General features: G+C 37.4%; 1 protein-coding gene across 1 annotated transcript; it reads left to right on the forward strand.

Moving 5' to 3' along the window:
- The first annotated feature begins 14915 nt into the window (after positions 1–14915).
- On the forward strand, positions 14916–33707 carry mpped2 (metallophosphoesterase domain containing 2b). Its single transcript, XM_081355921.1, has 7 exons — positions 14916–15279; positions 17198–17410; positions 18608–18789; positions 19511–19736; positions 31994–32109; positions 32247–32360; positions 32545–33707. Exons 2-7 carry the CDS (start codon positions 17283–17285, stop codon positions 32661–32663), a joined length of 885 nt encoding a protein of 294 aa, XP_081212047.1. The 5' UTR covers positions 14916–15279; positions 17198–17282; the 3' UTR covers positions 32664–33707.
- Positions 33708–72089: the final 38382 nt, after the last annotated feature.

Genomic DNA, 72089 nt, shown 5'->3' on the forward strand with positions numbered 1-72089 from the left:
CCCTAAAAAGTATTCTGACATGTAAGCTATGCTTAATAATACAAGTATTTGACATCATATTTGAGCATGATTTTATGGTCTCAAGGTAATTTTTTGTCCAAATATATATATATATATATGTTTGTGTGTGTGTTGAAGTAACACATACTTTGACTTATCATAAATCTAGTTCATCCAGACAATTAGCCTGGCATACGTCAGGAGAGATTTGAGTCTGATTCTTTATGATGTTTAAGTTCCTACGAGGGCCTCTAGGTCCGTCTAACACCCAGCAAATCATTAGATCTAATCACCCTCACTTATCATGGCAAATTAACTAATGGATTTGACAGTGAACATGGAATGTGGCTTCTTCAAAGCACGAGCAGGGATGGTGCCCCAGCTGTTCGAATATAGGCATCTGGGGTACCAGTGTCAATAGAAACTCTCCATAGACCATATGGATCTCGTGCTGCTTGAGCATTCATTTTAAATTATTCTAAGCACATGTTTTGGAATATTTAGTGAATGAAGGCTCGGGAATTCCCATCCATGTGGAAACTACTAAATATTTGATGTATTTGTTTATTAAATTTATAGTTGTATGGACCCCATTTACTTTAATTGTATGGACGGAATAGTTTTTCTGTGTTCTACTGAAGGAAGAGTGCATGGAAAAGTCATGGGATTGGGTAAAATAAGACAGAATTTTCATTTCACTTTAAAATGTCTTAATTTTAAAAGTTCTTGTTCTATCTTCAAGCATTCTTGAATGAGACAAACGTGGGAGAGAGAACGCCTACTTTACCAAACGTTCACCTTGCGAGCAAAATAGGCAAGGAGATTTCAGAGAGGTTTTTGCAGCAAATACAAGCTATGAATTTTTCGATAATTTGAATTAAATATGCTCAACTTACTTTTTTCTGGTCTTCGAGAGCATGGGTGACAGTCCTCCTCTTCTGTTGAAGCTGCTGTTGCTGGTGATGGGGACAGAGGTGTTGGCATGTCTCTGAACCTACCTCCATTATATCGGAAACCCCGGGGCTCCCAACCAAATCTACACTCCGAAACGTGCGAGATATTCCGAGATCCTTCCTCGATCAAGATGTTCCTTGATCCCCCTTATCAGACATTCAATTTAGTCATTAAAGCTACAATCAAACGAGGGGCTTTGCTAACCTTCATTTGGCTGCTCCGCTGCTCAATGGATTGATCCAGCACAACAAGAGTTGGAGGATCTGCAGACACTGATATTTGGTTCATGATCCCAAATGAATGTAATGTAACTTGGTGGGGGACTGAGAGTGGCTCAGTCCTAGAAGGTTCGTTTTTCTCCAGCAATGCACGAGTGAGCATCTCAAGTCACATTTCATATTAGCCATAGAGCTGTCATATTGGAGATCCTCTGCCACCTAGAGTCACGCATGGATTGAGATGTGTGTGTGTGTGTGTGTGTGTGTGTGTGTGTGTGTGTGTGTGTGTGTGTGTGTGTGTGTGTGTCTTAGTGAGGAAAAAGAGAGAGGAAAAGTAAAGGTAAAAGTGTCAGAAACTGGTCTGTACAAATTAACATCTCTGATGGCAACAACTTTTGAACATGAAGAGATCCAACAGAAAGGATGATTTTTGACCCACTTTAAAGAAACATTTACATTTTGAATTTCAGTGCAGTTGAGTAGAAATGCTCTAGTTCATTTGCATTAAATTCACGAAGTGCAGTAATTCACTAAATAACTTCGAACAAATCGTTTGCAACTAAATACACTTTGCAACACTGTCTCAGTTTTAGATTTTACATTCCTTTGCAATATCTTAACTCAGGCAGCAATTTTATAACAGAAAACTAGAAAAAGTAGATGTGGAAAGTAAATTACCGCAGTATGATACTCCATTTGGTTTACAAAAAAGGTGCAACTCTTCTTTTGGGTAGGCTACTGAACGCGGAACCGGCTGGAAAAGTAGCGGTGTTGTTTATGACGTCATGGCCAGACCAAACACACACACACACACACACACACACACACACACACACACACCAACCCCACCCCACCCCGTCTATCAGCAGCGTTTATCGTTGCCATAGGAACTTTGTTAGTGAAGAATTTGTACGCCATCTAGAGGAGACACACAAGGAGATCGAGGCTGGTTTTACTCATAGACTGTAAAAAGGTTTTACTCCACACTTTTTATTTCAGTTAATATTTCTCAGGGGAGATTTTGTATTGACTAGAAAAATTTTCAAACTTTCCCACCGTTTTTGCTCACACACACAAATGTGAAACAAAACATTCCAGCAAAAAAAAAAAAAAAAAAAAAAACATAACATAACATAACATACAAAAATATAAAACCATTATTTTGTCCGACAGACATTTTGATAAGTAAACTGATAAATTTAGCTAGCCTATATTTAAAATGCAGGTGAACACCTGATCTGAAATAATATAACATTGACCTGACTGAGAACACTTTTGGCTTAGTTAGTTCGTTCGTTCATCATAGAATTCTTCTATAAAATTTTACTTTTTACCCAACTAAATAAATATGTTTTTCTTTATTAGTTTGAACTCAACTTTTTAGTTTGACTCAAAGGGAAGCCCTGATATGCCTGAAATAGCTATACATGGGTTTCTTGTATACAAACAATACCGGATGCGCACGCATCCAGGAGGCAAAAAACCGCTATCTGTTATGCCGAGTTCTGTAAAAGAACATTGTAATTAACGTAGATGTCGCATTGTTTGTAATTTCTTGTTGACTCAATAATAAATTGCAATTTCAGAGTTGGATCTGTTTGTTTGTGTTTCATATTAATATAACATTATGTAAAACGTCCAACTGTTGACGAATCAAAATCCGGACATACTGTGATGCATGTATGAATTATCATGTTAGACTAAGTTAGTAATGTAATAGCCAATGTTAGCAGTGCAGCATCTATAGAGCCTGAATTTGCTTTTATATAAGTTAACCTTGTTTATGTTACTTCACGACCTGAAACATTTCATGACTGCACACATATAACGTTACTTTACTGTAAATCAAAGATTTTACGATGGATTATGTGGGAAGCCTTAGTACCTCCGACCGTGGCAATTATATTAAAAAACTTACTCTCAGCAATGGTGAGATCTTGCCGGATCCCTACGCAATACATGACGATCTTTGGATTGTGGATGACAAGAAGTGGCCAGCAATTGTATGGTCTGATATATATAATTATCTTATTCAGACGCCAAGTGTGTATACAAGAGAAATGATTAGAGCGTACAAATCCCTTGATGCATACAACTAAGTTACGTGCTATGTGGTCATGTGCAGCTCGTCAAATTATGAATAGAAAGAATATATACAACTTCCTCCTTCTGTCCCACTCTTCCATTTGCCTAGATTTGGAATTACTTGCAACATGTATAATTTAAATGAGCAGATAAAACACAACAGATAGGCCTGCACGTAAATAAATTACGCAACAACTCCTTGGCATTTTGACTTAGCGACAACACCACCATGCTACTAGCCTAAACCCTTTACTCCAGTAAGAAGACCGCGGGTCTTTTTGCCTCCTGGATGCGTGCGCAAGCAGTGATGACGTCGCCGAGAAATCCATGTATACAGCCTATATATTTTCTTATATTATTGTGTTGTATTCATGATATAACAGCAAGAGGCGCCAGAGAGCTAAACCAGACATAATGCAGTCTAGAAAGCCTACGTCGGAGAAAACACACACACACACACACACACACACACACACACACACACACACACACACACACACACACACACACACTCAAAGTTGACTCGAGTCGACAAAATGTATGGAACAAAACAATAACTTATAAAAAATAAATAAATAAAAAATAATGAAAAATTAAAGATAATTTGTTACTTGACACAAATCTATCTAATGTGATCACATAGCCTACTGTTATCTCATTTAAAGCCACTAATAAGAGTAAACTTTATTTTTTAATTAAGCTCAGCAACAGCCGCTTTGAGGGCTGGTAATGGGATTTGGGTCATCGTCACTCTGATTAAGGGTTTAATTTGTGGATTACCGTATGAAGACAGAGAGGAGGTGTCATGTTTACTTGTGGCTCCCTGAAGATCCATCATCTGTGATCTTGAACATGACTCCTCTATTCAAATCTGCCTGAATTCTACAGAATTAGTCTGACTGTGTGATCAGATGGCCTAAAATCCCTCATAATAACTTCTAGGCCTAAAGGATTTTATGATAATGGGGTTATGAATTTTGAAACCTTAAATCATCATCATCCTTAACATTAAATTGACATTTAACAATAAATATGCATAATTATGTATGTTTTCAGACCACAAACTGCTCATTTATTTAATTAAATTATTAAATTAAATTATTTTATTCAGAAATACATGAAAACAGCATGAGGCTTTAAAGGTTTCATTGCTGTTTTTGTCTGTTTTATTCCAACATTATATGTTATAAATATACTCCCATCTTAAGCCCTGTGTAAAAGTAATACTTAAAACACCCCTAAAACACCTAACCTTCAAACTCTAAAATGCAGAATTCAAAAGTTATATTTGGCATCAGAACTGTATGGTGTGTTTTGCAAGCTGCATTCCTGTTAAAGGAGAACTCCGGTCAATTTTAACATTGAGCTCTTTTTTTTTTTTGTAAATTTGGAGTGCTGTCAGTACAGAGAACAACGACAAAAATCGGTGTTGCCTACACCGTGTTATCCTCTTTTTAAAATTTGCACCCTGTTGACTTCAATGAGGCAAGTTTTAAACCTGCTTTTAGCCTCTTAACATCCTTGATGTGTCATTACAAGTGCCCAGCTAATGTGAGTGATTCCTTCAGAGTGATTACGGGTGAATCTGACTGCAGTAGATGTGAAAGATATGAATAAAAATGATGTTATTTGGTTATTTCAGCCAACACACATACCTGTATTTACATCCTGTTTTCGGTCGAAGTCCATAATAATCGATTGTCGAGTTCACACGCATAGGTCTATGATCACGCGTGTGAACTCGACAATCGATTACTATGGACTTCGACTGAAAAAAGGATGTAAATACAGGTATGTGCGCTGGCTGAAATAACATCATTTTTATACATATCTTTCACATCTACTGCAGTCAGATTCACCCGTGATCACTCTGAAGGAATCACTCACATTTTCTGTGCACTTGTAATGACACATCAAGGATGTTAAGAGGCTAAAAGCAGGTTTAAAACTTGCCCCATTGAAGTCAACAGGGTGCAAATTTTAAAAATAGAATAACTCGGTGTAGGCAACACCGATTTTTGTCGTTGTTCTCTGTATTGACAGCACTCCAAATTTACAAAAAAATGAGCTCAATGTTAAAATTGACCGGAGTTCTCCTTTAACAGTTTGAGACAGCAGGATATGAGACTGATTCACTCCCTTTAGCCAAAAGTAAAGCACCAAGAAAAAATATATACTAATTTGTATGCAAATCTACATGCTCACTCACAAGACATGACAGTTCAGTTAGTCTCTGATGGACTGCCCATCCGACTCGATTTCCCACCTGCAGTCAAATACTGTAGAATTATGGAAATGTTGAGGAAAATAATATCAGGGATTGAAAGAGATAGGTTATGGCATTTGTGCCCAACACCAAGCATCTAAAGTAAATGTATAGGCTACTGTATGTGCATAACCTTGACCAGATGTTATCGTTTGAATTTATTTTATGTTAATTTATACTGATTTGCCCAGTGATGTGATATTGCTTCTATGGAACCGTTGAATAAACAAAGAATATTGCAGTTACTTTTTCAATTTTTGCTCTGCCAAAGAAAAAAGTTGTAAACAAAGCAAAATAAACCTTTGCGTCCAATAGTGTTTTGTTCCTGAATGAAACTGTGTTTTGAACGAGTCATTTGTCTGAATGATAAGCTATTTCAGTAAATAAATGATTATAAAAAAGTGACAATAAATGATTTTATGATTATAGTAAATGATTTGAGTGAATCATTAAGATCTCAAATTTTGCACGAATCAGCTCAGTGTATGATGCATTCATACATGTTTAGTTCCCAAATGAATCATTGTTTTGAACGAATTGGTTGAGCGAATGATTCAATGACTCTTTCTGACGTCATTTCATTCTTGAATGAATATTGAATATTATATATTGGATATATATATCTTGAATATTTACTATCCCATGAGGCCATTGGGAATGCCAGTGAAGTGACAGAACTGATGCTGGTCACATGATAATTGTTTGAATGAACGAATTAATGACAGTCACATGGTGCCACCTGGCATACCGATGTAACATGCAAACACAGACAAGTGCAGTGATAGGTACAGTGCTGCTGGAATACACATTAGCACTATTGCAGATTCAAGAACTGGATTTGTCGTATAATGTGGAATAGAAGCTATATATTGTTTGTTATTGCTTGAGGCAAAACTCCATGACCGCCACCAAACTTCTTATTTCGCAGCTGGAACACAAATGCGCCATTTCCTTTGTTTCATTCCATTGAAATTCACGAGGCCACTTTGAGCGAAGGAGGCCGGCCATAAAATCTGTCCTGTTATCGTTGTTTTTTTGACACAGGAAGAGAGTTTGTCACTGATGTGAAATTGAATACCATAATTCCTCAAACAAAGCTCCTGTCTGTGCTGTCAGCGAGTCTCGACGAGGCAGTTCATTCGCTGCTTTGCCAATGCAAGCACATAATAACCCGACAGTTGTCAGCGGCGCCCGGAAATTTATGACACAAAAAGATGCATATCATTGCAGTAATCTCTGCTGCTTTGCAAGCTCCCCACTTGAAACACATATTAGAAGTGAGGCATTAAAATTCATGAAGGTTCTCGGTGGTCCTAAACCCATGTGATCTGGAGGTACGTGTGACATGGGATGTGATAGACTGATAGTGTTTAATAGAATTCAGTTCTTTAATTTGAACAAGTAATAAGTACAGCTGTCCTTTGTGGAAGACTGCAAGAACTGTAACCTTTGATAAACCTGCTTTGGCAACATCAGTGATTGACAGCAGGAGAATTAATTGAATCAGAGATTGAGAGAGACAGAGGTCCTGAGATGACAGGAAGGGTAGGAACGAGGTTGAGGTCTAAATAACCTGAGACACATGACATTCTTTCTGTATCTTTTTTGCCCTCTTTCTCTAGCCCATAGAAACAAGTCAGTGTATAACAGCGTTGAGGACAAGGTGATAGCAAGGCCAGAGAGACACAAATCAATACTTCATTTGCCGGGCAAGATTTACCTTCCGTTGCCATATCAGTTGTTGTGAAAAAAGGTGAAAATCGGAATTGGTGAAAAACTCCTTTTAATTTTCCCAAGACCGGATGAATGTCAGAGAGGGCACAGTCCCATTATAAGTCAAGGCGCATTTGTGAGGTCAGGCCCTGCATAAGTTTAAACTCCATTTTTACATCTCTGCGAACACTATCTTTTTTGAGAAAGAACATTTAATGCAATTTACATAAAAGTTGTTTTGCTAATTACTTGATTTAATTGAGAAAGGGGAAAAGAGCCAAAACAAGCCTCTGATAAGTATCCTGCTTAATGTAACCCATTAGTCTCATCCTCAGGAGACGATTTTTCTGAACTGCGGTAGCTCTCTATACAGAGTTTAAGGCGGATGTGTTTTTTTATATTTGCTGAAGAAAATGTGAGTGGTGATTTTCAGGTGGTTGCCAGGACGTAATGGTTGCTAGAGTGTTGCTTTACACGTTCTTCTTGTCAGTGTAAAGCCAGCACTATGCTAGGGTGTTGCTATGCATTTGCTAATGGGTTATAGCTGGTTGCTAGGGTGTTGCTTTATGGCAGCTATGGCTGCTATAGAGAGTTTCTATGTGGTGCCTTGGGTGCTCTAGTTTGTTGCTAGGATGTTACTTGGTTGCTTTACACTTTTTTAACCCATTAACTGTCACCCCCTTTTTGAGAATGGACATAAAAATGCACTATTCAACCTTAAATGGTTGTAATTCAAGAATGCTTTGGAATATAGACCTAAGTTTGGTCTTGTTTTAAAGAAAACACTCAGCAGATTATTGCTGAAAGCACTTCAAAAAATGAGAGTATGACAAAGTTATGGAAGTTTAAATTTACAGTAAATCAAATATACTGTACTTATATATTTTACAAAATATTTTTTACTCTAAATTACTATAAAATCAAAGCCATATATCTAACCAAGTTGTGTTCCAAATATGAAGTTGATATCACAAAAATTGAAGTTTCCATGAGATTTTGTTTAGGCTTAATACCAAAAATAGCCACCGGGTGACATACATTCCATTGAATTTAATTGTATGCATTCTGCCGTAACAAATTAATACATTTCTGTCCAAATATCACTTCTGTCACAAAATATGGAACCTTGAGACTCAGACCTTTCTAACAATATCTTTTGTCAAGATTAGAAAAGGTTTTGATCATAAATTATGAAACATGATGACGCCCAAAAGGAGAGGAGCCCGATAAAAGAATTTAGAGTACCATTTATATGGTAACGCAACGTCCAATTTCAAATCGGTTTTCACAGGATGAATTTTGAGTTTGTAAACTTTCAAATGATACCTAATTTATGATAACTACTAAAATATGTGATGTAATAAAAAAAGGCGATAAAAAAGATAATATTATATTTTAGAGGATAATATATACATATTATACTTTTTATAATTTTTATTGACAAATACTATTATATGTTTTAAAATGAACTTTTAGCATGAAAACCAAAGTTTCAATTATTAAAAGTGTGTGCGTCGACTCTTGAGACAAAGGTCAGAACTCCTGTTATGATATAGATTTTCTGAGGTGCACTCTTTTCATTAATTCATCTATTACTGTTCCTACATAATTTGTAACAAAAAACAGTGCTAAAATATCTATTTAGGAGTCTTAGACCTTTCCAACGATATATATTTTGTCATGATTAGATTAGGATTTAATTGTAATACAGTGAAGTAAACTAATGCGTCCCGCTATCGGGACGGTGGCAGTGCTTATCAGTGCAAAAACCGACACTATATGCTAGGTTGTTGTGAGTGGTTGCTAATGTGTTCTGGGTGATTGCTAGGGCGTTTCTAGGAGGTTACATGGGTGTTCTGGGTAGTTCTTAGGGTGTTGCTAGGTGGTTGCTTTACACTTTCTGAAGAAATTGTAAGTGGTGCTTGTCAGTGCAAAAGCCTACACTATGCTAGGTTGTTAAGAGTGGTTGCTAGGGTGTTTCTAGGTGGATGCTTGAATGTTCTGGGTTGTTGCCAGGGCATTGCTACTGTAGGTGGTTGCTGTACACTTTCTGAAGAAAGGGTAAGTGGTTCTTATCAGTGCAAAAGCCGACACTATGCTAGGTTGTTGTGCGTGGTTGCTAATGTGTTGTTATGCAGATGCTAGGGTGTTCTGGGTAGTTGTTAGGGTGTTGCTATGTGGTTGCAGTACCCTTTTTTTAAAAGAAATTTTGAGTGAATCCTGTCAGAGCAAAAGCCAACGCTAGGTGTTATGAGAAGTCTGTAGAATGTTTTAGTGCAGGTTGCATGGAGGTTGCTAGGGTGTTCTGAATGGTTGCTAGGGAATTGCTATGATGTTTTGGGTGGTTGCTATAGGACAGTGCAATGTTATTGTTAGGGTGTTCATGTATCATTCTGATTCATTAGTAAGTTTGAGGACTTCTAATCCTTAGTATATGAGCAATAATAGTCTTTGAAATAGTCAACATTTAGCAAAGCAAGTGGCACAAGGGATGTGTCTGGTATCTGAATGCAGCATCAATCAATACATGCAGTAATGTGAGAAAAGCTTGAGGGAATCTCTTCTAATGATTAGTTAACTTTAAAATCAATTTGCAATCCTACTTTGCTACACAACTAATGCAAACAGCACCCACTGTACAACCCAGTTCGATCAGTGATTCGTGTATGTCCTTGATCAATAACTGTACACCACGGTTTGATCATTGTAGTTCTTATAACCCCTTGATAATACAGTGTACATCCTGTTGTTTTGACATATATGCTGAAAATGCACATTTACTATTGACTACATGTCTTTTGCAATGACTGACAGCTGCGCTGGAGGAAAACCCCCTCTTTCCTTATTCACTGGAATAGCTGAGTGCCCCATTATTATACTCCTCAGTCCTCCTGTAATTATTGAAAAGGTCAAAGGGCACCAGGCCTTCCTCCTCCAAGGGGGTTTGTGTGCTGGAGTTCCAAAGATCCAGGAAGTGACAGTGCCATGTCACCTTTGACATATTGACAAATATTCATGTTCATGAAAGACGCATAAACTGGGTTAGCTGGCGCGATCAATATCAAACTCTAGTCAATGACAGACAAACATATTCAGCATTAGGAGAGTGTGGTATGAGGTCAAATAATACAGACAAGCTTTGAATGTGATTTACCCAAACATATATCACTCTTTTATAACATATTACAACATCTATAAAGCCTGTATAAATTATTTAGTTTTATTTTTGTAATTTTAACCCCCAAAATTCCAAATATTCACAATGAATGGTTTGAATCAGCTGCTGTCTTATAATGGAAATGAATGTGTCAGAGAAGAAGGTCCAAAGAAGTGTGGACCTGCGCCCCCTTCACTAATTACCCCAGCCTCCCTAGAGTCAATTCATTTCATAATGATTCCTGGCAAGCTGCTACAATTGTGAGAACTCTGCAGGGGACAACAAATGCCCAGTGACCACTACCGAGGCCCTAAACCCCACTGCATTATGTGGAATTAGTGTGTATTGATTCATCCTTTCTAGATTATAGATTTGTTCCCTTATTCATTAATTTTGGAGGTCAGCTAACGGTCATCTTTTTAAAAAGGGATTAGTTTTACTGTACTCTACTTTGTGTGTGGTTTGGACTGCTAGAAAATGTATTTGAATATTGACTTTAATGAATACTTCTTTAAAGTCAATATGCAATGCACTTTACCTCATAAAGTGACACCTTTCCGAGTGATAAAGTATATTTAACTTTTCTTTTATCCATCTGGAAATAATTGGATTGTGAAAGGTGTTAACATTTCTTTTTTTGATTATAAAGAGCAAATAAAAATTGCTAAAAAAACAAATTGGGGATTTTTTGCTGTGGCCATATATTATATTATTTATTAAATAACAATAAATATATTAAATATTTTGATATTAGTTTCAAGTCCAATTGAAATATCTTTATTTAAACAGTATATATATATATATATATATATATATATATATATATATATATATATATATATATACACATGTAGGCCTAGTCAATATAAATACTATATATTATATATAGGCTATATTTTACATTCTCTTTAAAGCTCTTTTGAACATACAACAGAGAATCTGAGCAGCACAACATCACAAACACTGTATGCGGTATATGTACATCTCCCGAGGGAGAATCATCCTGACATGAGAGGATTTGATCTCGATCCATCCTTTGAGAGCATTCATCATATTTTATCACCAAAAAAAAAGGCTTAGCAATGAATATACACAACAAAGGCACCTAACAGTGCTATAGAACCAACCAAAACACCCACTCACCCACCAGCACATCCACCATCCCACATTCACCAATACAACTCTGCTCTGAATGGAAAACAGCAGTAATGATCTGACGCTCGCTCTCCTGTGCTGAACAGACAAGAGAGCAGTGCTGGTGATGCCAGGCTCTGTCAGTATAGAGCTGGATGACAGAAGGCATGGAAGCCTGAACAGCCTGGTTGCCATGGAATTGAAATTCTCTTTCAGCTTGCTTTCCCTGCCTCCCTCACCCACTGTTCTTCAAAGAATGTCTCTTCTCTCACACACATGCACACACAATAATGACAACCGTGCCCATGCAAGAACAAAATAAAGGTTTTAGGATGTGCATGCGAGCATGTAGGTTTGATCTCTTTTACTCAGCAGTGTCACTGCATTAATGAAACAATTAAATAAACAGTATTCAATCTGTATAGTTATTTCTATAGTAGCCTATAGTATTTCAAAGAGCATCTCATCTGTATCATAGTCAATTCAAGTTTATACATTTTTTACAACATAAAAAGGAAATTCACAACATAAAAATGAAATAAAATAACTGGTTCATAAGAGTGTACTCCGGGAAGGAGTCTGTTGCAGAAGTCCACCCTGCTGGTAATGAAAAATGAGTTGCCTAAAGCTTTGTAATATTGACACAGCCGCTGTCCTTATCAACCAGATGTCAGCCCTGCTTTTATGAACTCTGTAAACTGATACAGATTTATTAGTGATTACAATTAGCTGCAAAGATGAAAAAAGTTTTTCAATTTTTAAAATCGGCATGAAACAGAAGATGCGATAGTCTTTTCTTTCCTATTGTGACGTATACCTGAGTTAAAGGGGTGGTATAATGCCCATTTCACAAGATGTAAAATAAGTCTCTGTTGTCCCCAGAGTGTGTATGTGAAGTTTTAGCTCAAAATACCCCATAGATATTTTTATATAGAATGTTAAAACCGTTTTGTGTCTGTTCCTTTAAATGCAAATGAGCTGCTGCTTCCGTTACAGGGGGCGGAGCTTCAACAGCATGCATTCACACAGACATGCACTGAAAATTTCAAAAACTTTTAGCCTTTTATGTTCAAACCGTAGTCAGACAATGATGGAGAGACTCAAGAAGAAGTGACAACATGTAGAATGCAACAGGACATTTCTGAATGGTTAGTTGATGAATTTATGTAGCTTATGTGTAGTTATCTTCTAGTCATTGATTAGCATATTCTGTCTTGATAATCTATAAATATTCCCGGGGCGGGGTTTATGTAAATTTTAGGGTTGGTGATGTCACTAACCCTGGAGGAATGTTGTGTAGTCCCTTGTAGTCCTTCAAAGCGATTTCTTTAAAAGCAAATATCTTCCTTTGCTTTGAACTTTGAGCATTGTAACTTTGCAGATGGCGTTTATGCTCAAACAGCAACATTACACACTTACTTGATTTCACACCGCCGGCGGCGAGAGCGTCAAAGTGGCCGGAAGCCATTCATTTTCAATGAGAGCCGGCGGCGAGCACCGGCGAGGGCGGCGCAGCGCGTCTTGGATGGCGAGAGCGGCGAGAGGAGTTGAAATCAAGTCAACTTTATGGTAATAAGCTATGACGCGGTTCGGTGGCAACCAGCGGCAACCAATCGGAATGTAGAAGTCCTCCGCCTGAGAGGAAAAAAATCACGCATTCTAATCTACGTCAGAGCGTCCCCGAATCTTTCTACGGCGTCGGTGGCAGGGCGGCGAGAGCGAATTTTGCCGCTCTCGCCGGTGGCGGTGTGAGCGTACAGTAAAGGTCTTTTCACACTGGACGCGATTTTGACGCACGAATAATTCGCTATGGTTTTATTTTTTGATCAGCTGTTTGTGTAATGAGTGCTTCCACACCGAATGCGAATGTGCATCGGCGAAAAAACTACTTTTATTTTTTTCGCTGCGATGTCGATTTTTTTTTACTTTTGCGGCAACAGAAAAGGCTTCAGCCAATCACATACTACAAGGACAACGATTGTGTGGCGTAGCATTGCCAACCAACTCCGTTATCACGACTGTGAGTATGTTGTGTGATCGTTTTAGTCGTTGTATAGTCCTGTGCTGTGTAGGCTAGCAGGCTAAACTACATTTGGGATAGAAAGCTAACACTATTATCTTCAAAGATAGAGACAAGAGACCGTGTTTACTTTGAAAATGTAACAAAATGTAGTGAGACTATTTAGAACTGCTTTTAGTATTACTATACATTCTTTGTGTGATATCGACAGTTTCTAGTCAAATGATTTTAACTTGTTACTTCGTGTGTTACATGTAATGTGTATTGACATTACAAAACGCACTGTGTTTAGATGAAGACGCAAAAAAAAAACTGTGGAAAAACCTCAGGGACACCTACAGGTATGTGAAAAAAAGGAGAGAGGAAAAGGAAACTAAAAGTGGACATTAGCATACTCCCCTTCAGACTCTCTGTTCTTTAAGATTGGGTGCACCCAAAACCTTATTTTCTGTCTTTTAAAGAAAATGAAAAGCTCGTCTTCACTGGATGATGATGATGAAGTGTCCATGTTTTCTCAGCTGTCGGCGCGAAAGTTTTGGAATGTTGAAGCTCTGAACGTCACAGACGTCGCAAATTCGCGTCGCGGATAGATGTGAATGGTTTTGACGCAAACTATTCGCACGCGAACTATTCGCTTTTTTGTTTCGCTTTTTCGTTACGCGTCCGGTGTGAAAGGGCCTTAACTAAAGTTAAAAAAGTGAAATCATAATCAACCAACTCTTTAAACGGCTTCTCAAACAAGAAAAAATGTATGACGGGACTTGATTTTATCCATCTGGTAATTGATTGGATGGTTGTGTTTTGCTGTTGCTGTGATGTCATGTGCGTGACAGGTTGTTCCGCCCTTGGGACTTTAAACATCATCAGAGAAGAGTTTTCTTTGCAAGAGGGAGGGCATTTTTTTTTCTTTTTTCTTTCTTTTCTTTTTTAAATACGAGGGCACAGAAAGTAAAATAAATAAATAATGATGTGCATGGATAAATCATTTAACGAAAGCTGCAATATTTCATAACACTTTAAAAAAAAAAAAGAAAAAAAAAAAGAAAGAATATTGATATATCATGGTGACTTAAAGGCTGTTAACGTTTCAAACGTGTTAAACTAATGAATATGTTTAACACAGTAGTGATTTTTGATATAAGGCACTATTCTCTGTAAAACTGTTTTGGAACAATGTTAATTATAAAAAGAAAATTCTACAAATACATTTGAACTTTTTTATTATAATATATACATATTTGGAAACATCTGTGCTAGACCATACAGCCAAACTGATATATGGACCAGCTCTTGCTTATAAAAATATAACGATTTTACCTTAATGACAGTCTACATTTATTATAAAATCTATGCAAATAACGCTGCCAAATTCATTGGCTGTCTGACCTATCGCGTGCGCTTCCGGTGAAAGGTGCAACCCAATGGCTGTCCGTCTTTTTACCTCTCGACTCCTCTGCTATGCTCTCTGACCCCAGTGGCAGCGTCGTTCATTGCACTCGTCTCTCTCGGGCTCCCCCTCTTCCCACGTCGAGGCTGTTCTCTCTCGTCTGTCTCCCTCCTTCCTCGTCTGTCGCATTTCAGTGAGAGTGCTAGTGGAGAGAGACCCCGGGGGTCGAAGGTTCTGCCCTGCCCGCCGCGACCTCAACCCCTCACGGCTTCCGAAATACCCGATGACCGTCGTCTTTGACACATCAGCGGACAACCCCCGAGCGGTTCTGGGCCAAAAGAGAAGGTACACACAAGTCGCTTGTGAAGAAGATCGCTAGGGGAAAAAATAGCGAGGCACAAAGCCGTAATGGGTTAAGAGGTGGCTGGTTGTCATATTCGAGGGAAATCGTTTAGAATTATCTCGCAATACATTGGAACATTTTTAAACCAGCGCAGCGGATACATTATAACATTTTCGCAGTGATACATTGTAACATTTTCGCGCCGTCAAGTTTCTTTCACGTTCATAGCTCTGCATCTGAATAGAGGAATTATGTGGAAAACGGTTATGTTTATTGATTATTATGTGCTCAGGACTACTCGTGCCTTGCTTTGTGCACAAATTATATGTTATATACGGGTTATTTATGCTATCTGAATGAACGTTTTTGATTCAGTTGCCTCATAGTAAGAAGAACAGATTTTGCATTAACAGTACAATGAAATATAGACTTTCCTCGTGCAGTCTGACGCCAGTTTAGAAGCTTGGCTTTTGTTGACTGATAATTATGGAGTCAGAGGCTTCCAGCTCACCGCGAGCTGTTGGTCATAAGTGTTATTAATGTGACCGGTCTCAAGTCTTCCAGGGAGGGTGAGCAAAGTTCAAGTTTATGGCAAAAGGTTAGCCCGCCTGAGACTGTGTGTGAGTGAGGCGGTGCAGCTGAACAAAATAAATGGATGCAGGTAACAATGAGGGAGGTTTCCCCCCCTAAAACAATCTTGTGTATGTCTTTTAATTGCCTACAAAACATATTAACATGACTTGAGAATGATAAATAGATACAGTTATACATTTTTAAACAATGAAATGAGCTTTTGTCTTTGTTGTCATTGGGAGAAGGCAGTAAAGCATTGTGGGAAAGGTGCATTTGACAGTTTGAAATCCATGTTGCAAGAACAACAGGAAGCAGAGCTGAGGTTCTCAACCAAGGAAAAAATGATGAAGAATAAGTTATGTAATGGATAAAATACAGTTAGGTGGGAATTATTACAAAATACACCCTGACAGGATGCTTAGGACCCCAACGCCAAGCGCAACAGATTTTAAAATGTTTTATTTTTTATTTAACTCTCACAGCAATCAATGTTTCTTCTTCTATTGATCATATTTAGCACAATTTAAAATATTTTGCTCTATTTCAAGTTGTCTGTTATTCAGCTCTTTATTTCTTACTGGTTCTTTATTAAGTTAAAATTAAGTAAATTTTTGGACTCCTGAACTTTTAGATTTTTACTTCACTATTAATTTTTATTACTTCACTATTAAGTGAGCATAAAACCTTTGATAGATGGCCAAGGTTTTATGCTCACCATATATTCTTGCACTGATATGAAAAGTTCTTAATCGAACTTATATATATAAAATAGATTTCTTTTTTTTTTGATTTTTCATAAACTGATATAATACTTATCTTGTGAAAATATACAACGCCCCTAAAGGGATAAGATGATGGAAAAAAGGGAGAGAAATAAGATAAGACGGAAATTATATGTCAATGTTCTTGTGTTTTGCTTTCAAAACTTTAATCTTTTCTCTTTTCTTCTTTTCCTTCGTGAAACTTTGCTTTTTTCCTTCCAGCTCATATTATTTCAATCATCAGTTTTTTTTTTCAAAATGTTTGCGTTCTCGCACAAATACAAATTTCTTGTGGAATGCAGATACATTAAACTTATTTTTTTCCCCATCACCATGTCCACTTATAGGGCTCTGAAAAATGTATTGCTGAGCTCTCTGTTTTTTTTTTGTTGAGTATAACATTTTTATTTTTCAATATAACATAGAATATATCAGTAGCAGCAGATATAAGATAATTTCTACCAAAAAGTCATATATTAATATGAATATATCTGAATATTTTGTTGATACTCTGTACCATCTTGTTTAATTTGGATTTGCATCATTAACGTTTTGCATCTTGGTGTCCCTGTATGTGTTGACTCAGATCCAAGCCTTGGGACTAAAGAATGCTTGCTCACCGGATCTGTAGTGTACCACTGTGACCTGCTCATGCCCCAACCAGAGGTGCCATGGCTCGCAGAATATCCTCGCAGGGGAAGGTCACCATCTCTGTGGATGAGTACAGCTCCAACCCGACCCAGGCCTTCACCCACTACAACATCAACCAGAGCCGCTTCCAGCCCCCTCACGTCCACATGTGAGTGTCTGTGTGCAGTGTTCCTGTAACTGAAACATTTATTTAATTGATTGATTGATTGAAGACAGAACAGAATGCTGACAGAGAGGACATCTGGCCGCTTTTGTCTCGTCTCACTCCGTCAGGTGATCAGAGGCTCCTGCGGCTTCACTTCTGTTGTAATGAATTAAATTGACCTTTTTAACTTAATAGTGTTGCAGATTAAGCGTTTTAATTATATTTTTGAGGGGTCCATAACAAGATAATGGCACTGTATAAATCCAGTCCAGTTTCAAATTGGATATTTGTTAATTATTCGTTCTTTGTTTATAGCCATGAACTGTCTTTCAGACTGAACGCAAGACATATAAACATTTTAGGTTGTGTATATCTCAAACCAATACATTTAAAAAAAAATTTCAGCATTTGTGCTTAAATTTCTTGTAATCGTAATAGAGATCTTTGGGCTAAAACAGTGTAAGACTGTTATTAACCAGAGGAAGGTCAAAGGTTAGTTGAGTTGATTAGCTCTTTAACAATAGCTCTTTGACCTCAGGGTCAGAGCTCACCTCTAAAAAACCTGATTATTGACTGATGCTGATGATGGCATAATGAGGCCCGGTGCAGATCCTAAAGAATGGAGCAGCCTGATTAGCCAAGCCTTTGCTGCTTTAATGGTACCATGCAATTAAGGCAGATCAGCGCAAGCAAAAGGGATCGACCAGGATGCATGTGCCATTGAATTGCTTTTAGCTTAAGTGTGGAAGAAACATCCATTTGTCGTTAAATTCTATTATGTAACCTGATGCAATGTACTTTTGTACAGATGTGCAGGACAGAGCGATTTATCAACGCAATAAAGGGCATAATGCTGGGAAAACAAGTAGACTATGACATGATTCACAAAAAAGAATCTCAAAAATGGGATGTTCCTCCTTACAATTTCAATTCTCACGTGAATTTAATAGCAAACCTGTGTGTCTTTTTAAGAATTTTTGACACAAGTGTTTTTTTGCCTTTACAATGAAAGGCAATCGGGACCAGAGTTGTTTTGGACCCCATTGACTTTCAGTGTATAGACATTTAAAATGTCTTTTTTTTTTGTAAAGTTGAATTTTCTTTGGTATCTTTAATCTGTTCTTAATTCACTAATAAGTTATCTCTACATTTAACAAATAAACATTCTTTCAGAAACAAACACACTCTTAATTTCCACAGGGTAGAGCCACTTCCCTACGATGCGCCGAAGCCCGTGGGTCATACGCGTTTTGTCTGTGTCTCAGACACGCACTCGAGGACCGATGGAATCCAGATGCCCTTTGGTGACGTGTTGCTTCACACGGGCGACTTTACAGAGCTTGGCCTGCCGTCTGAAGTGAAGAAGTTTAATGACTGGTTAGGTAAGTGCGCAAAACCAGTCCTGTCACCTTTACTGACAAGCACTTCCCCTGCTGTCACAACACGAACTCCCAAACAAAAGGTCAATATTAATGATACCTTTGAAGTCAGTTCTACCAGAAATGGCAGAATTTAAAGCAAAAACGGTTCATTTATGAACTGCAAATTGCCAATCTGGCCAGTGCCCTATTTTAAGATTGATGCACGTAAGAGTTGAATATTTTGTCATTTTGATGCAAAAACTGATGTTATTGTTACACAGCTTTGACTGAATTTAATAAGTTGCTATGTGCACAGCATTTCTAACGAGTAGGAAGGCATTTGCTGTTACTGGAGGTGAAGAAGGTCAAATTGGAAATTGAAAAATGCCCATCTGTTGGCTTTAATAGGTGCCCTTCGGTCTGGTCTCGTTGTCCTCGGGCAGCAATTCACTTAGATGAAATCAAGGTTCTTTAGGGTTACAGAGGTCAAAACCATTGTTTATTTGTTGAAATCAAAGTCATGCTTTCGCCTACGAATGGCAGCCACAGTGAGCTGTAAATTCACTTCCGGTTGGTCAAAGTCTTTTGATTATCTTTTTTTTTTTGTTTAAGATTATGTCATTAAAGAATCTGGTCTAACATGTCACTTAGCATTTGAAGTCATATGGCCACAATATTGCAAAATATTGTTGTCCATTTTCTGCCAAAATCTGTCATTCTCATTATCTCTCTCCTCTTACAGGCAGTCTTCCCTATGAATACAAAGTTGTCATCGCGGGAAATCACGAACTTACCTTCGATAAAGACTTTATGGCGGAACTCGTAAAGCAGGATTACTACCGTTTCCCCTCAGTGTCCAAGCTGAGGCCTGAGGATTTTGACGATGTTCAGTCCCTCCTTACAAACTGTGTGTACTTGCAGGACTCTGAGGTCACCATTAAAGGATTCAGGATATACGGGACTCCGTGGTAAGCATTTCTAAATCACTGTTATCAAATTGTTTCTTACTTTTTGTTTGCTACATCTGTCGAGCAGAATATTTAGGGAAGTATCAAACATTTGAATCAGATATCCTCAGCAAAAGCATAATCAGGCTTAGTTTATGTAAAGTGATTTCTAAATTCTCTCAGCCATCACTGTGTACAATAGTTAAGCAAGTTTCCATGTTTTTTTTTTAAGGTCAACATGAAATTACAATGAATGATTTTTCCTTTCTTAACACTTAAAGGAGAACTTGGTAGCTTTTTTAACTTAATAAAACTGTCTAGAAATCATTTGGATGGTTAAACAACCTGTTCTGGTGATATTGGTGACTTTCCCCGCTCCCCCCAGCGTTCCCAGGTGGAAAACCAACCTTGCAACTTGTTCACTAGCGTCCCGGCAAGATAGAAATTGGAAGTCTCGTGAGAAGCGAAAGCGAGAACGAGAACGAGCGCGAAACACAAATTGCTTTACGGCAATTCGACATAAACACACACGCATTTATGATGTATTACCAGATTACCCACCTCAGTAGACATAGCTCCACGCGATACAGTTGGCTTGCTCCGATCAAAACAAACGCACATGAGCAGCGGTAGAGAGGGGGAGGAGGCTGCCGCAAGTGAGTTTTTTACGACTGTGTTGTGAAATATACGCCCCCCCACAGCTGTAGGGGGAGCTCGTGGGGAAAACATGCGACAACAAAAGGGAAAATCAGCGAAGAAGTGACTAGAGTTCGCTAGAGTTGCCGAGTTCTCCTTTAATTTGTACACAAATTCCAAGAAAAAAAGATTTGTCTTTTCATTTTTTCATCAAAATTTAATAATTTGGCTAATGTCACAAAGGCCACTTAAGTTACACCTACATATCTTGTTGAATATTTCACTCATCAAAACATAATGTTATGGAAATAAAATGGGTTTCAAATGTTATTTCATGTTGACAGTAGATCTTGAACTGTTACTCCTAGATGGTACATCACGGGACTGGGATTTGATCAGATATGGTTCTTGGTCTGAAAATATTAAGAACCACTTCTAAAATATTTAGAAAATCATTTTTGGTAAAACATATTTCCAAGATGACAGTTTCTTTCTTTTTTTAAGGCTAATGTAGAATTTTGCTGCTTTTAAGTTTTTTGATAAAGCTCAATAAATCAGAATCAGTGCTCTGTATGTACTAAACATATGCAACATATGTGAAGTCCGTTAGTTAAGTAACAGATGACTGATTGACCCACTTTAAGTTTGTGTTTGATTCATTGGAATCAAATAATGTTTATGTCTCTTGTATGATTTCTCATGGCTTATACCTTAAGATCAACTGATAGTCTACAGAGAGACCTCTGTAGACCTGGGTCATGCTAGACACCGTTGTACTCTCTGCTCCGCTGGACACGAGACATGTCCTCACTCGCTACAGATAGTGTTACACACATACGCACATTCACTCTCTCTCTTTCATTCCATCTACTGTATCTTTCTTCCTCTGTTACTCTTAACCCACACACAGACAGCCGTCATCACACATTGGCATCTTTAATGCAAAGACCTCAGCGTCTGATAAGCAGACCATTATCTCAGTTAACCCCTCACCCACTGGGCTGCCCCCCTCTCCGATGGGAGACCAACAAACTGTGTTAGATTTCAGGTGTGAATAGATGCCTAGCAGTGTTTGGCACGGCGAGCTTTGTGGTAGTGTGACACAATAGTCGACAGCTACTAGAAGCAGTTTATCACGTGGAGACGATGCTGACGCGGTTATCTCTCCTCTCCTCTTTTTTTTTTTTTTTTGTTAAAAATGTGTATTAATATAATGAGTTTTTTTATCATCCATTTTTTGGTCACTATATGTCCTTGGTATCTGGTTCTGCAGACCTGTTTGTGGAAGACGCATTAGGCCGCCTCATTCATTAATAAATTCATACAAAATGCATGTTTGTGCTTAGAAAAAGTTCACATGCAAAAAAAAAAAAAAACATCTGCACATTTCCCCTCATTCTAGTGTTAATGAATATTATTTTGAGTAAATATTATTCAAAATCTCATTTGCTTAATGCAGGCTGCATTGTATTATGAATATATATGAATATATTCTATATAATACTGTATATATTGTTTTAACATTAAAAGTTTAGTTAGTGCTTTTGTAGTCATTTAGTTATTTTGCTTCTAATAATAATAAATAATACAATTATTTTTTATTAATGAACCCTGATTATTCGGAATCAATATTATAAATATTCTAAACCTCATTAGCATATTATGATGTTATTGTCATGTTATTTATATCTTATTTTTTGTGTATATATACACACACACATACATACATACATACATACATGTCTGTGTGTGTGCATGTCGCATATATTCCAGTTAATATACATATTGTTTTTTTTATTGGCTTAACCATTTTTTTTCTAAAGCCACCTTTTGTGTGTGTGGTTTAAATACATAGACCATTAGTGAATCAAACCCACTATTTAAACCACCACGTGGTGATTTAAGTCTCTCGTAGAGCATAAACACCAAACATAAAACTATATTTAGTATGTCTATCCAAAATATCTTGCCGTCTTCAGCCAGGCAGAATTAGAATGCTAATTTTGGTTAGAAGTGGGGAAACCAGACATCTGTGATGGGTGGTCTTGGTGGGGGTGCTCTTTGGTCATACTTTTCCCAGCCTCTCCTGCAGGAAGTGCTTTTTGTTCCAACACATCCTGGTGCTTTGTTGGGAGCCAGGATCAAAACGTGAGGCCGACCCCGGTGCGCCCCTCCAAGTGCATGCTCACAGTGAGCCGCTCTGACCTGCCTGACCCCGGGCCTCAGCCATCAAGGAGGTCATTTACACGGCTTCATTCTTCTTCCCTACAAAGTGCTCGCTCAGGCTTGACTCCCGTCTGGCCCAAGGTAGAAGACGAGCCTGTTTTATGTCAGTTTATTTATCAGTATTCCCTTTCATGGCAGTGTTCCCGTCGCTATATTGACCTTGGCTTGATTACTCTCTGTGTCGTACCAGACAAATATCCGATATACCTTCGTATGCCTAACCAGATCATCCAATAGAAGCAGGGCTATCTTGCATAGCTTGGCAACCGCTATCCTGATAACGGCGCATTTGGTAATCCTACTTACGTTACGCCTGATATCCACTCCGATATGTGTCGCATATATTCCAGCTTGCAGCTTTGATTGGTTTGATTAACGTGTAAGCTTGTTGTGCTAGACGGTGGTTTGGCTTTTGAAAATCAAAGGCTCTCTAATCCTCTTAGGAAAGGCAGACATAAGTCATGTGACCTGAGTTCATCTTGGGTGAGTGTTTGCAAGGCTAGGTTACGATAGATCGTGGGGGTGCGTCTTTCCTGCTGCCATAGAAACCGTATCACGGCTTCATCCTCGGTGCTAATGTGTTTTGTTTATGGTGTGCTTGTGAATGAATGATCAGGGACGATATAAAAGTAATTTGTGTTTTTTAGGGTAAACACAGCAAAGCTGTTTATCTGCATTTGTACGGATACTAGATATGAAGTGTGAGGTTTCCTCCCCCTGTGTGCGGTCAGATCATTGTGAAACTGATAGCTCTAATTACTTGGTAGGAAGTATTAGTAGCATAGGTGTCATTTAAGGTGAGGACGGTTGGGAAGTGTCCTCACCAATTTTTGCTTAGGCTGATTATGTCTCCACCATTTTATGAAATGGCTTGTGATATGTGCAATGCAGAGGAAGCATTGGTATAGAGTTTTCATTCTGTTACAATGAGTGCTGGAATTTATTTTTAATGTCAACCCCAAACCTTTGTATTAAATTATTTATTTTTCCCTTTTCAGTCAGACTGTATAGGGAAAAAGCCTTTTTGCAATTGATCTATTTAGGATTTAGTTTTACATACTGTATACAGAAGAATAAAATGAGGCATATTTTGTTACCTTTTGGAGCTTGAAAGGGTTCAGTTGTTTTATACTATCATCACTGACCTCGTCAGAGCTCATTTCCCAGTACATTCAAACTATAATTTTCAACATCTTCAAAATCAATATTTTGATCACTGACAGTTTCTTTACTGGATCCCGTAAGTTACACTAATATTTGATTGCGTTCAGTACTTTCTCTGCAGTAAATCGCTGAGCCATTTCAAGTTTTGCTGATGATACTTCCTATTCTTTTGTTTTCTACCTGCGGTAACTATGAGTGAAACGTCACTTCATCATTGTGTGAATTGCACTTATTCAGTCATCAAAAATTCAAATATGCTTACACTGTCACACACACACCTTGGGGCGCCTTACATTTTTTATTAAAAAAATGAATAGGAAAACAGGTATTCTTTTATAAAAAAAAATTTCTTGTTATATTGTTTATAATGAATTGATTGAGGAATAATAAGAAGGTTGGTGTCTAACTTAAAAAAATTAATAAGGAGGGTAGTGAATGACGTCCTGGATCACCAAAGACCCGAGGTATGCGTTTAATTATGTTTTTCAGGTACAATATATTTATTTACCATCTAGTTACTAAAATAGTACAGAAATTGAATAATCATATGAAAAAATAAAATACCGCATAGTATTCACTGTATGAATTAAATATCAATTTATTGTTATTAAAGATACAAAAGTTATTCAGTCAAGAGCAGTAAGTTATTTTCTCTTTTGTTTGATTAACATTAATGTCACAGAGAGCAGCATGCATTTTAGGCCGAATGCATGGTTCATTATACTAATACACTGTATTTACATGAGTAAAACTGTTTACATGAGTACTCCACACGATGGGCATTTTGACATAATTGTGTGTGTATTTGACCATTCAAGCACAATAAGACATGAAAGAGAACTGAATTTGGGATTAAGCAGGTATGTTTTACAAATGGCTGTGTTGGTTGCTTTGCTCTAAAGTTAAACTGTCAAGGCACCGTATTGGGTTTCTCATGTAAATTGGCCTCCTTTCTAAAAGATTCCATTTCCACTGGCAAGGATGAGAAATATAAACATTTTATGAAGCGTTAAATCATGTAATACACTGGCTTTAGTAAAGATGTAAGATTTGACAGGCTTGTTAATAACATCTTGAGAGCTTAAAGGCGGGCGTACACGGTGCGATTTTTGCTGTTTTTACGAGCTCGCAGATGATTTTTTTCACTCGGGAGAAATCGAGTGGAATCGGTGATGCTCGCATGGTCGCGGCTCGCAGCGTGTGAGAGGAATTACGAGCCGAGCCGAGCACGTTATAAGCACCTCCCCGACCTTCCGATCATCTTTAAACATGTTTAAAAAATTCGGGGAGTCGGCCCGATTTTCACCAGCTGTCCCCTATTTCCAAATTATACATAACCACGTGGGGCTATACCTCAGTGGCAGCAACCATACAGCGTGCGCATACACTGTCTCTCTCCCTCTCTCACACACACACACACACACACACACACACACACACACACACACACACACACACACACACACACACACACACTTCTCTCAATTCAATTCTGTTCAATTCAATAAAGCTTTATTGGCATGACAAAAATACAATTGTATTGCCAAAGCATCAACACAGCATAGAAAATTATTTTGAACATTGTACTACAGAACATAATAATAATAATATTAAATAAAAATAATAAAATAAAAATAATAATTCTCTCTCTCTCTAGTTTTTATGTTGAATGGCTACTGTTCTCTGCTTTACAACAAATCATTTGCACACACATTTCTGTCATTTTTTCTATCTGAAGCTTTGCCTGCATGCAATATTGACGGTCTCTGTGTTTAGCGCGAAAGCTCACGTGATTGCTGATAAAATTCGTGCAGGACAGTCGTGCCGTGTACCAGCTGCATTGACGCGATTATCAGTTAAACTGACTCGCAACGTGTGCAATATCTCACGACCTCCCGAGTGTCCGATCCTGGTCCGAACTCGCACCATGTACGCCCGCCTTAATGTGCGTTAACATGTGCTGCACCTGGGTAGTGTTAGACTCTTGAAGGCCTGCTAATGAATATTAATTGACTCCTCTGAATTGAATTGACTGAATTGAGATGTTGAAGAGAATCTATAACAGTCTGATGCTTCTCATCTCTCTTCTGATTTTCACATTCATCTATCCACAATATGATGGCTTCCACATGTTCCCTGTGAATCAATCCCATGGCCTCAGTGTTGCTATAGTGCCACGCTCTTCTCGTTGAGTTACAGAAGCATATGCTTGTTATACTTTAGCTTGCTCATGTTTTCAATTTTTTTTCATTCGTTATTGACCTTGATGGAGGAAACGCAGAACTTGCATGCTGTTCGTAAATTACCTCGTCCATCCGGTCCTCTCAGCTATCAACAGAAGCCTCTATAGAAGTAACAGTTTTCTCTGGCTACCTGCTCACGTCACTGGTTGTAAGCTGACCCCTGGTCATTTGCCAGTGATAATACACAGCTGACATCTCCTCTGCTGGGCCTGCTGGTGGTGGATGGGAGGGCATAGTGTGGGCACAGTGAAAGAGAGAGAGAGAGAGAGCGATGGACCAACTAGAAAAGGAGTCTGATGCTGTTAATAAGCAGGCTGTATGGAAATATGTTCACAATCTCTTCACATGCTTCAAGATTGAAGTGGGCCACTTGTTTTTTGTTTTTTTTTTGTTACAAAATGTTTTAATATATTTGCTGCCAATCTTGCTTTGGGATGTGTGCTGTTTGGTACCATCACAAAATCACACTAGACAGGAAATCCCGTCTCATTTCCTCTCTAACTCTCTAGTTTCTCTTTTGTCCCGTGTTCATCTCTGCTTTTTCTCTCCTGACCATTGATAACCGTCTCCAACATTACTTTCACAATCACACATCTTTCTCTGATCCCCCTCTTATTTCGCTGTCCTGCTGTCAGGGGCAGATAAATATTTCAGTAATCCTTTCTGCATGTGAGGTGTTTGAAAGACTGGCAGGCCTGTGCATTAGATTGGCACACTGATTCCAAAGCAAGCGTGCGTGTGTGTGTGTGCATGTGTGCGTGCATGTGTGCGTGTGTGTGTGTGTGTGTGTGTGTGTTAGTTACTGCTGAGGCTCAGCCGGCTGCTCCTGTGTGCCAGTGTAAGTGTGTCCAGGTCACTGAGAGTTCATCAAAACAAAGTGCTGACGCAGCCAAAACAAACACACACCCGCAGACACAAATATACACTTGTGTCCCAGTACTGAACAGTTTTTGACAGTGAAAGCTTTTTTTCTCTCTCTCTCTGTTTTCTCTCTCTCCCTTTTCTTGGTATTTATATTCATTATTCATATTATATTGGAGTTTAAAAAAAATATAATAATGTTTAATTCTAGTAACTATATATATTGGAGTTAATTTTACATTAACATTTAGTAAAAAATGTAAACATTTATTTTATGATCTTTAAATGTATTATATTAATGTTAAGCAGAGGTGATTTATTTTGTGATAATTACCAGCAGACTGAACATTATCTCACTTATTACACAGCTACTTAATAATTAATGGACATGAAATATTGATTGAGATATTTATACTAAGAAAAAAAAAGACCGCAAAATTGATATGAGAGGCATGAAACTAGTAATCGAGTATTCCAGAGAGCCCTGGCTGTAATAATACCTATCCTGCTTATCCTGCCTTCCTTTATTTGTTTGATTTATGTGGGGATGTAATGACATCACATTTATGACTAGCTTGATGTGCGGATGAAAGCCCGACTCGGACTCTGACGTTGATGTGCGAGTTAAAGCAGACGAGCCTGAGTATGTTTGCGGGAAAACTTACAGGTTTGAGAGATTGTACCCAAGGGTACAGGCCTGGTTCGAAAGCAACCACTCGCCTTTATTTGCCTCTCCATCAATCATCCATGGACAAGTCTACATACACACACTTACACTGAGACCTCAGCAGCCATTTCCTGTGTTCAGCCTCTATTTCATCCACTATCAACTCCATTCTCTCCAATCTATGAAGAAGCGTTAATGGATAGACAAACAGTGGATACTGCCGAGTCTATGAGCCCAGCCTGTGATGATGGACGTGTAATGTCGAATCCATAAATGACCGCGCTCTTAAGTTTGGTTAAGGGGGATAGTAGTAAAGTGACAGCTTGTATTTGAATATTTGCTTACATCTTTGTCTTAAACAAAAGAATGGTGGTAATCACTGTTATCTGTGCAAATCAAAGACTAGGCCTATGGCAAAAGCACATAAGTTAAACTTTAATGAAAATAAAAATAAAAGCTTATAAATAATATTTTGTATATAAATAATATCAAAATAACACAATAAAATAAGCTATATTTTTTCATGTACATTTTTTGTCCTGACAACAGCAATGATTGACTTTTTGTTGATTGCTGACTTAGATTCTATTTCTATAGCATTGCTTTGTGTAATACAAATTATAATAAAAAAACCATTAAAGGTATATTGGAAAAAATGCTGAGATAAATATAATTTATATAATTCTTCAATCCAATATATTTTTTTCTAAAGTTGTTCAAATTATCAAACTAAGTTTTCCAAATTATGTTTTGGGGGTAATTTCTCAGCAATTTTCTTAGATTAATTAATCGCCACATTGTGTAATTAATTATATATATATATATATATATATATATATATATATATATATATATATATATATATATATATATATATATACATACAAATATTTAATTTGTAAAAAAAATTAAATAATTGTAATTTCAGCACTTATACATTTTATAATTGTGCGTGTGTGTGATATATATATATATATATATATATATATATATATATATATATATCATTTTTTTTTTTTTTTTTTTTTTTTTTTGCAGAATAGATGCTGGAACATGCATCTGGTGAGGAAAACTTTGTTATTTGACAGACCCTGTTCCCTTGCAAGGTTTAACTGGGTCTCTAAGTTTAATTGGCAGTTATTTTAAAGCGACAGACTCCATGCGTTTCAATTTTTTTCCTCTAAATCCTTTTTCGTTCTCTCTGTAATTGGTTTTCAATACACTGCTCCAGGGCTCTCTCTCTCTCTCTCTCTCTCGTTATTTTGAGGTGGTACAAAGGACTGGGTCCTAGTTCCTCGTCTATTTCAACATTATTCAGTGAATGAAAAAAGATCCAGGTCTCAGGGAACATGCTGTGAAAACCTTTTCCCCCCTCTAGTCTTAACCTCCTGCCTCTCAGAGGCTCCGACTTTGTCAAGTGCTCGTTGTAAAATGACCTCTGGACAACTGGGCATGTGTGCTCATACATTTATGCATGCCTGTGAGTACGGCAGTATCAAGCTCTTTAAGACTCATTAATGCTATTAGCTGCTACAACTTAGCTACTTAATATTTGTAATCTCAACCTTCCTAATGTTTCTGTTTTTATAATCATCAGATTCATTTTATGAAAGAAGTTAAGAAATTTTTTAAGATAAAGTTCACAAGTCATGCTCTTGCCAAAGACGTTCTTTGCACTTTTTGCAGATTATCGTAATGATCATAATAAACGCGCACACATTATTTTCGAGTTCAGCACATTTTTACATGACATTTTTAAATGCGTAGTGTGTTAAAAAGAGCCTTGTATAATTATATAATTAGAAATTAAATAGTAATCAGTCCCTATCTGACTTGGTGTCACTTCAGAGTACTAGTGCACATCCCTAGTAATAGTAGTATATTATATGTATCTATTGTTAAGGTGTTTTCACATTTACTGCTGCTCAGCGAAATTTCATGGGGGAAATCCAGTCATTCCAATAGAAATCTGTACGATCGGAATTTTTGCGTGAGGGCGAAAAAGTTCCCAACACATATTTAAGTAAATAATTAGACACGGATATAGATCTGAGTTAAAATATTTTATTAGCTCTTAAAACGCTGCGGCGCGGCAAGTTCAAACTAGACGGATATTCAAGAGATACGGTATACAGTCATACCACTCATTACACAGCGTTTCGCCACATAAGTAATTATGGAGATAATAAATATTGATTTCAGATTAAACTGTTTGTTTTTGCATGATGAAGGTCGTGAGACCGTAATGTTGCTAATAAAATTTTGATACTCATTTAGAGTGCGGGAGTTCCTTATTTGGTCTTTTTTTCCCCACGCACCTATCACCTGCAGGTGTGTGGTGGTGTTTGCTAATAGATTAAACTGTTTAAAATCGTACGATTAAAATCGTACCTGTTTGTATCTTATAATCCAACAGTGTACAAAACAAGTCACAAAATGGCAGCAGCTGTGTTTGTATGAAACGCGAGACGAGAGCGAGTCCACGATAACTACTGGATGGTATAATTAAATAACTGTATACAAAATATTGATTTGACTGAGTTTTAATATCCTATTAGCTCACCAAATGCAAAACTTCCACGAAGAAAAACGTTCTGTTTTGAGCGGTTGTTATCTGGGAATAACTTATCGCTGGATGGCGCTATTGACCAATCAGAAACAAGTATTCCACAGAGCCGTGTAATAGGCTAAGATGATTTAAAAGTACATTATTTTAGGATTTCAAATTCTTCTTAAATTGTTTTTTTTTTTAAAGCACAGTCTTAAGAAAAAAAAAATCTAAGAACATTCTCAAGAAATGTTGAAATCCTGCACTGTAGTGCAGCTTCTGAAGTGGCGTTGAGCAGTTGCAGACGTTGCTCTCCGCAGTGTTTCCAACTCTCATTTGTCTGCTCAGTCTCCATCCATCACCCAGCTCTGCTTATCAGCACGGGGTCAGTTCCTGCCCTCTCTACCAAGGCCTACATTTAGCCCTGGCCTTGCACAGCCTTGTCTAGCTGGGCCCAGACACTTGGCCCTTATCAGACTGGGTCTGAGAGTGGTAAATAAAGGTCTGGCCCGGGTTACCACAGGCTGTCAGCAGGCCCATCCCAGAGGGGAAATAAAACTCTTATTAACATGCTTCTGCTCATTGGCGCTGACAGCTTGATCAATCTGCCTCCTCTGCAGATGACCTCTGCTCCACTCCGAACCGCTGGACGCCCTGATGGAGGCTCAAATGAATAGCTTGAGTTGTGCCGTGGCCTCAAATCTAATGCTGCAATACTCTTGAGCCATTTTTCATGTTTGTTTTTTCTTTTAAAGAAAAAGTAATCTGGATACTTTTTGGGTTAGATCGTGATGGTCAAAAATTTGTCATCTAGTTGACCATCAGCTGTCTCACAATGAGTGAGTTAATTTAGTCTAAATTTAAATGTAATTTTATCACACTCACACAATAAATAAATAAATAAAATAAATTAATACAATTTTATATATATATATATATATACACACACACACACACACACACACACACACACACACACACACACACACACACACACACACACACACACACACACACACACACACACACACACACAGTGCTGGTCAGAATTATTTGCCCCCTTGGTAAATATGATCAAAGAAAATAAATCTCCATTGTTTATCCTTTTGATATATATATATATATATATATATATATATATATATATATATATATATATATATATATATATATATATATATATATATATAATTATTATTTTTTTTAAATGCAAATAATCTAACCTTTTATTGAAGTAAAAGAATTGAAAGAGGGGGTGGGGGGAAATCACATTATGAAATAAATGTTTTTCTCCAAAACACATTGGGAACAATTATTTGCACCCTTTTATTAAATACTTTTTACAAGCTCCTTTTTCCAAGATAACAGCTCTGAGTTTTCTCCTATAATGCCTGATGAGTTTGGAGAACACCTGACAAGAGTTCAGAGACCATTCCTCCATACAGAACCCAGATCCATGTTGGCGCTTCTTCTCTTCAGTTCAGCCCACTCATTTTCTATAGGGTTCAGGTCAGGGACTGGGATGGCCATTTCAGATGCTTGGTTTTGTGCTCAGTGACCCATTTTTGTTTTGATTTTGATGTTTGTTTTTGGATCACTGTCCTGTTGGAAGATACAAACATGGCCCGTTATAAGATTTCTAGCAGAGGCTGTCAGGTTTTGATTTTTTATCTGTTGGTATTTAATCAAATCCATGATGCCATGTATCTGAACAAGATGTCCTGGATGGATGGATGGATGGATGGATGGATGGATGGATGGATAGATTTATTTTATTTTTTTTAAATGGCTGCAGATTCATGCAACCTAACTACTACTCTATTTTGAAATACTGTCGACTTTTGGCGTATGTGTGTGAGAACAGCATGCAGGCATGTGTATGATGATTTTGACATTTATGAGGTGTGTAAAATGCGCTTGTCTGCTCCCACAGGACCCCGTGGTTTAATGGATGGGGTTTTAACTTACCTCGTGGCCAGTCTCTCCTCGATAAGTGGAACCAGATCCCTGAAGACGTAGATATTCTTATGACACATGGGCCTCCTCTAGGTAAGCATTGAGGAAATGTGAATGTAACTGTAGAGCATGTTTACATCAGTTTGTGTCTGCTGATGGATTGTTGTATTTTAAAGTCATCATAAATGTGACGATACGCAACTAAGGATGTGATGTTGGACTTTGTCCAGGGTTCAGAGATTGGGTCCCCAAAGAACTTCAGAGAGTCGGCTGTGTGGAACTACTCAACACTGTACAAAAGAGGGTCCGACCCAAACTCCACGCATATGGAGGAATCCATGAAGGTGAGGGCTTAACTCTCTTTAAATATATATTTTACTATTTAAATACATATTTAAAAACATTGAAAATATGAATCTAAATATATTAGAATATTGAATGTTGTTTACAAATGGGTAAACAAGTATTTCAACATTTTAAAGAAATTGCACATAAAATAAATTAATAAAAATGTTTTCTCGTTCTCAGGGTATGGAACAATGACAGATGGCTACACAACATTTATCAACTCCTCCACATGTACAGTCAGCTTCCAGCCCACCAATCCACCAATCATATTTGATCTCCCCAACCCAGGAAATTCCTGAGACTCATTAAAGCCCACCTCCTTTTTTCTACATAACTCTTCCTTACTTAAAATGAATGGTCTTTTTGTACTGCTTGTATTTAAAAATGCATGGAAATGAAATATTTTTTAAAGTCGGATTGAATCCGACACCATTTAAATGACTATTGTCGGCGAAGAAGAACTTCTGAATTCATATTTGTAATTTGTTTGCATCAGTTGTCTTCTGTTTTTCCTTTTTTTTATTGGTCAGGATCTTAAAAAGTGCATTATAAAGGTACTCCTAAAAGCGTCAGCAATACTTGACCATGTCTGATTTAATTGTGCTTTGTAAAATTATTATAAAGTTATTTAAAGTCATGAACTTATTGTGTGGTGTATATCAATTTTGGATTAAATGGGTAAGTTCATACTTCACTCATGTCAAAGGGTCCATTGGGTCTGATATTTATTGCTGCAATCAGACTTTGCTCTTTTCTAATCAAGAAGACATCTTTATCTACCAGGTCATTAAACTCATTAAACTGAGCATTTTGTACTGTCAACATAAAGAGTGGCACAGTATGTGTCAAAAGATGAAAGCATTTTTAAACGGGGTGTTGTAAATTTAATTCGTTGCATTATCGCTGTGGTGTTTTGTCCTACAATTACAGTTTAGACTAGACTGATTTAGCAAATTTTCGAGATCATAAAGATACCATGTTTTAAAAGTGGATGAGAATTTACTATGTGACTGCCTCAGGAGATATACAAAGATACATTCGGTAAATGTCTGTAAAGTTTCAAACAATTGTTTATCATATAGATTTGCAATACCATCGAATTTGTTTCGAAACTGTATACGACGTAACATTAAGCCATTTCATTTCCATCTCCATTATTAGTTGTAATATGTGCTTTGTATATTTCACTGTGGATCTGCAATCTTGTGAACACACACACACACACAAAAACGTTTTTATGTCATTTCTGATATTGTAAATGCTTACTTTATGTTTTGTGACTTTTTTTATCCATTGTGACTTTTAGCCAAGTTTATATGCAAATAAAACAAGGTTTTTATCAGATGTCTGTCATTTTTCTTTTTAAACTCTATCAAAAGAAATGTTATTATTTATACACCCATTGACCCATAAGTTTTTCTGTGGCGTACAAAAGAATGTCAGAGCTGCTTTTTTCCCCACAGAGTGAAAGTGGGACTGTCAAATGCCAAAAACCAATACCAATAAATGAAATAATAGCAAAGACATGTATATGGGTCAAATGAAGCCAGTTGAAAGCTTTGTGTTTAAATGAGTGGCATAATGCCCTTTTCACAAGATGTAAAATAACTCTCTGTTGTCTCCAGAGTGTGTATGTGAAGTTTTAGCTCAAAATACCCCATAGATATTTTTATATAGCATGTTAAAATTGTCAATTTTTGAGGGTGAGCAAAAACGCACCGTTTTGTGTCTGTTCCTTTAAATGCAAATGAGCTTCTGCTCCCGGCACAGGGGGCGGAGCTTCAACAGCTTGCACTCACACAGACATGCACTGAAAATTTCAAAAACTTTTAGCCTGTTATGTTCAAACCATAGTCAGACAATGATGGAGAGACTCGAGAAGAGGTGACAACATGTAGAATGCAACAGGACAATGGTTAGTATGAATTTATGTAGCTTAGGCCTATTTGTAGTAATCTTCTAGTCATTGACTAACATATTCTGTTATGATAATCTATAAATGTTCCCGGGGCGGGGTTTATGTAAATTTTAAGGTTGGTGATGTCACTAACCCTGGAGTAATGTCGTGTAGTCCCTACCAGCCATTTGTTGTAGTCCTTAAAAAGCAAATATCTTCCTTTGCTTTGAACTTTGGGCATTGTAACTTTGCAGATGGTGTTTATGCTCAAACAGCAACATTAATAATAATCAACCACCCCTTTGACAAACTGAAATAATATCCACTGAAAACATGGCTTAGGCTAATTGTCACCATTCGCTCACTATGTGGAAAAGTGCAGCTTGTTCGACCTGTACAAATATCTCCTTTTTATATCACGGAAGAAATAAAGTCATACAGGTGAGAGTGGATAAAAGAGGACACCGTTTTAATTTTTGGGTGAACTATCCCTTTAAGAGCTTTATTTCTTTCCCACAGAGTAGCCTAAATAACGATGTGTTCGCAGTTTAGCAACGGCTTTGATTGATTAATCAAGTCCATTAATTACCCCACATCTGTCAGACTTGAAAGAGAATAGATAGCGTCGACAGGGATGGCCATAACCTCATGTTGTCCTGTCAGATGCTATTGATCGTGGATATTTGTCAGCGCAGCCTTGGCGTGCTCGTCTGATGGATGTCACAGGCTGATGCCAAGTCTGACCCCGCGTGTGCTCCCACTGATAGCAGCCGCAAAGATGTTAAATAAGTGTCAACCAACATTTATTTAACACATACACTTTCCAAGAACTACAAAGAACGGCTCTACAACGCGTTTTTTACGAAGTCACAATGTTACTAATTTAAATAATACCCGCCTACGGAATACATGAAAAAGGTGCATGGTCTGGTTGAGCTGAGCTGCTATGTCAGAGAGAGTGACACTCTTTTGTCCACCCCGTTTACAAAACTCATTTGTTTGACCTTCCTAAGGATGAACTCAGAGTTAAAATTAATTTTAAACACTGTTCAACGTTTATCTCTGTGTTGCAAATTTATGGAGAACTGCTTTTAAGAACCACAATGCAGCCTACGCACAAAAGCTTCTCCTGAAATGGAGCAGTTCCCACTTTCTCAGGACAATCTGTTGTTTGTGGATCACAACTTAGTAAGTATGTCTTATTATTTGTAGCAGTTGCGTTTTCTATTAACAGTTCCAATTATAAGTTTTATGTTATTGCTACGATGTAAACAAAGGGGAAAGCTGATAGCCTTCGCTGGCCTGCTAGCCAACATTAGTGTTGATATAGTGTTTACTGTAGCTTTTGTAAGCTCTTGCTTTTGAAAAAGTGTTCAACTCCCCTTGGGAAATTTAACCATGGTTTTGTGATTGATTACTGTTTGTATTACCATAGTTTTCCGACAAATATCACAATTAAATGGTGTATAACATCATATAAAAAAAACAAAAACAAAAAACAAAAAAAACATATCACTCTGAAATGTCCTGTGAAATCCGTGCTTGCAAAGTCCGTGCATGAAATCTGTTCTGAACGATCCTCTTGTTTGTTAACATTCTTATAAGTCTGAATCAGGCTTGAATTGGTTTGAAATTTGCGTCATCCTTAATTTTTTTTTTTTTTGAACAATCAAGCATGAACGCATATTCTAGTACACCCCAAAAACAAAATCAAGACTTCGTAAAAGGGCATAATAGGACCCCTTTAAACGTACAGTATGGCATTTTCGCCACTAGGGGTCGCTAACCTATTTACAATAACAAAGGCGTAGATTGATGATGCAACATTTGCTAAGAATTATGGATCTTGTCGTCAACGTCAAGCCGACCGATCTAATAATGTTTATGGATGACTGTATACATAGATGTTTTTATCATGACTGTGATATGAAGCAGTTCGGGATTGCTAAGAGACAGCTATCAGCTCCACACGCGACGCGAGTCCCGCGGATATAAAGGAATATGGACATTTCATTCTACCGAGCTACACGCAGAATTACTACTCACAGGTCAGTTTATTAGACAAATTTAACTTGTGAGGTAACGCAGCGCTGTTTCACTTGGTCTAACATTACACTATCACACTAAACTGCATTTGAATGTGTTGAAATGTATGTGTTAGTCTGTCTGTATGAGACTAGCAGTAAGCTAGATTAACATTAGAATAACATACAGATCATATTCTGACATTTTATCATTGTTGAACTATATAACATTGATTAGTTTTATGTAAATGTGCTCACCTGTTTAATAAAATACACGTAGGAGCGGTCGAAGTCTCGGACGTGGAGCTCTCGTTTATATACTGTCTATGGGAGCTCTAGGCATCTCGAAAACACCGCGCTGATATTGATTCTCGTTTTAGTTCTTTTTTTTTTTTCCAAAGTCTGCTTGCCATGGTCCATAATGTTTGAACGAAACAACAGCGTGCAAATAGACATTGCGAACTACAAAGTTGTCCGCGTCAGTCGCTTTGGTTACTATCAGAGGGCTCTGGTTCATAGCTCTGGTTACCATGGCAGCACGAGCGGAAACCAGGGACAACGCGGATATGGCGCCATTGGCGGCGACAAAACGGAAATAAAGAAACGGGACGTGTCTTCGAATTAAATTACAAATTTCTCCTGGTTTGAAAGTTGTTGGAAACAGTCAGGATAATGTAAGTACACAACTAAAAAAATATATATAACATAGATATAGTGATTTTTGCTATTTTTAAAGCAAAAAAGTTACATATTGTGCCTTTAAAGCGTTAACACATGCAAATAATTCAAAATCCTTAACACCTTAAAATAATTCAAGGCAAATTAATTATTGAAGAGCATGTAAAATGGTGTCATTAATGTAATTTACTGAGAACTGCTGCTGAGAACTGAATTTCATGAAAAAATTCAACTGCTATAGAAAGTGGAATGTAAAGTTGTAAAAAAACAAATTGGCTCTAAAAGTTCATATACAAAATTATTCAACCCCCAAAAGTACATTTTTGTGCAGAATCTTCTATTCTTTATAACATCCAATAAACACTGCCAAGTGCTTAGACGCTTCTGTCACCTCTCCACTGCAATCTTGGCCCATTCCTCGCTTGAAAAAGCTTCCAGATCACTGATAATCGTTGGTTTTCACGTAAACACTGCTTTCTTCAAATTCAACCAAATATTTTTTATGACATTCAAATCTGAAGACTGTGCAGGCCACTCAAGAGCATTCTACGACTGATCCCTGAACCAAGCTTTACTTTGGGATGGCTGTCCTGCAGGAAAGTCCATTGATCATCAAGCTTCAGTCTCTGCACCGAAAGCATCTCCATGTTTGGCAAAATGGCTTAATACTTCAAAGAATTCATGATGTCCTTCATACAGTCAAAATGTCCACTTCTTGCAACAGCAAAGCACCACCATACTGGACCACCTTCATGTTTGACCATGGAGATGGTGTTCTTCTGCTCATAAGCTTTGCCTTTTTTTTGCACTAGACATACCGCTGATCCATGGGTCCAAACATCACTCCAATAAACATTCTTCCGGAACGATCTCTTTTTGAACTTTTTGAAGCGTGGTAGTTGCGTAAGCTGCCAATGGAGGAACAGAAAGCTCTCAGATTTTATTAAAATATCTTCATTTGTTTTCCGAAGATGAACAAAAGTCTTACAGTTTTGGAACGACATGAGGGTGAGTAATTAATGTCAGAATTTTCACTTCTGGGTGAACCATCCCTTTAAGATAATATACAAATATAAAATATTTTTTTTGCTTGCTTACAGATCTATCACAGGCTCAGCTCCCTCCTACTTTCACTCACTCCTACGAGTCTACATCTCTACCAGAAGCCTACGATCGGTCAAAGAGCGACGTCTCGTGGTTCCATCACAGAAAGCCACAAAATCACTTCCCAGAACATTCTCATTCACAGTTCCATGCTGGTGGAATGCTCTCCCCACCCTCATTCAATGCAGAATCCCTGACAACATTCAAAAGACAGCTGAAAACCCATCTCTTCCGTGAGCACTTAACCTCATAAAAAAATAAAATAAAAACCCTTCCCTTTCCCTTTAAAACCTCATTTATCGGGCTTATGCTACTCTGAATAATGCCTGAACTTTGTATTTTGAGCACCTCTTGCGTCGTTTTTGCCTCCTCATGATGACTCGCTTAATTTAGTCCTAATTTGTAATTCGCTTTGGATAAAAGCGTCTGCTAAAAGACTAAATGTAAATGTAATTTATTTGGTGAGAAGGCATGCCATGTATTAAACAGGATAATGTACAGTCAATGTTAGAGATGATGAGTTTACATCACACGTCAACACTAGTCAGTCTATCTCACACTATGAACACTATCTCACTTTGTGTTTCAAGATGTCCCCAATTCCTTTGTGTCCTTTCTTAATCTTAATATACTAATCCTATGCTTAACCTGATCTTGACCCTGAAACAAATCCTAATCCTATCCTTCTCTAATCTTAGAAACCAATTATTGCTGCTCAATTCATTATAATATGCTTGAGATGTTACATTATTTAGATACACATAGAAAGCAACCTTTGGACATCTTTGATAATGCCTAAATTCCACCAATTTATAAGTAGAATCTGAACCCACGCCTAAACTTTTTAACATATACACAAACCAACTCTCAACCTGGACTATGCCTTTCCTCTGTTTAAATATATGTGAAATTATTAATAATAGTTTTGATAGACCACACCACATGATGTGTATGTTCTTGACAAATCTCAGTCTTGAGGGTTTTGGCTCCATCTTGTGGCCAAAGAAAATGTTATTATGATTATTCAATTATTCTATAAATATATTCTTCATATATTAAGAATCATCTCTTGTGTTTTCTCTGCTACGTTTCTGACGATTGATTGAAACATATTGATTGTATGTTTAATTGTATGTCTTTGACATTTATATGTGAGTGGTTTCTATTTGATTTGAATAATGTTATCAGTCTGCTTTCACAGTTCATATTTAACCTACCAAGAGTTAGGATGAATATGTTTCACTATTTGCTTTTGTTAACAGAAAAAAACATTGTGCCTCTATTATTTCAAGTAGTTCAGAAGTCGGCACTCACTAGTCGAGAACGAATTCCATCTTTAACGCCAATGTAGGCCAATACATTTTCCAAGATCAAACAAAAACAAACAAACAAACAAAATTAAATTTATTTATGCATCCTCTGGGAAAAAAAATGCTAATCCAATACATGCAAAATGATATTTAAAAAATAGTAAGTGCATGCACCGATACTAGGAATATTTGAGAAGTACATCATTACTAGATATAATTTCTATTAATTTCTAATTAAATAATTTATTAGTATTAGTACGGTAGGATAAAACAGATGAGTTTTGTGCTTACATGGCTGTATGATATGAAGAATCATATCACACTGGCGAACTGGGGATTTTTAGGATTCTGACACCCCCTGTTGACCATGGATGTCATTGCGCTCAAATCATGCAAGTGACAATCGGAGAGCCTTAAAAAACAGGAACACAAAAGATAAGAAATTTCTAATAATAATACAAATATAAAATATGTTAAGCCCATTCTTTCAACAAATATCTATTTTTTTTTCACTGTTCAATGTAGAAAGTATGTGTTTAAAAAGTACAGAAATCATTTAAGATGCAGTTGTATTTATTTTGACCACTAGGGGGAAACAGAACTCCATGATCTACACAATGTACATTCAATATAAAAACTGTCAAGACCATTTCTTTCTTTCTTTTTCATTTTATACATAAATATGCAATATGTATATTTATTTAATTTATTTAAATTTTCATATTAAAAAAAACATTACATGACAATACTTAATTGTATTACACGCACACGTTGGGTTTCCATGTTTTACAGGGATTTTCCATATTAATAATGATTTTTATACTGTACAAACATTATATTCTATCCTCCAACCCTAAACACAACCCTCATATAGACAACTTTCTGCATTTTTACATTTCCATAAATAAAAAAACCCCACATAATTTACCCTCCACACATACACATTCAGAACAGAGAATCAGAACATTGAAATATAAATGTCATTTGTGTCTTCCGGCATATATGAGTGTTTGTGTGTGAGTGTGTGTCCTGAGGGTAAAGTGTCTTTATATTCCAGTGCCATAAAAACAACCACATAAACTCATTGTCTCTTAAGCTTTCTTTATAATATCAATTGTGCTCTGTTTATGTTGCAATAAAATATACACAGGAGTAAATGCACATGGAAGATCTTAATATTTCATTCAAAAAAGAATCAATAATTCAGAGAGCTGAAAGTAAAGTGGACATCCATAAAGCCGACATGACATGACAAGCAGAGCTGAGGTTAAAGGTCACAAAGGTCTAGCCTGGGATCAGGCTCACTATTAAAGGACCTTCTTTGAACATTAAAAAGTATGATTCAAACCAGTCATGAACATAAACCAGTCACATAAACACTAAGTGACTGTACAAACACTGCTGTCGCTTTAATTTTCAACCTCTCAAACTCTCTCATACTGCCTGGAAAATAGCTTTTAAAATTACAGGCCTCACATTTGTTGTAAGACCAAAACAATTATGAAAGTCTAAAGAATCGACTAATTAAAAGGTAATTTTGTCTCATCAGATCACAACCGCACCCCCCCGCCCCGTCTGCAGTTGGGGTGGCCCATCAAGGCCTGACATTTAAATGGGCCGATGTTGAACACATGCGGAATGATGGGACTGAATCAGATGGAGCTCCCGCTGGGATGATTAGTGTGTGGCTACTCAGACACATTGCTTTCTCTCAATCAGAGCGAAGCGTCTTCATTTACATGCGCTGGCTGCTGTCATTAGTGCTTATGCAAAGGAGGAGACTGATTCTGGGGCCGGCTCACCTGCAGCATCAAAGACACGCTCGGTCTGGATGTAAACACACACACACACACACACACACACACACACACACACACACACACACGTGTATGAACAGTTGTGCTCATAAGTTTACACACCCGTAGCTGAAATATTCAGAATAAACTGAATATTTATTATCTTTATTACTACTAGCATTATGATATTATTTAAAAAAAAGATTATAATAATAATTTTAAGACTTATTATTACATGGCTTGGTTGAACTCTAATGTAGAATGCAGTCTGTTATGTAAGGGATAATGTATAGTGAGCCGGTTGTTATAGTGAATAACAACCCCGACAGGCTGAACGGGATCCCGACGCGAAGCGGAGGGATCTTGAATCAGCCTGAAGGGGTTGTTATTCACTATAACAACCGGCTCACTATACATTATCCCGCTTACAGGGTTCTCAAGTCTCACGCATTGGCCGTGAGACACACGCAATTCAACCACTTCACACGCTCACACGCCACACCGTGTATTTCTCACGCTGAAAAGGCAATGCCAACCAAGTTGTCCTGCAAGCTTTTTATATAACGTTGTATATGAGGCGCGGGCACACAAAGTGAAGTTTCCTGCCGCCAGCACGTATCTCGGCCAGATTGTGTTCGTTAATAGGCGCGCGAACACACGGAAGTTGACGGAACATTCTCGGCCACCGTACGTTCGTTACTAGATAACCAACAACATCGCGCGAACACGGCGAACACACGTCGTGAATGATGGAGAAAGTAAGTTGGAAGAAAGCTCGTCTAACATTTTTAGGCTAGAACATTTAATATATAGCCCATCGTATACATTATTAGTGATGCAGTCAAAAACTCTACAACTAGCACTCTGCAACCAGGCCAGAAGCTTTGGCTCAGTTTGGCTAGCTTACGTTATCTGAAACTAAGGGAAATGTTAGTGGGTATGGGAAGGAATGAAAATGTATTTCTTTATTTTATTTTAAATAAATTTAAATTATTTATTTTATTTTAAATTATATATTATACTGTATTAATAGTCTTTCTAGTTACATTAATGCTATGTATTAAAGCAGAGTGCTCTAATATTTTATATCCTGTCAAAACATATTAATTGCCATTTGTATTTTTCCAACACTTACAACACAAAACACATTTCATAAGCTGGAGTGTGTACTCCAGTGTGCACACACACACACACACACACACACACACACACACACACACACACACACACACACACACACACAACATAATACTCTAATATGTTATTTGTTCTCAATGTCCCACCACACAAATCATTATACCATTTTAACTAGACACTGTTCAAACTATATGCAGCAATTTGTTATATTTTTGTAATTTGCGTAACTTATTTGTAATTTTGATATTATAAATATAACATTAAAGAGTAGGCTATATTTGATGTGATGAATTTCTCTGTCATTTATCAGATTTACCAATTGTTATATTTTCAATTTGTCCTGGTTAATTATGAACAATGGGTAAAATTGGGGGGCGGGGTCAGGTGGGGGCGGGGCTCCATTAGGGCTCCTCCCCTAACCGCATGTGATCTCACTCCAAGCTTTTGATAAAACTTGAGAACCCTGCGCTTATTACATGGCTACCTACAAAATAAATAAATAATTTGCCGCGAATTATTGATTTAAAAAGGGGTTATTGATTTAAAAACGATTGTATTGCTTCCGCTAAAGAAAATAGTCCGTTCCGCGTCCATAGCAACGCGCTGTTTTTCATGGCAACGGTCTGTTATACTTCGCAGCGGTCTGTTATCAAGAAATAACAGACCGCATTCTATATTGGAATTCAGCCAAGCCATGTAATAATTCTTGATAACAGACCGCTGCGAAGTATAACAGACCGTTGCCATGAAAAACAGCGCGTTGCTATGGACGCGGAACGGACTATTTTCTTTGGCGGAAGCGATACATTCGTTTTAAATCAATAAACTCCTTTTTAAATCAATAATTCGTGTCAAATTATTTATTTATTTTGTAGGTAGCCATGTTATAAGCGGGATAATGTATAGAGAGGCGGTCGTTATAGCGAATAACAACCCCTTCAAGCTGATTCAAGATCCCTCCGCTTCGCGTCGGGGTCCTGTTCAGCCTGTTAACGACCGCCTCTCTATAGAGAGCCTAAGTCCCGCCCCTCCGCTTCCGGCTCATGGGACCTTACTTCGGAAAAAATATGTATGGAAGTCAATGGCGAGAGATAACTTATCTTTTTATTCCGTCTGAACTGTGCCCTGAACTACACATATGATGTTTGTCAATTTAAAAGGTAATTATGAAAGTCAAGAAAGTCGCAGTTTGTCATAAAACAGAAGAGTAACGTTTAGTTTTATGTGAAAATCGCTCAATGAACTACATCTCTCGTCTCGCACTATGTACGTCACAAGATCCGTTGCTCGTATGTGTGTATTCTGGCTCAAAACACTTAGGCATGACGGCGTAACATTACGATTATAAGGTAAGACTATAGAAAAAAATGGCAGACGTTAGCTTCAGTAAAGTTAGCTTCATTCATTGAGAGAAAAGGTATGACGTCGCATGTGCGCCTTCTGGGTTTGTAGTCTTTCTAATTATGTATTTTCACAGTCTTATACCTCAGCAGTTTTACATCAAGCTGCGACTTTCTTGACTTTAAAATGCATCTTTTAAATTGACAAACATCATATGTGTAAATCAGGGCACAATTCAAACGAGATCAAAATATTTGTTGTCTCTCGCCATTGACTACCATACAATATTTTTCCGAAATAAGGTCCCATGGTGGTCGACCGGAAGGGGAGGAACTTAGGCTCTCTATAACGTTACATTATCCCTTACATAAAACATTAAATATTACATTTTATGATTAAAATACATTTTTAAAGTTTTAAACGTTTTTTTTAAAAACATTTTTCAGAGATAAAATCTTAAAAAATAAAATAATAAAAATGCCCTGAAGAAGATATGTCAACAAAATATGTCAAAGTAATATTTTACACAAATTGTCCTATTTAAGACATTTAAGACAATTTAGAAAATGTATTTATAATGGGAATTTTTTTTGCATGAAAACTTTAATTTTTAATTAAAATATGAATAACGAAGAGATTTTTTGATTGCATGATTAGTGTTTTTTAAAGAAAAGAAAATAAATAAAATCTTGCACAGTAAATATCTTAAAACAGGGTTCTCAAGTCTCACGCATTGGCCGTGAGACACACGCAATTCAACCACTTCACACGCTCACACGCCACACCGTGTATTTCTCACGCTGAAAAGGCAATGCCAACCAAGTTGTCCTGCAAGCTTTTTATATAACGTTGTATATGAGGCGCGGGCACACAAAGTGAAGTTTCCTGCCGCCAGCACGTATCTCGGCCAGATTGTGTTCGTTAATAGGCGCGCGAACACACGGAAGTTGACGGAACATTCTCGGCCACCGTACGTTCGTTACTAGATAACCAACAACATCGCGCGAACACGGCGAACACACGTCGTGAATGATGGAGAAAGTAAGTTGGAAGAAAGCTCGTCTAACATTTTTAGGCTAGAACATTTAATATATAGCCCATCGTATACATTATTAGTGATGCAGTCAAAAACTCTACAACTACTCTGCAACCAGGCCAGAAGCTTTGGCTCAGTTTGGCTAGCTTACGTTATCTGAAACTAAGGGAAATGTTAGTGGGTATGGGAAGGAATGAAAATGTATTTCTTTATTTTATTTTAAATAAATTTAAATTATTTATTTTATTTTAAATTATATATTATACTGTATTAATAGTCTTTCTAGTTACATTAATGCTATGTATTAAAGCAGAGTGCTCTAATATTTTATATCCTGTCAAAACATATTAATTGCCATTTGTATTTTTCCAACACTTACAACACAAAACACATTTCATAAGCTGGAGTGTGTACTCCAGTGTGCACACACACACACACACACACACACACACACACACACACACACACACACACACACACAACATAATACTCTAATATGTTATTTGTTCTCAATGTCCCACCACACAAATCATTATACCATTTTAACTAGACACTGTTCAAACTATATGCAGCAATTTGTTATATTTTTGTAATTTGCGTAACTTATTTGTAATTTTGATATTATAAATATAACATTAAAGAGTAGGCTATATTTGATGTGATGAATTTCTCTGTCATTTATCAGATTTACCAATTGTTATATTTTCAATTTGTCCTGGTTAATTATGAACAATGGGTAAAATTGGGGGGCGGGGTCAGGTGGGGGCGGGGTCAGGTGGGGGCGGGGCTCCATTAGGGCTCCTCCCCTAACCGCATGTGATCTCACTCCAAGCTTTTGATAAAACTTGAGAACCCTGTTAAAACAAAATAATATTTTACTCAAATTATCCAGTTTAAAACTTTACGTACTGCTGTCCTGATCAAGAATTTCAGATCTCAAAGATGTCTTAAACTTTTCAGATTTTTTTTCTCAGCAAATTATTCCAAAAATAGCTTTGATAAATAAAATTGACATTTTATAGCTTTCATATCTCATTCAATGTAAACAAATGTCTCATTAATGTCTGCATTATATACTGTACAACTTAAAAAGCAAAAAGCCAAAGTTGATACCTCAAATAAATACAACATTTGAGGAATAAAACTGAGTCGTTTTAAAGTGGATGTAGCTTTCAACTATTGGAGTGGAAGATAATGCAAACATCACATGGTGTTTTTTTGCCAGTAATGTCCAGTATGGTGTCTCGGCTTGACTCTTCAAATGAGGCATGCACGTGTGTTTGTGTAAGTGTGTATGTGTCCTCTTCATTTCCCCCAGGGTTCCTGGTCACCTCCTCAGCAAACAGACGACTTTGCCAGGCTGTGGCCAAACCACCTTCTGCTGACCGTCAGTGGCCATCACACCCCAGGACACACACCCCTGAGTGGACGGTCCCAGCTGCTGTCGATGCCCCACAGTGGCCACTTCACACAAAACCTCACGTCCACACACACACACACACATGCAGAAACACAAGGTCGTGTCACTGCGGGCACGCCTGCCTTTCCTGTTGGGACATGGTGACGTATCCTATACGATGCTTTGAGATAGACTGAGGAGATCTGTCTCGTGTCAGTCTAGAACAAAGGCCTGACGTGACCCGCAAATACATCTCATGAAAATGCATGTTTTAATGTTTTTAGTTTATGTTCTCTTTTGCTACATTTTAATGTTACAAACTTGTGAGCTAGCGTTGTCTACAGAGTTGCAGTTCTGTAGATTTTAAGACATATTCTCTCAATTTTGTCTCTGTCAATTTCAACTTCAAAGTAAGAAAAAAAAAAGAGTATTAAAGCAAGCTTTTTCAATTTAAGTGGCCATATTTTTTTTAATCTTATGGTCTCATGCTACGCAGAAATGTAAATTTTCCTTTTTCAGTGAAAATTTTTAACTTCATATATTTTATTTAAACAAATATTTTATTTAAATGAACATTTTTTATATCTATATACTTAAATGCTTTATATTTCAAAATGTATATATTTAATATTTTTATTTTAAATACAATATTTATTATTTATATTGTGTATATATATATTATTTTTATTGTATTTTATATATATATAAATATTTATTATTATATATATATAAATATTTATTATATATATATATATATATATTACATTTTTAATTTACATAAAACATTTAATAAAATACATTATTTAAATAAAACACACAAATACTTAACTATTTATTAAAAACAATTAAATGAATTGTTTCACAACCTTATAAAATGTTCAACTTGAATGCACTGAAAGTCAAATACATGTTTTTGCTTGCAAATTAATGGACAGAAAGAGATTTTGTGTGAGTTGCACATTATACACTGTATTTTATTTCTATCCATAATTCTGAGCAAAGATTTGGGATAATAAGCCACATGACTAAAAGTTTATAGGCCTCATTTCTTTGAGGTGTAAGTCGGTTTCTCAGTCTCTCCCACATACACACACTTCAAAATCTGAGTGTGTGTGTGATCTCTCTTTCAAGTGTAAAAACTCTTGTCTGTTCGAATTACTTTTGCCACCTCCTCCCTACTGTAGCTAATTACTGTACAAACAGCCTACAGGGTTTAAACACTCACACACAAACACACACTTTCGCAAACACGTACACGGTGCGCAAGTCTATCTGCAAATATCATGTGACAAGGCAGTGTCCCATCACCTGAGGTCAGAGAGGCCGCGGACCTGCCGCATGGCTGGACACCACCAGAGACGGACAAATCGGCAACAGATTGTTCCTGACACAAGTCATACGGCAACCTGACAGGACACGCAGAGCCGGGGCTGCTGGGTTCCTGTAACCACTGCGCATCAGGGGTGACAAGTGTGGTGCGAACGAGAGCTTCGCTCAAGGAGCCACCGCACGCAATGGACACAAAGAATGGATGGATGAGTGCATATTGAGAAGAATGGACGAATGGAAGGTGTCCAAATGCTTAAGGCTATTTTCAGAGGTTTGAAATGTCACAGCTGCAGAAATGTTCACCAAACCTCGCTAAAAGCACTACAATGCCATAGAAGGTTGTCTTAGAAGTTGTATTTTCTAAAAAAAAAAGTTCTCAATTTGAACAACATTCAACATCTAAATGTACGAAAAAGGTTAATGCATCATGTGGGGAAAGATGTCACAGTCTATAAAGAGTTTTTTTTTCTCTCTCTCTTTCTTTGCATTATTCCCGCTTTCTTTGCGTTATTTGCAGGGTCCGCTTCACACACACACATGATTTGGCACAGGTTTTACGTTGGATGCTCTTCCTGTCACAACCCAGCATTAAGAGCACTGGGACACATTCACACTCAAACACTCTACCTATTAAAGAGTTTTTCAACTAAATTTAAACAATTAAGAAACTCAGTAACAAGCTAAAATGGAATGTGTGACAGAAATTGGCTATCAGAAATTGTGTAAAAATATGAAATTTCAATGTTTAAAACACTTATTGGCAAAAAAAAACACCATATGACAGTTACATTATCTTCCATTCAAATAGTTAAACGCTTTATCGACCTTCATTTTACTACTTTAAAACAAATTGCTCAAATGTTGCTCTTTGAGACTTAATTGAGTCCGCAGTTCAGTGTTTGATCAAAATTCAACTTAAAAAAAAGAAGTCACAATGGATGAAAAGGCCAACATAAATGTTTTAGCTAACAGAAATCATGTACAAAATTTGTATAAAACACATGTGACAACTTGCCCCAATAAAAACTCACAAAGAGTTGAACAAAGTGTTTAGAATCAACATACAAAACCACTGAAAACAAATGAAAACAATTAAGAAACACAAAATTATTTACAAACTAGCTAAAATGTTCATTCTAAAATAAAACAACAGCAAAACATTGTTTAAAATGTAATTTAAAGGGGGTTGAGTGACAACTTTCCCCAAAATGAGTTGAACAATATGTTTGAAATCGACAAAATCACAGGGAACATGAAAACAAAAAACAATTACCAAACACAAAATTATTTATTAGCTAGTTAAAATAGCAAAACATTGTTTTGGCTAACCTATAAATTCTATACAAAATTAGTATAAAACATGCAACAACTTAAAAAAAATTTAACAAACTTATTAAACTTATTAACAAACTTAAATTAACAACTTAACAAAAAAAAATTTGGTATGACTTACTACACTTGAGACAATTTGCCCAGGTTTACCCAACAATGGACTGAAATCAACATCCAGTCCTTTTGAATCTGAGGCCAATATAACATCTAATCAATCATAAATCATAAGGAATCATCATGTACAGTAAAAAGGCGAAGATTTAAATGGGAACATTTCACAATCTTAAAGCATTATACAGAATGTGACAGAGTTTTGCCCGCACAAAAGTTCAATATAATGAGCCACATCAGTAAGCAATCTCATCAGAGATGAGTAATAATTAACCAAGCCAGAATGGTGAGCATTACACGCTGGTGCTAGGGTGACAGTTAAAGCCGTGCCCGCTTTTGTGGGCACCAGGAGGAGGGCAGCGCTCTAATGGGGGTCACCGAGTCTCCGCAGCAACATAAGTCATGGCCAACACAATCTCCTGTTGTTTACCTAGCGGCTGAGCTCCGCTCTTGAGAGCTTAATGCAATGCTAATGTGCTACTGCTGGCAAGTTAATTACAGTGCACACAAAACAAAATGGCACTAGAAAGTTTTTTTTTAGTTGCTCGTCTCTCTCTTTCCCTACTTGGATCTGACATGGTCAACACAACACCCACCAGTGCGCGGGGTCTTTAAGAGCTGTGTTAATGAAAAACACATTAGAGCTGGATAATTCAAACGCACGTCGGAGACAATGCAGTCAACAGGGAGAATTACTAAAAGAGTTTATGCAAAATGCGGAATGCATGTTGGGGGGGTTCAACATTTTTCTTTTCTTTTGTTTCGGCTGGCACAACAATGGATTTAAATCAAATGGAATGTTTTGAGTCGACTATAATTTCCCACCAATTTATATGATTCCGTTTGCGGTTCCATTGTTTGAAGGAGAACAATGAGTGATTAAAGTAGATGACAAAACATAATTTCACAATTTAGATAACAAAGCCTGTTTCACAGAAGTTTTTGTGTTTTTAACTAGCGTACGGTTGTATTATTGCAGTAAAAAAACCCTGTGTCTTCAAGTATTTACACAGAATTGTTAAACCGCAAGCCTTTATTCTTTGAGCCGTGATTATGCCTTCAAGAATGAAATGAATATGAGCTGAGAATAAACCTTTGAGAGACAGTTTAATGATGACTAATAATTATCTAGACAGCTCTATTATAACCAATAGCGTATATGAATATTATGCAGAAACGAGGCAGTGTTGCTGTTGCTATTAACGCCTGGATAAGTGAATCACTTGGAAAAGTCATAAGAATGACTATTTTGAGGTCATAAATAGGCTTGATCAATTAGTTTCTGTAATGCATTTCAGACAGGTATATTGTTGTGCATATATTAAAAAACTGTACTGTATAGTCATAACTGTGAAATATAAAAATGCTAATTTGAGATATGAAGTCACAATTATGAGAACTAGTCACAAATCTACGGAAGCGTATTGCATTCACTTGAGAAAAAAAAATCTACTCTGTTTTTCTGAATTAATGAGTTAATTATCTCAGAATTACGAGATAATTTTTCATGGAAAAAAAAGTTTTTGCTCTGTTTTTCTGAATTAACGAGTTAATTATCTCAGAATTATGAGATAATTTTTCATGGAAAAAAAGTTTTTGCTCTGTTTTTCTGAATTAACGAGTTAATTATCTCAGAATTACGAGATAATTTTTCATGAATAAAAAGTTTTTGCTCTGTTTTTCTGAATTAATGACTTAATTATCTCAAAATTATGAGATAATGTTTTCTTGAAATAAAAATATTTGCTCTGTTTTTCTGAATTAATGACTTAATTATCTCAGAATTATGAGATCATTTTTCATAAAAAAATATTTTGTTCTGTTTTTCTGAATTAACGACTTAATTATCTCAGAATTCTGAGATAATTAAGTCATTAATTCAGAAAAACAGCAAATTTTTAAAAAAAGAAAAATTATCTCATAATTCTGAGATAATTAAGTCGTTAATTCAGAAAAACAGAACAAAATATTTTTTTATGAAAAATGATCTCATAATTCTGATATAATTAAGTCATTAATTCAGAAAAACAGAGCAAATATTTTTAAAATGAAAAATTATCTCATAATTCTGAGATAATTAAGTCGTTAATTCAGAAAAAACAGAGCAAATATTTTATTTCAAGAAAACATTATCTCATAATTCTGAGATAATTAAGTCATTAATTCAGAAAAACAGAGCAAATATTTGTATTTCACGAAAAAATTATCTCAGAATTCTGAGATAATTAAGTCATTAATTCAGAAAAACAGAGCAAAACATTTTTATTCTTGAAAATTATCTCGTAATTCTGAGATAATTAACTCGTTAATTCAGAAAAACAGAGTAGATTTTTTTTCCTCAAGTGAATGCAATACGCTTCCGTACAAATGTGAGAAAAAGTCATACTCATAAGACAACGAAATACAAATGTATTTTTTTTAAGTCTCAACTGAGAAATATGGAGTCGTAATTGTAAGCAATGAAATCACAAATTTGAGATAGTCGTAATTGAGATTTCAAAAGTTATAACTGTGAAATTTGAAAATCCTAATACGAGATATGAAGTTGCAATTGTGAGATAAAGTCACTATCGCATGAATTAAAATCACAAATGTGAGAAACCTGATATACTGCATGGTCACAACTGTGAGATATCAAGTTGAAATTATGATAAATTAAGTCATAATTGTGAGATACGAAAGCGCAAATTTGAGATCCTGTATGCAAATGCAAAAAATAAAGTTACAAATAAAGCCATAGTAAACTATCTTAATGAATCTAATGAAATTTAACTTGCAACGAAGCAAAGCTTATCCTTATTGAATAAACCTGTTATGGTCACTGTAACAAATTCAGTATATGTGGCCCAAAAACCCCCAGATCTTTTGATATTTGGCTGCATTTTGTGTGCATATGCATGTGCAACCCCTCCCTGACAGATGCTCGTTCATGTTAATGATTGAAGTCGGGAGATAATTTCAGAAGCTTTCTGGAAAGTCAATTATCTCTCTCTGCCCCTCCCGCCCACTAGCTATCCACCCCCGTAAGCTTCATTTATTACCTTAAGAGACTTTTGACAGAAATACCATTAAAAAAAAGACACTGACATTACTTAAAAGAAAGGGCATCACACAGTCGGATGATGAAAATTAAGCGCCTCGTGCGCATTCGAAATGGAGCTAGACCACTGTGACAGGAAATGCGCATCAAATGCGTCGCTGCAGTGGCTAATAGCCGTAGCGGTACCGGGTGATGGCGAACGAGGGGCAGAACTCCATCAGCCGCCACACGTCTCCCTCCTTCTCTGCCGTCCCTCCCTCTCCTGCTAAGAGAGTGTGTGTGTGCCACTCAGGCGGGCGAGAGAGTCGGCCTCCAGCTGGGCCGCATTTAGGAAATGCCAGTGAGCATGGGCGGCTTGCTTGACTAAGCGCAGCCTCACAGAGCCACGCACCACTGGGGATAGTGTGAGAAAGGGTGCAGAATGCCGCCCTCCCCCTTATACGGCGAAGACGCACTTGCTGTCACACACACAGGTCCGCACAGGGAAACACACAAATGCATGGATACAAACATCCACATTGGCCTGTTACACTTTAAATCTCAGACGTGCGCAAATCTGCCACGGCTACACCACCCACCTTGTGGCACGGATCTTCGCTTTGATGATTTGTTTACTCTTGTAGAAAATGGATCAAGGGAGTGAATGTGGTTCAACTGCGCGTCTGTTATTTTCATTGTCTGACGGTTGACATCTCAATCCAACTCTGAAAAGCTCTACATAACTTCGGCCGTGGCCTGTACACTCATCACTTGAAGTCACTGGCAAGCACACGCTTGATCCGGGCGTTATGCTAGCTCCGGGCTAGCGGCAAGGCAAGCTCTTAATTAGCTTAGCACAATGTAACCTCTGGAAGTGCCTTGCAGACACACAGCGAAGGCACAACCCTGACGGCACTTGCATGCATCTACACAATGACAGAATAATCTTGTCATTTGGAAAAATAAACAAGTAATCACTGTAAATTTTATGGTTAACAATAGTCTCTTTACAACTCATAGGAGAATGTTATAGCACAAAGGTTGCTTTTTCATAGCGCATTTGTAGTGCACTTTAAATCGTCTTATTTTGATGTGTTGTTGATGCTGCAGTGGGTTATTCAATATGCCAACATTTAAAGTTAGTATTTTTATGTACTGATGTTAAGTTGAGTTGTTAAGTTGCAACTTCATAATTACAAACAAATATATTTAAATACATGACATACAAATTCCAATAGAAAATAATTTTAGAATAAATCAAATTTAGAATGCTTATCAGTACACCCAGAAGTACACTTTAAGACAATAGAAGTAATTATAAAATTACATATAAAGATGTATAGTACTTAAGTGGGTCAAAAAGGAAAAGTTCAATTATTTGCATTTAATATACATTTAAACTATAAAACATTTTCAGTTAATTGCAATTAAGTGTCTGAAAACATTACATTTAGTTTGCACACTTTCTTTTCAAAGTATATTATCTCTGTAATAAGTACTTAAGTATTAAATTAAGTATCAAATTAAAGACAACTTAGCCTTGATATAATATGATCATGAGAAATGTGAGCTCATGACGAGATCTCAGACTTTTGACTGTACTTTCGTATCTCAGCAAATCCGAGCGGGGTCTTTTTCTCAGGAGACAAAACTGAGAAGCAAGACACTTCAGCAAATTTAGTCTCAGTATTGTCTGAGAGAATCATTAAGTGCTCTCATTTATGATTTTTCTTTTTTACAGGTGGTTATGCACCCAAAAGTCAAACCTGTCAAGTCAGGTTCGATTCCCACAGGGAACTCATGAAGTGATAAAATGTGTACCTAAAATGCAATGCAAAACGCTCTGGATAAGTGTATGCAAAACGCTTAAACGTAACATTTAAAATGTTCCGTTAATGATAACTGAGGACAGTAACAAACAAAAACACATCATAATTATTACATCCACGGCACAGCAAGCATTATTGGGATGATTATAATTTCATTATCGGAGCTTAGCTTTGTTTACAGACAATTTGTATTTACATGGCAATAAACGTACCAATTGGAAGACCGAACTAGTGTGTGTGCGTATTTTGAGACAGTGTTAAATTGTCTGTCACTAAGGCCTACATCTGTACTGAGGACGATGTTTCCGCCTGAAGCAGAATGAGTCGGTCTCCCAAGAGCCCAGAGCTCATGTACAAAGACAATCAGACATTGTTTCTTTTTCATTTTTTAATCTCGCAGTGAACGGAGCGCAGACGGATAATCTCAGAGCTGCTGTGAGAGAATGCAAAGCTATTTAGAGCAAGAGAGAAGGACATCAACGGCGCAAGTGCCAAAAACCAGCTATTGGCAGAGCGGTTGTTAACCAATCTGACAGTAACAAACTTGGCAGGGACTGCACCAGTAATGGTGCGCAATTATTTACTGATAAATGACTTGAGTTGATTTCAGAAACTGAATGTAATAAAGCCGTAATTTCGAATATTATTATTCAGTAATTTAGACAGACAGATGTCATGTCAAAATGCTTTCTATTCTCTTTTCATCTTTAGAAAGACATCTTGGGGTTAGTAAATAAATAAATAAATAAATATGCCACTACATTTGGTTCTGAAAAAAAACAAAACATAGTATGGTATTTTTTTTAAGCCAATTTAAGCCTAATAGTGCCATTTCATGCATTACATACCTTGGCATACTCTTAACAGTTGCTAAAAACAATGTGAAGTCTATTCAGTCAGTAATAAGAACCATGATAATGTCTAGAAGAGATACTGAATACTGCAAAAGGCATGTTATAAGTCTGATTTGACTAATTAATAACAAAAAACACATCGAGCCAAAGGAGTGGAGGGACGAGTCGCAGACGAAAGCCCAAAAGTTAATGGTAAAGGCGGAGTGATGACTGACCAAGGTGGAGCTGGAGGGATGAGGAAGCCCGGTGGAGCCATAGGGACGACGGTCCTAGGTGGAGCCGAGGGAGCAAGGAGGAGTGACAGGCTTGGAGGTTTTAGGTGTAGCTAGAGGTTCAACACTCCAGGGCGGAGCTGGCGATCTGGTAGCTCAAGGCGGATCCAGGATTCCAGGTGCAGGTGGCTTTGGAGCCAACACAAACTTTTGAAAACTACAAAAACATGAATTTGTAAATACGGTGATGTCATGCGCATTTGTATTACATGTTCAGTCTATAAGCGCGTAGTTTCTTTACAAAGGGACATCACCACCTACTGGCCTGGCATGCACAATGCAGCATTTTTTGTCAATTTCGTGAATCTGTGTGAATGGATTTTTTTTTTTTTTTTTACGCTGCTGTCTGTACGTGAAAAACGCAAAGGAAAAACTTTTCTGTTTTTAATACATTGTTGTCGTGTAAACGTACCCTAAATCACAGACAAACCAAACATAACCCTGACACACTGAAGTTAATTATGAATTAAAAAATCTAAATTAAAATAAATCTGAATTAAATCAAATCATCACAGTACAATATATCAAGCTTGATGCAAAAGACTTTTTGTTTTAAATATATGCTCTTTCTATTTGGACACAGCTAAATTTAAATTTAGTTTAAACTAAAAAATATTTTACTACAGTACAATGAACTGAATATCTAATCAACATATGTCAAAATGATGAGATTATTGCATGAATTAATTTTTTGGATATTTTTTGGCATTTGATGCATCTTTTCATGCTAGGTTAATTAAATGTTAAATAATAGTTTATCAAACATATCCAATAGGCGACAATTTCTTTTATTTCTCTAATATGTATAAAAAATAAATAAATAAAAGTGCATACACACAAATCTTTATGTAAAATTCTTTCAAACAGCTTTAAATGAGGCAACTGGGTGAACCGAGGACAACAAAACTGGTCCTTTGACCTGTTCATGTCAGAGTTTAATGAACTATTGAGGTCTTACATGACCCTGAACTAGTAACTGAGAACCGAGGACAGACTAAGGGATTAGTGGCTCCCCAAGGGCTACAAGCCTGTCGCCCACCCTGGGGTAAGAGCAGGGGGTTGTCACTGCAACCCCAACTGCCATTTTCCCAGCCTGGTTACAGGGCAAATCACTCACGATAGACGCAAATGACGCTCACTCTTAGGAAAAAAGGTTCAGTGGGTTTCTGTATAGAACCCTAGGTTTCTGAGCTGAATTTTAAAGAACCTTTTATGCCAAAAAGGTTCTACAGTATATAAGGAGAAATGTCTTAAATGATTGTATAATATTTTCAGGTTTATTGGGTTATTTCAATTTTTATCTAGTGATAAATATGTTTATGAGCTGTTTAATTCAACGGAAATTAGTAAAAATTCTACAATGTATTGAAACAAAATTCATTAATTCAAACTAAATCCATAAAATGGGAACCCCTAAAAGGTTCTTTATATATGAAGCACCTGACAGAAGGTTTCATACAGAACTTTAGAGGTTAGGATGAGTTCCTGGAAAATCATGTTGCTTGGAAACTACAAAAAATAACAAAACAAAAAAATATTCAGCAAAATATTTTTGGAGAGAGTCATTGCCCGAAATAGTGACGTTTAATAGTGAAATTTAATTAGCCTTTGATTGTTATTGACGACTGGTATAATTAATCACCTGAGAACACGACACTCAAATTTAATTTCCAAAACTTTATTTTCGGTTTTGGCTAAATTAAAAGAAATTCATTACGGTGCAACACTAACAAAAAGATAAAAAATAGTGTTTACATTCAGAAAAAGAGACAAAACGAGTGAGGGTAGAAGAGGAAGAGACATGGAAAGGGATAGAGAGAGGGAAAAGGGGGGAGAGGACGAGAGTGTCGCCCCCTCAGCAGTGCAGCTGCCCAGCAGGCAGTGGGAAAACAACAGCGGGGTCCTGCACAGCTGTGCCCGGAGTGGGGCCTGTCACTAGCGCTTAGGTTGACAACCACTCGCCGCTCGTTGGGGCCCCCTCACAGGTCAGTGGGTGACAGGAGGGGCCGTCATGCTCGACTGAACAGCCCCCTCCCCAACACGCACACACACAGTCACACGCGGCCATCGGCATACTGGGAAAAGGTGTTCGCCACCTCATCTGATTGGCTTGTAGCAACAACTCCATTTGCAGCGCTCCCCAGGTTCCAAATCCATGTTTCTAATTAAGTGTTACCATCACACGAAGTCTAATGAAGATGTGCCCTTTTCAAACGAGGCCATGTAGTGTTAGGGAGGTGATCATGGTACACATTAATGAACCTCTAATGTGTATGAGGCATGTGTCAGTCTTAGTAACTAGCTCGGCTATAATGTAATTACGCGTGATCTGAGCAATCCATCCAAAAGAGCTGGCAAAAGCTTTGAGAAACTTCGTTTTTTGCAACAATTTGCTATCTAATCTGATCTAATATGTGCTAGCAGACTGCTATCTCCCCAATGAATATCTCTAAGGCATTTTTCTTAATAGAATATTTCACAAAACGCAATTGCTTGATAATTTGATATCTCAACAATGATATCTCGACAAATCTTTTGAGAATGCTCAAAATTATAAAAAACACTAACATAAGTCGTTATAATGAAATATTTCCAGTTTAGAACAAGCTCAGCCGACAGCAGTTGTGGGATAATTTCCACATGTCCCTTTTCTTTAAAAAAGCAAGTAACAGTTAGGTATTTACAATGGGGAAATACGTAAATGTTAAAATACTCACCGTATCAGTGTATTCAAAAGACGTAAATAATATGTGCTACCATGATTTTAGTGTGAAAAAACCTTTTCTGTGTAGTTATATCCAATATTACAACTTTGTTGCAGTGTTATTTTAGTATTTATTCATATCTTGAATTATCTATTATTTTAATTTTAGTACAAGTTTTAATAATTTTATGTGATTTACCAACTTAGGGTATGTAAATTTATAGTTATATTTCTCAGTTATCCATGTATTCTTAACAGCTCTATTCAATATCTACTTCTCCTTTATAATTTAGTGTGGGATTAAGCAATAATTTAATATAACAATTCTCATCTCTTTCACCTTTGTTTCATACTTCTGTTTGTCCTGTATCACTATGCAGAATATTCCTTTAAATGAAAGTTAAAATATCATGCAACAACTCAAGGCGAGCAAGGATTCCCCTACGAGGTCACATGGCAAATATTTATACGTTAACTATGGGTGTATTGTTTCTCTGTTTAGCATCAATGGTGCCAAGTGGGGCATAAACTTGCCGATAAGCAAATCAAATACAATGCACTGGGCTTCAAATGCAGAAGGGGACACTGCTCGCTCTAATGCTGAAACTATGGTGACGGGAAGATGAGTCTGGAAGGTTACACACCTATTAAACATGGTGGAAGTATTGTTCTGTGCCTTTAACACATCTGGGCCCATCAGCGTTGTTGAGGTGGCTTGCTGTGATTTAACATACTGTCGTTATGAAATATGAGGTGGCAAATGCAACATTGTTAAATTGCATTACAGGGGCTGGAATGAGTCAACAACACGCACCACATGATACACTGTCCTACGTATGCTATGTACGCATCTGTCTTATATTTGATTGTATCGTATTGTTGTATGGAGGAACAGTCCACTACGTGGTTGAATGACAATGAAGCATGACTTGACTTGACATTTGAATACTATTATAATAATGTCCCTTTATGTGAATCTGATAATAGTAAAATGCTCACATATTTGGATGCAGATTTCATTTAAGATGTAAGGGGTAGTAGACCATATCAAGTTCCTCGCATAATTTCTATGAATATGAAATCAGAGTGAAACAATAATACTAGCTTATGAAGCAGTAAAAATGCTTTGAATATGTAAAGTTACAGTTCAGTGATTACTCAAGCCCTATAAACCATGTTTTAAACCTTAAAGTAACTGTGGGGATTTTAACTTACGTTTATTGTCTAATAGGTTTTAAATTGTTATAGCACTATAGCAACTCTGCTGAAGTTAAATTCTAAATTTTTTTGGCATCACATAGCACACACACATATATATTTTTTAATAAATGTCCTTTAAATGTAGCTCATTTTTAGTCATGTCATAGGCTATACACTTTAGTACATTTCATTCAGACTGAATTGGCATAATTTTCCTTGACAATAAAATTAATATGCAAAAGAGAGCAACCTAGCAAAAAGGAAACATTCTCAGAACTGTCCTGTTGTTCTTGTTCTGGCAAGGTTCACTCTAAGTTATAAACAAACGTTATTCCAGTAACATTAACAGAACATTCATTTAAAGTCATCTCTTTAAAGGCACAATATGTAACTTTTTTGCTTTAAAAATAGCAAAAATCACTACATCTATGTTATATATTTTTTTTAGTTGTGTACTTACATTATCCCGACTGTTTCCAACAACTTTCAAACCAGGAGAAATTTGTAATTTAATTCGAGAAACGTCACGTTTCTTTATTTCCGTTTTGTCGCCGCCAATGGCGTCATATCCGTGTTGTCCCTGGTTTCCGCTCGTGCTGCCATGGCAACCAGAGCTATGAACCAGAGCCGTCTGATAGTAACCAAAGCGACTGACGCGGACAACTTTGTAGTTCGCAATGTCTATTTGCACGTTGTTTTTGTTTCGTTCAAACATTATGGACTATGGCAAGCAGACTTTGGATAAAAAAAGGAGAACTAAAACGAGAATCAATATCAGCGCGGTGTTTTCGAGATGCCGAGAGCTCCCATAGACAGTAACGTTATATAAACGAGAGCTCCACGTCCGAGACATCGATCACTCCTACATGTACTTTATTAAACAGGTGAGCACATTTACATAAAACTAATCAATGTTTTATAACGTTCAACAATGATAAAATGTTAGAATATGATATGTATGTTATTCTAATGTTGATCTAGCTTACTGCTAGTCTCATACAGACAGACTAACACATAGGCCTATATTTCAACACATTCAAATGCAGTTTAGTGTTATAGTGTAATGTTAGACCAAGTGAAACAGCGCTGCGTTACCTCACAAGTTTAATTTGTCTAATAAACTGACCTGTGAGTAGTAATTCTGCGTGTAGTTTGGTAGAATGAAATGTCCGTATTCCTTTTATATCCGCGGGACTCGCGTCGCGTGTGGAGCTGATAGCTGTCTCTTAGCAATCCCGAACTGCTTCATATCACAGTCATGATAAAAGCATCGATGTATTCAGTCATCCATAAACATTATTAGATCGGTCGACTTGACGTTGATGACAAGATCCATAATTCTTAGCAAATGTTGCATCATCAATCTACGCCTTTGTTATTGTAAATAGGTTAGCGACCCCTAGTGGCGAAAAATGCCATACTGTACGTTTAATAACATTATCCAAATGTTAGCACAAAACATTATCTATATACATTGTTAATGGAACGTTTTTCTTTCTTTCTTAAAAGTCTTAGTTTTTTTTAAATGTTAATACTTGTTTCAATGAACTTCAAAATTGGAATGTTCCCTTAACGTTTGGATAACCAAGAAAAAACGTTTAAAAATAAAAAAGGACGTTTTGAACGCTCAGAGAACATACATAAATAACAATTTCATAACTTAATGGGAACGTTAGCAAAGTGTTGTTAGCGGGGCAAATGTACAATTCAGTAGTTTTAGCAGTGACCTACTCTTTCTGCTGCCGTCCATCTCAAGCTGAGCTGTGCAGTCTGTTCAATCAATGGCCGCTGGTTCTGTGGGGTCAACTCTGACTTTTTGAGTCCATCCAACAAGTAGATCAGCAGGAGTAGCAGGAGCCCGAGGGAAGAGGAACAACGCAAAACGAATGGCATCATTCAGGACTCAATAACAGCTGTGAGAACACTGCTTCTGTAGCAAAACCGTTGCACTGTTTGTTTGATAGGTTTGGGAACCGAAAACTAGTTCTTATTTAGAACTTTTTCCATGTAAAAATGTTCGAAACCATACGACGTTCGAGTTTGTTAAATGTTTCGCTCGCGCGTTAGGACGGAACGCTACTTTAGTGAATATATTCTACAGTGCAAAACAGACGTAGTCCCCGAACAAATGACTCTTGTGAATCGGTTCTTTATAGCAGACAAAAACATACAACGCAAATTGTGTAGTCCAATTCCCAAACCGATGATTCCTGTGAAACGTTTCTTTAATATATTTAAAAAAAAAAAAAAAAAAAAAAATATATATATATATATATATATATATATATATATATATATATATATATATATATATATATATACGAACAGCGCAAAAAGTGTAGTGCGATTCCAGAATGAATGACTCCTGTGATTCGGTTCTCAACAGTGAATCAAAAACACACGAACACTGCAAACAATATTCTTCAGTTCTCGAATGAATTAATAATGTACGTGAATCGGTTCGGTTTTCTATAGTGAATCAATAAAATACGTTCACGGATATATTTCTTTATTAAAAATACTAAAATAATTGCTAACAGAACTATTAAACAACCAGAATCATATAGGCTATATATAGGCTATATAGGTCTATATATATATATATATTGCAAACCCTACTGTTTGAGCACATTGGCATTTGCTCAACTAATGGCAGTACTGCATTGCTTAGTGTCTGTGTAATTTCAGCTAACCTAATGCCCAAATGCAAAACCACAGACCAACATGAAAGCCACCTCAGCCCCCATCCATGTCTATTTCCATGCTACTGACATCATTTTCCTCATTAGATAAATTTAGTGACTAGACTCATGGAGCATAATGCCTTTTTTGAGTTTCCGAGTTCATTGGAAAAGATTAGATTACTCAACAGTGATCCGGCAATTGAGATGGTGTCATCTTCTGCGATTAGGCTTCAGAGGACAATCCTTTCTCTGGATCTCTGGCCCTGGAGGGGAGGCAGCGAGGGAGAAGATTGTTGCGCTTGACACGTATTAGAGTAAAGCCAAGCAAATCAGCAGAGCTTAGAGCTGACCTGTGCTATCTGTTATGTATCGGCCTTAGACTAACTCACACACTTCATTGATTTCACACTCCTTTTCCCACAAATAACTCCCTTTCCTTTACTTGTGCGAGGCATTGGGCTGTAAGAACCCTACTGGGTAATTTTAAATCATATACTAAAACCCATTTCTTGGCAGATTTTTGTGAGTCATGTAGCATAATGAGACAAATGTAAGTTGAAAGATCTGCAGTGATAGACTGAAGCAGTTTGGCTGTTTTATTTGTTTTCTATTTTTTAAAGTGCATAATTCTTGGAACATCAGGGTGAGAAAGTGTGAAATCCAGATGAGCCTGAATCAATTCCAGTCACATGTCGATTTGAACACGGACAGAGAACAGACTGTACCGTACCTCGACTCACTGATCCCCACCAGGTTCGCTGAACCAGAAATCACCCAAAAACCCAACTATAACAAATGTCCTAGTAACGGAGAGCAGATGTGGTTAGGAAAATTATTGTTGTCGAAAATTAAGACCTGGTATGATGGTCTCTTGCATGCCGTGACAAATGAATCTAATTTGGAATCTATTCAGAACTATATTCTCCAAATACCTGGATAGTAATACAGCCGTTCCGTTCTGAGATACTAAGAACAAACACAACACAAACCAACCTGACAAAAAATATATCACACGTATAACGAGCCTCTGTACGCCTCCCCTACAATAACTTACGTTTCTTTGAGTTGAAGCATGTCTAATTATATGTTATGCAGATGCTACTTTTAAACAGCACCTTTCTGTTGAGTTAACGATAAGACTTGCCCTCTGCGAGAGCATCGCCACCTCAGACAGAATTGCACATATCTAATTAATGCATAATGTGTGGGAAGACATATCATCTTCTTTCAAAGAAAGAAAAAGTTTCATTCGAATACACTGCAATTATTAGCTTAGGTTCACATGTATATGTTCACATGCATCCGAAGCCTTCAAGTTTATTCGCTTCGCTAAACTTAAACAAGGAGTTTCTACTTTCAAATGTCAAAAGAAGTTTTCCTTAAGTCTTTTGGGGTGTGCAGTGAAATTTATTTAGTCTTTTTACTTTCGTAGTGCGACAAGTGAAACAGGATGTTTGTTTATGAGAAATTTGCATATTCGTTAACATTATCCAATAGTCTGTGTGGCCTGGATGATGTTACCGGAAAAGGAAGTCGTTTTAGTGTCAGTTATTTTTTAAGATTACAACGACTACATGAAAATAAAGTAAGTTGAAAGTAAGTTACAAATAAAGTAAACTGAAATTTTGAAATCGAAAAGTCTTTTTAAACAAGGTGAGCTTTTGCCATGTGTTTCACAGTGGACAATATAACTTACTATATTACTTTAAGCCAGTGCAAAGACAGATCCCTGGTCAGCACATTACTGCATGCTGGGTCCCTCGTGTCCCGACTAATCCTCTTGTGATGAGAGCATCTTCTCCTCCTTTGGCGCTGATGTAAAGGGGAAAAAGACAGTGACAGGGGTCACCTCAAACTGAGATTAGGGCTGACAGCTTATTAAGTCCCACAAACACTGAGCCCTGTCCAGCCGGAGAGGTGTCCCTCGTTCGGGTCTAGTAATTCCTTTCTTTCCAGCTGTGGTAGTTCTCTCGATCACTGTTGTGTGCTTAGCTTGAAACAGAGGCCTACGGGGCAAGCGAGAGAGAACATGCATTAGGTTGGGGATATAGGATTTTTAACAACTTTTGAAGAAAGTACAACCTTGTGTTTTCTGAACATTTGGTTCAGTAGTACACAACTACAATATAAGGACTGTAATATTTATATATTAGTACAAAAAATAATGAGAAATGTGAAATAAGTACATAGTCTCTTTTAATTCAAAACAATACTTGCATTATTTTTCATGTAAACCATAATCTTTTTAATTACACAATATAGCACATGTACCAAGTTTATGAGATCATATTTTTCATCTAATTATCAACTGGACAAGTGTTCTCCTAGAAAGATAATTAATCAAATTAACAAACCCAAAGCAGAAATAGACTAATTAGCAAATGTTAAGACATTCACACTCTCTTACGAGACTAATTTGATTAATGCCACGTTTTCTTCTCAGATTTAGACAAAACATCAGATCAATTAACTGCTTGAAAAGACACTCAACATCTGTCCTAAATTAGCTTTGATTTCAAAGCAGTCAACCTTGAAATTTTCAACATTTGATCAAGAGTCTTGCAGAGCTTAGAGCAAGAGTGAAGTAATCTCGGAGTGCAGCGAATTACTGTTATTTCAAAGATAATTCCTTTTTACAAACTCACATTTTCATTCGTAGTCCAAGCGGACTTCATGACAACTTCACAATTGTTGTACTTCATGAGTTACAGGCTTCATTCGGTTATTACAAGTTAATGCATTTAATTCAATTATTAAATGCATTTACTTGTTAATGTGCTAAAGCCTTAGTGACTGTATACATTGAATTTAATCAGGTTGATTCAGTTATATAAAATGGATCATCCACAAACAGGGGCTTAATGCAGATGAGAAATGAATCTGACCTCTTGAATCTGATCTACCTGAGGGGTCTGTTAAGCTTGTGCTAGCACAATAGAGGTTAGAGATCAGGGTTAATGTCAGTAAAGGTCTGGAGTAAAGACTAACCCTTCCTATAAGTGTCTGAAGAGCTGTTAAAGGTCACAGTCCAACATCTCATTATGTTTTACCAGAAATATCCTCTAAACTCAACATAACCCTTTACATTCTTGTCTCATCATCATATAAGGTTTGCTATGTTCTAATTGTTGTAGGCCCAATGCTAGTAAATATTATTTAATGGATTCAGTCTGCTGTAGGTTACTAACTCAAGGTGTCATCCAGAAAAAGTATAGCTTGGAAATGATGTACAATAAAGGGGAGAACCATTGAATAAATATAATCTGTATAAATACAGATCACAACAAATGAATGTAAAATCAGATATTTGTTAATGTATATAAACACTATAGCATAATAAATACATAAAGAACATCACTATATGCAAAGTTGGGTGTTTCTTCTACTATGGGTATAAAAAAGGTAAATATCTCTTGAATACCTAAATGTGCATCCACTTATTGGACAAATAGTGAGAGTGATAAGGTCAAAAGAGCCCATCTTGAGATATATAATTATTATTTAGCATATTACGGGTAAAAACACCACTCATTTTCCATCATATTCAAAACAAAGATGTACAGTCAGAAGAAAGTGAAGAGAGTCCAGGCTTGAGCAACAGCATTAGGGGACAAAACCAAATTGTTTCTGGATGGCTGCTCAGCTCAACCTAAGGTGATGTACCAGGCAAGATGGAGGCCAGACTCCACACAGCTGCTTGCTGCTCCCCGTGGCCCCTCACTTGGGAACACTAACCCTCATCTCAGGGGCCATAAGCAAAGCCCGAGGGTCCCCTGAGACCAATTCCTGCCATCCTGTGGCCCATTTCCGGCCATCATTCAAATTAGCAACTAAAAGAGTAACAGTGTTTACGTCTGAAGTCATCAGATGAAAGCAATGTGATGTTTTTAGAACATAACAAAAAACATTTCCAGACTAAACAAAACATTGTTATGTCTGGAGCATAATAAAACAATAACGTATTCCTCACACCTAAACTTTAAAACCAGGAGGACCAAAGACTGTTTGTTGATATACAATAGTCAAAATAGCAGGTGTTGTGCACTGACAAACACGAGTGTGTGTTTTTCTAAACGTCGAAGTGCGACATTAATTCAAGTCAATAAGCAGATCAACGTTAATCCTTCTAACATCCCAGGGGAGGACCTTCACCGTGGACAAATGATTTCAGTGTTTGCTGTCAAATTATAAACAATCTAATAGCCTACGTGAATGCTGTGGAGACCCATTGCAACTTCTGGAAGTGCTTTCTCTTATTTATATGAGAACAAATACATGCCGGCTCGGACAAATTGCGTCCTCTGATATAAGCAATTTGCTTTAATATACTTTTCAATTACTGCTCAGCGTTAGAAGGCAGAAGAGGATGAGAGGAGTGGGTCAGGGCGGCCCCAAAACAATGACAGGGCCCCGGAGCCTCGGGCCCCCTGCGGCTCTCCCATCTGCAGTCATTACAGTGACTAGTCAGACATGAAGGAAAAAGCCCACTCGCCACTCTCTCTGTCACACAGCCGTCAGGCAGGACAGCACAGACAGATATAAAGAGAGAGAGGAAGATGCCACTATGATTTCATATGCCACTCTGTGGGCCTTGCCCCGAACCATCCATTATCAAAGTATTATTGGCAGAGCAGTGCTCTGTGCCTGTTGGAAGAATCACCAGTACATGGACAGTAGGACTCCCATCAATGAGCGATTATTCAGCAATATTACAAAAATGGTCGGCCCATGTGCCCCCCTCTAAGTTGCATAAACCTTGTACCCTTTCCGAGGGGGGCCAAGGGCCACTCATCAAACAAATAGTCAGGGGCCCGTTGAACTGCAGCCTGCCTGTGACCCCAGCCTCTGAAGGATTATCTGTGGAAGCTGGGAGGACCACATGACTCATCCGAGTGAGGAAATAGACTTTTCATAAGCATAGGGAGAAGTCACTCAACTCCAGCTCCAGGAAGAGCTCTTGAACCTAGGAGACAGACACAGAGAATTATCATGTCAGGGACAGCGACAGAAAAACAGGCACTGTGATAAACCCGTGCTACACGAATTTAATACATCTGACCAGAAGGGGGCCATAGAGGATTAGTATTGGGCTCAGCGAGGCTCTGACCTCATAAGTAATTTTATGAGCCTGCAGAGTCTTATAACACAAAAAGCTGCAAAAATGGAACTTTACAGAAACCAGCTATAACTGTTGTACTTACACATGACTTTGATACGCATTTTATTTATTTTGGCTATGCTTTTTGCAATAGCTCACAGAAGAATATTTAATTAACATAATTGTACCAGTTTATTTAATGTAAATCTCTTACATATATATATATGATATTGCACCCAGATAAATGTTAAAATATACACAGTTATCATAGCAAATTAATACCAGAAAGGGCCTGTTTAAATCCACCCACAGAAATTAAATTGGTAACCCATAACCAGTAAGCTAATCCTAGAAATGTAGTTTTCACTGCAATGCCATGGAAGAACCATTTTTTGATCCCCTATCAGTGAACAATTTAAAAAAAAAAAAATCCCATTGAGTGAATAACATAATCTAAAGGATTTTTCCCCCACTAAAAGAACCTTTTGTGCAATGAAAAAATTAAAGATGTTAAAGATACTTAATGGAATATGCCAATACACAGATAAATTATACATTTGCGTGAAGCTAGTTTTATAGTGAATTGCCATTGATGACTTGGCTTTATATATATATATATATAAATTAAGGAATTTTCATAGACTCCTGCCAATTTAAAATGGACCCCAGGACACCGATTTGGACAGTGGCTGAAATAGGCAACTTTGTAGCTTGAATAAAGCAAATTTTTGTTTGAAAGAGTAATTATAAAAAAGAGCTGCATTTTTTTAAACCCTCCATAATACTTTGCCTCATAGATCATTTTAAACAGATTATACGCGATATTTTTTGAGGGAGGAATCTGTACGGCCCTCATCACGGCACTCAACACAAAGCAGCATCTGAAATCTCCAGCTGCCCACGGAGACAGTGAGTGAAACTAATACAAGCCCTCACGGCACTCATCAAACCACACGAAGGCAGAAAGAGACAGGGCTCTGCTTCCCACACACAGGCGACGGGAATCGTCCCCGCTCTGCTTCTAATTGAGAGGTGAGTGGCAAATGAAGCCGGACATACAGCTCTCTCCCTGGAGACCCAGCGGCACAGGTCAACGCCTACTTCACACCCTCTGAGCCCAGAAGAACAGAGGGAGACTGAGGAAAAGATGGAGAGTTTTGCCTGGCATGGGTATGCATGTGGGAGTTGGGTCACACCCCAGCCGCCCGCCCAGCTGGCTGCTCTTATCGACTGTCAGGGCACATAAGGGTGTGCAGGAGAGGTTGGGGGTTGCAGGGGTGTTTGCAGGCCACCAGGGATAGAATGACACCCTCTGCGAACTTGTTTGACCATCTTTCACTTTCGGTTCTGTGTTTTTTTGTTACACTAGTGTCTAAGCTTCTTTCCCATTGGTGTTCCAATGGATTATGGGTGTTTGATTGCCTTTATGGTGCCAGGGAGAAAACTGTATCCACACCTAAATCATAAGCATAATGTTAAAATACTTCAAGAATACTTTAAAAGAAATTACACACTTTTAAACAAATAAGTTATTTCCTTATATAGATGTGGATTTGACAATTGTGAATAAAATATTTAAATATTTCCGAAAACTTTGAAATTTGACCTAATAATGCTTAATGTTGTTGTAGTTATTTCCTGCAACAACTGTTAGTTTTTTGATTAAAGATTTTTGTTTCCATATAATTTTGTTAGTAAACATAAGATATTATTTGAGTTGCAAAGAAATATGACAAATCAGATGGATTGCAACCATAATAAAGGTAAAATTATGGTTAAAGGTTATTTTTTTATTTAAATTTAGGTTTTAATTTTCGATTATCAATTAATAAACTATACAGTTAAGTGCCTAATGAAAATAAAAATTAAATGGATAAAGCTAAATAAAAATAAATGAGCCACACATGGCCACAGGAATACCATGAGATTTTGCACGTTTTACAATCTCACATTTGATGTGTTTTTCTTTGAGCAGCGTGGTTTGTTGATTTATTTGCCTGCTCGTAAACAGCTCTCACCCTCTGTGTACTTTCTTTAATCCACTCTCTGTCTCGGTCGGGGTACGTAGATCTGCTGGGCCACTTGTGGCTGACAAACTCGGCACTAGCAATTCGGTGATGCCCCAGTGCGAGGATGAGGCCTGCTAGCTTTGATCAACTCTAAAGTGAGTGCTCTGTTCATACACACACAGACATGCACATGTACACACCACCCCAGCAGTGTTTGAAGACAGTGGGAGAAGGAGCCTGCAGGAAAATGGCATTGCACAGCATGACAGTCTTGCTGTTGTCCAATTTGCTCATAGTTTATTTCTACCGCAGCTTAAGACACCAGCGGTTGCCTGAAAGGTTCGTTCTCCTCCGGTTGTTGTTGTCGTGAGCGCTCGCCCTGACACCTGGAGCCAGAGAGGAGATACAAAAGCATTCAGATGGTGGACAGCTTCAAGATATGACTTAGAACTTGGCCTATGACTATGAAATTGGCCTCAAAAGTGTATGAAAAGGTTCAAACTTGGCAGTTATGGACTCATACACATGCAATTTTTTAATGCAAACATAATTTTGTACCAATTATGTTACAAACTAAATTCAATACATTTTAGGCAATAGTTCATAATTTACTTATACCCTCATGTCGTTCCAAACCGGAATGAGTTTCTTTCTTCTGTGGAACACAAAAGGAGAAGTTCTGAAGAATGTTTATGCTGCTCTCTTCACACAATGAAAGTGGATGGAGACCACAGAACTTATGTGTTTACTCCAAGTCTTCTAATCTGCCATAAGATATTATGCTATAAAATACACACACACACGGACAGAGAAATATTAGCCAAGATTGTGTGTATGAGTGTGTTTGTGAAAGGGTGAAGATTTTGCCGATCACATTTATTACTCTTAATTATACGAGCTCATTAGGAGCAATATACCATAATAATTCTAAATGTATGTGTTTGTAATTTGGAGCCCAGATACATTTTTAAAATGAAGAAAAAACTAAACCCTGTCAAAAGGGGACATGTATAAGATGGATGGATGGATGGATGGATGGATGGATGGATGGATGGATGGATGGATGGATGGATGGATGGATGGATGGATGGATGGATGGATGGATGGATGGATGGATGGATGGATGGATGGATGGATGGATAGATGGATAGATGGATAGATGGATAGATGGATAGATAGATAGATAGATAGATAGATAGATTATGCAAACGATAGATAGATATACTGCAGATGAACAATAAATACCAGTACATCACGATTTTACAAATGATCGCTCAATATACAGACAGACAATGTGAACACTAGATAGACAGATTATACAAACTATCGAGAGATATAGACGGATTATACAAACAATATACAGACAGACAGACAATACAAGTGAAATACAGACAGACAGTAGACAGAATAACAGACTGCATAAACACAAGAACCATTCAACGTCTTTTTCGGCTTCTTTCTGCAACAGAAGTAATTAGCGTTCACCTTGACCATTTCAGTCCAGCGCGCTTCTTCCTGAGAACAGATCGCAACTCACCAAGATAAATAAGCTCATTGTGTGACGGGTCTTTGGGTGGCTTACGTGCAAGGTCCAATTGCTCTGTCTAGAGGGTGTGCTGTTGTGTGTGTGTATGTGTTTGGGCTCAGTGAGGCAGACAGAACTGGCCAAGCTAATGAACAGCATTGCTTTCATGGACGAGCAAAGCAGGACCAACAGGGCCCCACTGCTCAAAGCCTCCTCATTTCCCCCTCAAGTTCACTCAGCCACCACACAACAGAACTGTTGGAATCAAACATGGCATGCGTGAGTGTGGTCCTCATATCTGGACAAAGCCCAGCGGCATCAAAAGGCCTCCAAAACAGTTCTTTGAGTGGTTTTTGTATCATTGGGCTACTGTATTTGAGAGGTCTTTGATTGCTCTCTCATCTGAGATCAATTCACTTTTGTTTCCCTTCATTCTATTCCCTACTTTTCCCATTATTCACCTTTTTTTTGTACCTTGACAAATCAATTATTCATTCTGAGGACAGGAATGAAGCCGTAGTTATAAAAATGGTGATGTACACAAGTCAATAGGCAACCAAAGGTCCATTGTTTTCAATGGAGAGAAGACTGTAGAAATGCCACATCTCTAGAGTTCGACAACTGACGCTTCTCTACAGGTCCATCAGGCTTCCGTTCCTGCCATATAGTCAAAAATAACACATCGATTGAGTCGAACAATGTATTTTTTAAACTTCTGAAGGTCAAAAGGCAAAGTTGCAGTGAAGGTTACTCTATGAAGTATTGTTGAAGAAAACAACATTAGTTAAAATTTCTAGTTTTGTGAGTTTAAAACTAGACGATTGTCAATATGTTTGCAAAAGCAACCAAAGGATGTAAAAAAAAAAATCCAAGCACACTCTTCCATTAAATTTGAAACGAACACTCTAGGCCTATTTTAACGATCTGAAACGCAAGTATCAAGCGCAAAACGCAAGTAACTTTGTGGGCGGGTCTTGGGCGCTGTTGCTATTATACCGGCGGGATAAATGACTCTTGCGCCCGGCGCAAATCTGAAATGGGTTGGTCTGAAGTAGCCTCATTATTCATAGGTGTGGTTTGGGCGTAACGTGAAATAAACCAATCGGAGCGCCATCTCACATTCCCTTTAAGTGCAGGCGCGCTTGTTCTATAGCGGATTCCTATTATAACGGCGGATTTGCCAGGCGCGCGCCAGGAGCGGTTCACAGCCGAGGAGACCGACGTTCTCGTCAGGGCCGTAAAACACAGAGAAGTGACGTTGGGGATGGAGAAACACACCCAAATTAACTTCGGTTAAACAGGCGTATATGATAATTTGGGTAAATGTGTAAGCTAGATGTATGCTTTTATAATAATCTATCTATCTATCTATCTATCTATCTATCTATCTATCTATCTATCTATCTATCTATCTATCTATCTATCTATCGTAATAATGTATGATTTGCAAAAATGAAAACTGCTGCTTCTGTGTAGATGAGAGAATCAAAGTGTATGCGCGTTGTGCACACGCTACATTGATTATGGCCAAGCATGCGCCCTTAAAATAGCATAATGAATAACATGCGCAACACGCCACTGATTTTAAACAATTTTTTTTCGGTTAGTGGCGGAATTGTTTTCTAAACGTGCAAAATAGCATGAGGGAACGTTTGCGCCGGAACACGCCTCCTCTTTGCGCTGAACAGCCCCCGCGAGCGCAAGTGTATTTCTTAGTTAACCGACGTGTGTCTGTGGAGGGAAAAGTCCGCTGTGCGCGGGTGCAAAATAGGAATGATACATGCGTCGGTGTACAAAGTCAATTGCGCTGGGTGCAAGATAGGGCCCTCTGTGATAATTGGCATGCAAGAAACCGAGAACCCCCTATCCACAGTTGTCTCTAGCTCTTTAGCGGAATTTCACAACACACGGCAGGCCCAAATCTCGTCGAGAGCAGAGGATTCATCTCTTCCCTCGTCTCATTTGCAGTCTTCCAGTATGGGATGGCACTGAAATTGGAATGTTATGCATCAGTGGTCACACTCGAACTCCAACTGT

Source organism: Scardinius erythrophthalmus (genome assembly GCF_964197995.2).
Source record: "Scardinius erythrophthalmus genome assembly, chromosome: 24".
Taxonomy (NCBI): Eukaryota; Metazoa; Chordata; class Actinopteri; order Cypriniformes; family Leuciscidae; genus Scardinius; species Scardinius erythrophthalmus.

What these genes read in the sequence shown, in the direction of transcription:
- mpped2 (XM_081355921.1), top strand. Translation starts at nt 17,283, where the DNA reads ATGGCTCGCAGAATATCCTCGCAGGGGAAGGTCACCATCTCTGTGGAT. An exon ending in GAAGTTTAATGACTGGTTAG is followed by an intron (nt 18,790 to 19,510) that starts GTAAGTGCGCAA and finishes CTCCTCTTACAG; the next exon opens with GCAGTCTTCCCTATGAATAC. An exon ending in AGGATATACGGGACTCCGTG is followed by an intron (nt 19,737 to 31,993) that starts GTAAGCATTTCT and finishes CTGCTCCCACAG; the next exon opens with GACCCCGTGGTTTAATGGAT.